This window comes from Dama dama, chromosome 23, assembly GCF_033118175.1.
Source record: "Dama dama isolate Ldn47 chromosome 23, ASM3311817v1, whole genome shotgun sequence".
Taxonomy (NCBI): Eukaryota; Metazoa; Chordata; class Mammalia; order Artiodactyla; family Cervidae; genus Dama; species Dama dama.
Genome location: NC_083703.1, coordinates 72001323 through 72062709, shown reverse-complemented (window position 1 = coordinate 72062709; position 61387 = coordinate 72001323). Strand labels below are relative to the sequence as shown.

General features: G+C 45.6%; 2 protein-coding genes across 2 annotated transcripts; both read right to left on the bottom strand.

The window, feature by feature from the left end:
- Positions 1-6681: 6681 nt before the first annotated feature.
- On the bottom strand, positions 6682-34693 carry IFT52 (intraflagellar transport 52). Its single transcript, XM_061127314.1, is given in 15 exon segments — positions 6682-6910; positions 6913-6925; positions 8880-9025; positions 10965-11073; positions 12180-12267; positions 17003-17157; positions 20429-20497; positions 21644-21730; positions 25075-25201; positions 29005-29076; positions 30145-30220; positions 30505-30634; positions 31663-31750; positions 32366-32493; positions 34514-34693. Coding segments are annotated over 14 exon segments (1305 nt in total). The 5' UTR covers positions 32485-32493; positions 34514-34693; the 3' UTR covers positions 6682-6884.
- Positions 34694-36730: 2037 nt separating this feature from the next.
- On the bottom strand, positions 36731-60002 carry SGK2 (serum/glucocorticoid regulated kinase 2). The gene is made up of 14 exons (XM_061127315.1): positions 59925-60002; positions 58533-58592; positions 57938-57987; positions 57420-57477; positions 57128-57211; positions 55897-56028; positions 54759-54871; positions 54551-54587; positions 53468-53554; positions 45756-45851; positions 44866-45021; positions 41997-42086; positions 39616-39822; positions 36731-37312 (listed from the first exon to the last, which is right to left on the bottom strand). The coding sequence occupies exons 1-13, from the start codon at positions 59928-59930 to the stop codon at positions 39658-39660; spliced, it is 1134 nt and encodes a 377-aa protein (XP_060983298.1). The 5' UTR covers positions 59931-60002; the 3' UTR covers positions 36731-37312; positions 39616-39657.
- Positions 60003-61387: the final 1385 nt, after the last annotated feature.

Genomic DNA, 61387 nt, shown 5'->3' with positions numbered 1-61387 from the left:
CTGGTCGGGAAAGTAAGATCCTGAAAGCCTTGAGGCGTGGCTTAAAAAGAAAAAAATACTTCTGCCTCACACCTAAGGGTATCACTGTAGATCAGGGTAACAGGTGGTCAGAGGCATGAGAGGTCCAGGACCAGCACTGGAAATGGGAAACTTTCCCATTTCAATGAAGGGAAGCAATTCAATTATCTGATTCAAGAAATCAAATGTCAACAGCGAAATTTCCCCATCCACTTTTCAAATGATTGAGATTTTATAGATAACTATTTGCAAACCATCTATATTTAAGTTCTAGAAAAGGACTGGCAAAATATTCAGGTCAGAAAAGAAAAGCTAGATTTTACTGGGGAGGGCCAGGCAACATAGTAAAGGTTTTGCATTCATTTTGCATTTAATACTCATCACTATGAGAAGCGGGTATCAATCAACATTTAAAGATGAGGAAACTGAGGCACACAGCTGTTAAGATGCCGCGATCACGCAGCTAGTGGACACGTAGCTTGAAGCAAAGCACCCATACTTTGACATGCAAATTTGAAGAGTACAGTTTGTGCAAATATGCCAAAATGATTGGGCGAGGCTGCACCAGGGGCTAGTCTGCACCAGGGGCTAGTCATCTGGAGACAATCCAACCATCCATCTTCTCCAGAAGCTCACCAGTTGACAGGGGAGACAATGAGTAAACAGAAAATTAGATCTCTAAGGGTGAAAATAAAGGCAAGGGCTGTGGGTACCAAACAAACATGTCACTGAAGGCTCTTCAAAGCTGAGTGATTTAGGAATTTGCAAGGTGGTCTGTAGGAACAGCCAGTGCATGTTAGGGACAGAACTATTAGGAAGGACTCAGGGGCTGACCAGAGTTGAAGATATTTTTGACTCTTCTCTCACATCACTTATCTGATCTACCTGCAAATCCTATTGGCTCTCCCCTCCAACTTCACCTTCAAAATATATGAAGTGGCAAAGCACGTGAAAAGATGCTCAATACTATTTCATTAGGGAAATGCAAATTAAAACTACAATGAGATTTACACACCTAGTAGAATCGCTGACTAAAAAGACTAATCACGCCAAATGTTGGTGAAGATGGGGAGTCATCAGGTGTCTCAAATACTGTTGGTGGAATATGAAATTGTACAATCACTTTAGAAACAGCTCAGCAGCTTCTTAAAAACATACACACCTGTTAATGCCATATGGAGCCAAGAAAAGTTAATGCACATGTCCACACACAGCCTTTGACATAGTTTTATTTGTAACAGCCCCAAACTAGAAATCACCTCAGTGCCCACCAACTGGTAACTGGATAAACAAATTACAGACACAAAACAAATATATCCACTCTGACCATAAAAGGGGGTTACTTACACAATATGCAACTCAAAATAATTACGCTGAAAGAAGAGTACACACTGTCTGATTCCATTTAGGCACAACTCTAGAAACTGCAAACCAATCAGTGACAGAACCAATCCAAGGTGACAACGGCTGTAGAGAAGGGATAACAAAAGGACACGAAGCAGTTTTGGGGGAGTGATGGATATGTTCCATCGGGGTGACTCTAGGGGTCCCTCTTCAATCACTGGGGAAAATGTGGGGTCACTACCACAGAACAGAGCAATCAATCCTGCCTGGGTTTGTCCAGATTCATGCCAGGTCTAGCTGTGTCCTCACATATGCTATTGCAAAGGGTGAGAATTTGTTACTTAAAAAAAAACAACTTTTTGTACTGGGGTATAGCTGATCAACAAACGATGTTGTGGCAGTTTCAGCCATACATATACATGCATCCATTCTCCCCCAAACTCCCCTCCCACCCAAGCTGCCACATAACACTGAGCAGAGTTTCATGTGCTATATAGCAGGTCCCAACGGTGAGAATTTGGTCTCTTAGAAACCATCTACTGCAAATCTCTTGCATGCCTGACGAGAAGGATGAGACTCTGAGACGAGTGCTAGGACCTGGGCTGCTTTTATATACACACCAAGTCCAGCCCACACCTCTGATCTCTTACCCTGCGCCTTCTGGGGCATCAGCTTTCGCAAACACTTAGTTCTTCCTTTTGTAACGTGGCCACTTGCAGTTCAGCAATCAAGCAGGAAGAAGTCACGGACTACGGAGATAGGGCACACAGTCAGGGAGGGAGCAGACGACGAACAACAAGGCCTAGTCCAGAGGCGGGTGGAAACCACCCGCACCGCCTAGCTCTGCCAGGATCCAGGGCCGCACTTGGAAGCAACATCGCTCTTCTCTGTGAAGACAGGGAAAATCAGGCCTTGGAGTCCACCTGGCGGTCCCTGGTCTCCCAGAGTGACGAGGAACTAGAAACGTAAACTGCTTTGAAGCGCCCCACCTAGTAAACAAAGGCGGAAGGTGCCAGGCAGCGTAAACCTCACAGCCGGCGCCTGATTCTAAGCCCGCCCACTTTCAGGCACGCGCCCCGTATCCGGCGCCGCGCGAGGCATGGCGGGAGTCGCGCCGCCTGACGTCACTAAAGGGCGCGGGCGCTCGGGTTCGGCGTGGATTCGTGCTGCTGGGTTGTGGGTCTCCGGCCTTTCCCCCGCTTTCGTGGTCGCCCGCTGATCCCTTCGGTCCTGCCCTTCCAGAGCCGTGCTCGCTGGGAGCCTGCCGTTTCGGATCGTGGGAGGACGATGACAGGAATGCTCAGGAGGGAGAGGGAGCAAGGCAGGTACATCGCCGGCCCCTGACGCCGTGGCGGTCACGGCCAGGAGCCCGGTTGACCCCCTTCTGTGGCTCAGCAGCCCCGGACGAGCCCCTAACGCTGCAGGTTTCCTTCGTGCTGTTTGTCATCGTTTGCCACGTAAGAGATTAGTTTCTTTTACCGTTTACATTGTGAGCTACAGGAGCACAGCCCTAGGATGAAACGTTAGTAGGCTTCATGTTAAAATTTGGTACGAGCAAGATTTATTATTCTTTTAAAAGTGTATATATTTCTTCCTGTCTCTTGAAGGCAGCGGAAGAAATTAATAGCATTGGTTGTAGAAAGGTGAGCTGAATGGCTAAAGAGGTTGAAATTCTCTCCAACATCCTTCAGTTTCATTGAGACATAAATAGTCTTCTAGGACTTTTTACGGAAGAGTCTGAAAACCTCTCTTACTTGATTTTATAAGTAAACAGTAACTTAGCAAAAGCCGCATAGTAGATCTATCATCTATCATAAGATAGCACAAATTTTCTTCCTTGCTCTTTGGGAGGGAGAGACCTTTTGTCCCCCATAGGTATCTTTCTCACTATATTAACTCCTTTTTGTTTTGACACAAGCGTTTCTCTTGTCAGAGATGTTTGAGTTATTAAATAAAATCTCCAACAATTTTTTGTTGTTATTACCTACTAGGCCAAATTCTATCACTTTTTTGTGGTTGCTTTGTTTTTTTTAAGTGTGAAACAACACTTATTCAAGTTAACTTTTTCATCTCAAATGCCTTATGTGCCAGAAAAAGTTTGTGTATGCAGGTGAACAGCAACGGGGATAAAGGGCTCATGTTTGCTGGGTCATATGGTAGTTTCATTCCTGTTTTTTAAATGTTACATTCATACTGTTCTCCACAGTGGCTGTAACAATTTGCATTCCCATCAACTGTGTAAGAGGGTTCCCTTTTCTCCACATCCTCTCCAGTGTTTGTAGATTTTTTGATGACGGCCATTATAACTGCAGTGAGATGATACCTCATTGTAGCTTTGATTTGCATTTTCTCGAATGATGAGCATGTTGAGCCCCTTTGCATGTGTTTAAGGGCTCATGTTTGAATTTAAAAACACCGCTACTCACTCTCTTAACCAGTTGATTAAATTTAATTTCACCAGTAGTGGGCCTATCTGACATTATACATAGCATCACCTGTGAAGTATTCTCACCAAAAATGTTTTGTTCAAAGTTAGCCTCTATGCCTGATTTCCAGCTTGCAGGAAATAAAGGAGATGAAGGGACCATAGACACCATGATGAAGCCATCAGATTTCTAGAATGTGTGACACCTAGTTTAATCTCTTCAAAAATTCAATGTGGGGGCAACCCTGATGGTCCAGTGCTTAAGACTGCACTTCCACTGGTTGGGGCAGTTCTGTATGCCGTGAGGCATGACCAAAAAAAAAAAAAATGTCACTTTAAAAAAAAAACTAAAGAAAAAGGAACACGAGGTTGGGAGAGATTTCATGAGACTAGAGACAATGAAATCCAATATGTGACTGGATCCTAGCTTGAAAAGATACAAAACACATTTTAGGGACAAATGGGGAACATCTGAATAAGTATTAAATACTAGATATGATAATGGTATACTGTAGTTACACAGTGATGTATTTTAAGGGGTCAAGTGTTATAAAAGACTGAAATTTAATTTCAAACGTTCAGCAAGAAAAATTATACACACATACATTTAGTATATATGGCAATATGTTAACTTTTGAAAAGTAGGTTTATTGTACTTCTCTTTCCACTTTTCTGTATTTCCAATTTTTCATAAGAAGTTGGGGGAAAGCATACCTCATTGCCACAAGTCATCCATAGATGAAGGGGAAAAGCCAGTTCATGGCAAGACAGGCCTTGCCCCTTCCAAGGAAACAAGAATTCCTGAGTCAGGAGTGTGATGGGAGAAGCTCCAGGTTAGCAAGTAGGCAGGTAGTCACTGCTCCTCTGCCCCTGTCTACAAGGCCCCTGTGTCTCCACTGGAAAGTGAATTTGGATTAGATCTAAAAAGTTCCTTCTAAAACTGTAGATATAAACATATAGGTACAAAGAACAGAGTCGTGGTTACCAGAGAGGAAGGGACTGGGGGCAGGGGGGAAACACTAGGAAATATAGAAGTAGGCATGTACACATGAAACTTGCAAACCAAGGTTACCTCAAAAAATAGTAAAATTGTAATTATCTATTGCTGCTTAACAAATCACTCCAAATCAGTGGCTTCAACTGCTATTTTATTACATTTATAGATTGTGTGGGTCAGGAATTCAAAAAGGTCAGAGCAGGGACAGTTTGCTCCATAGCATCTGGGACCTCAGCTAGGACAATTGGTGACTCTTCACTCACGAGTTTAGCAGGCAATGCTTGTATAGGTTGGCTGTTGGCCAGAATATAACATCTATTCATGGCCTATCCACCTAGCAATCCAGGTAACCTCAGACTTCTTGCATGGAGGCTTGTGACTGTAACGATGAGTATCCCAAGAGAACCAGGCAGAAGCTGTATAGCCTATTATGACCTAGCCTCGGAAGTCAGTGTCACTTCCATGGTGCCACAATCAGAGGCACGGATCACGGACCTCACCTCTCAATGGCAGGAGCACCAGACCCAGAGTGTATGAGAAGAGCACATGGGTTGGGAGGTAATTTTTGAGCATGTTTTTGGAATGTATTCCAAATATATTTCCACAACACTCTATGCTGTTCCATAGCTGCTTGTCCCCAGCAGGCCCTCGGATTCTGCCCTTTCATCAAAGTGGTCTCCCCTGTCCCCAGCATTCAGTGAAGAAACCCTGCACTCAGGCTTGAGTGTGTGAGAAAATGGAAGCCTACAAACACAGCTTTAACATGAATAAATAAGTCTTTTGGAATTCAGGATGTGACTTGAGTCTTTCTTCCCAAGGTTTTAAATTAAAAAAAAAAAAAAAAAGTTCATTCCTTGACAGTGTATTCTGGCTTCAGTGATCAACTCCATGTGAAAAACTAAGGTATTAAGACTGGACATCTTTTCTAAGCCTCATTTAGGGACTTCTAGCTATTGACTGGTTATTACCACTTCCATGAATTGACATTGTCTCAGTTGGTTCTTATGCTCCAAACGAGTTCACCCTTTAGAATCCCTGTCTTCCATTAGCTTCACCACTGTTCCAGGCAAGATGTTGCCAACCTGACCTTCAACACCCAGACCAAATCTATCTCAGAATGCCAGGTTTCTTACAATAGCATCTTAGGAACCTTTTTTTTTTTTTCCTTCAAATATTTCGGCTGTACCACCACGGCATGTGGGATCTTAGCTTAATGACCAGGGATCAAACCTGTGCCCCCTGCATTGGAAGTGGAGTCTTAATCACTGAACTGCCAGGAAAGTCCCTACAACAGCATCTTAAATCCCTGCCCTTGTTATTTCCTCTTGGGGTTACATGACGCCCCCAAGGGCCTTCCTTCCACGCTTCCTACCTTTACAGAACCCACCAGTTAAGCTACTCCCATTGAACCACATCCCTTACATACATGGTGGTGGATCTGCAATCTTTGTCTTTCAGGCTTTCCCTAAAGCTGGTTCCTAGAGTATCCAGTACATTGTGCACTTCCATATTGACTGTCATGCTCAAGCAAGTACAATCTCTCCCATTGTCCTTGGGACAGATGATCACCTTTTGTCCTATATTCTAACCTAAAATGATAAAACTGAGTGGTTCAGGAGCTCAAAGGAGGGGGACAAACTGTGGGCTAAGACAACAGCCTCCAAATGGTTGAGCCTGTGGGCAGCTGGGAGGTGAAGGAGTGAGTGATCTATGTGAGGAAGATATCTACCAACTATTTTACCTTCCACCAGTGCCACCTGGGAGGCCTATTCATAGGCATAGTGGGGCAGACAGACTGTGGGTTAAGTTTGTTTTTTATGCTTTTGATAAAAGAGAATCACATCTAGAACTGGAAAGGAAAGATTTCAATGAAAGACTGATGCATCAATTATCAAAATACAGATTCAAACATTTAATTTAAAAAACAGAACATATCTTACATAAGAAATGTTGTCCCTCTCTGGGCACTACAGAAGATGCACAGACCTTCCCACAGGTCAGAGAGGAAAAACTGTACAGACAGTTTTCATAAAAAACAGAGATAATTCAAAAAGTTTACAAAGAATCAGGAGGCAGAAGATGCTTCAAGAGGCCTGGTCCTCAGAAGTTGTTCTGGAATGCTGTGTGTCAATGTCATGTTCCTGGAGGAGGAAATAAGACAGAATGTTAGTATTCCAGTTCAAAACCTAAAATGTGAGCTCTGTTGTTTTGGACTTTGATGAGCGATTCTAATTGGGACACATAGGTAATCTCTGGCTTTAAGGCTACATCCAGCCCAAGGATCAAGTTTTCATGACCAGAATAGGGCTCTGACCACAACCCACCACCCACCATGATGAGTGGGGAGCAAACACAGTTGAAGGTACTGATGCAAACACCACAGCAGACTTCTTACCTTGGCCCTGGGGGCCTGACCCTGCCTCGTCAGCAGTGTAAGTACTGCTGGGCATTTACTTGGCCCCCTCTCCCCCATGTCAGTGCTGAGCAGGTTATCAACACCTTGCCTCGGAGGTGCCTTCCTGGCACTTATCTGAAGAGTACCGCAAATGCCCATATATTCCTGCCTTGCCCACTGCATGGAGCTCAGACAGCAAGGACTGCGTTCACTGCCGTAACCCTGACATCGAGCACCATGCTAGCACACGAGGCCTACAGTATAAATACCCAGCAGTGCCAGCGCCCACCAGCGGTGGCTCAGACCCTAGTCTTTCTCTTCCGCATCTAGAATGTGTGTGTGTGTGTGTGTGTGTGTGTGTGTGAAAAATGGATTCTGTTTTATAGCCCTTTCCCAGCGGTGGCTCAGACCCTAGTCTTTCTCTTCCGCATCTAGAGTGTGTGTGTGTGTGTGTGTGTGTGTGTGTGTGTGAAAAATGGATTCTGTTTTATAGCCCTTTCTCAGCGGTGGCTCAGACCCTAGTCTTTCTCTTCCGCATCTAGAATGTGTGTGTGTGTGTGTGAAAAATGGATTCTCTTCATACTGTTTTATAGCCCTTTCCCCCCATCCCACTGCTGTATCATGAATGTCTTCCCAAGTGCTTGAACATCCTTCTAAACGTTCTTAATCTTATGTATGCACCCTAGGTACTTAACTAGTTCCCTACTGATGGTTTTCTTCTATGAAAACAATACTTTGCTGAGCATTCTGACTGGTAAATCGACATGTATTCAGGATTATATTATTTCTTTATTTTTATTTTTTGGCTGTGTGGTGTGGTACTTGGGATGTTAGTTCCCTGACCAGGGATTGAACCTGTGCCCCCTGCAGTGGAAGTGTGGAGTCTTAACCACTGAACTGCCAGGGAAGTCCCAGGATTGTATTATTAAGACAAATTCTGAAGATTAAAATTGCTGGGTCAGAGGTATCCATGTATTTCAGGGCTTCTGAATATCCTAAAAACTATCTCCATAAAAATGGAACCAGCTTATTCTCCAATCAGTAGTATATAAATGAATATCCATTTACCAGCAGTGGTTGGGCATTTAATTTTAGAAATCCTGTCCCAAGGACAGACAAGATGAAGGCCTGGCATAATAAATTTTAAGTCCTCAGTCCAGGGCAAGATGATTTCTGTCCTCATATCCTGCTGCTCTGTCCTTGGCTAAGTTCTCTTCTGCCACACAGGCATCACTGCTGTTCCTCAAACGAGCCAAGCAGAGTCCAGGCTTAGGGACTCTGCACAGGTCTTCTCTCTGCCCAGGACACTCATCTCCCAGCTATCTCCATGGCCAGCCCCCGAACACCTGCCAGTCCTGGCTCCCATGCCAGCTCTGGAGTGTGTGTGGCCCACCCTGACCACCCCTGAATCTTGCCACAGTCAGGACACTAATCCCTCTGACCCTGCTCTGTTTTTATACCACGTTTCATCTCCTGGCATCCTGTGTGATTTAATACTTAAGATACTATGTTGATTGTTTACTGTCTGTCTCCTCCTGCTAGAATACACATTCCATAAGCGCAGAAATCATCACCTGTTTTGTCCACCTAGTAGACAGTGAAATACCGACAGAATGAATGAATGGCATATAACATGAGAAGTCCAGTATATGGATGACATCCCCACTTGACCACTTGAGTGGGCCTTCTGGGCTCTGTACCTGGTTCAACTTCTTGAACTCCACCACTTGGAAGAAGATGTGCTCAAGGATATGTTTGGCATCTTGCCGGTCCTTTGGGAGCTTATTGGTGACTCCGAGGATGTCGCCACACTTCCTGACATAGAATTCCAGGTCTTCTTCAGTACCTGAGCACAGTTGGGGTGGTTAGATTCATCCTTGATTCTGCCCTGCCCCAAGTACAGACTTACTGTGGTCTGGATATCCCGGTAGGGTTCCTACATCTCTCAAGGTCACTCACCTCTCCCTTGGGTAATGTGACCAAAGGACTCAAACAGTGATAGACTGTAGAGATCTCTAATGTGCTGTTTTTGTAAATTAGTAGGCCAGAAGTGTGACACTCCTAGATAGAATAAAGCTGCACTGGTTCTGGCTCACTATTCCCAGATCCAGCATTCCTACATTACAAAGAGGAGGAGCACCCAGCAGGAAATGAAATTACCATTCTCTGAATGCCACAGGGACCATTATGAGAAGGACATATGGATATTTTAAAGAGCATTTATTATAGCAATGTTATAGAAAAGGAATGAAAGAAAAAATCACCCATAATTCTCTGAAACAATTACCGGCTCTATATCAAGAATGGAAGGTCATTACTGCCCTTCTTACACTAGACTGTAACTTCTTTCTTTTTACCCTCTGACTTGCATTTTTAAAGTTATGGTAGAAATGATATCTCATTCTAATCCCCACCAATACTATCTAGGATAAATACTGCTATGTATGCCTGCATATCTACATGTGTAAAAAAAAAAATCCCTACATGTGTAGGGATCAGACTACAATAGTTCTGTAAGTTGTCTTTATCATTTAATGGTGTAACATGGACATTCCATGTCAAAGCCTATGCTCATCTTTCAACAGTTTGTTTCATATATATATTTTTTAAACCAGTCTTCCTACTGATAGGCTGTTAGACTGTTGTCAATTTTTTGAATGATACAATTAATTGCTCTATAGGTGTACCTTTTTGTTTTGCATTTCTACAAGAAATTCTGGAAGATAGACTGCTAGAATCAGAAATGCTGGGGCAAAGCATCTAATCCTTCACAGGTCTATTATTCCTACAGGGTAATTACTGGGTCTTACTAATATCTGATTGCGCAGCACCTACCACAATATCTGGAATGGAACAGAAATGCAATGTCTGACACTGAACTGTGTTCACTTTTGCATACTTCTCTCTCGTCTCTGAGCATATACAGATGTTTGCATAGTTGAGATCCAACCACAGGTACAATTTTCTATTTTGCTTTCTTCATTTAGGAATCTCCAGTTCACTCAGTGTCCCCACCCCAGGCTTTGTAAAGCTCTTTTATAATGACTACGTTTTATCCCACTGACTGAATATGACACAGTTTACTACCACTCCCCTGTGACTGAACACTAAGGCTATTCCCAACTGTATTTTATTTTTTAAATAAATAAAGTAGTAGTCTCATCTGTATACCTTCACTTGTCTCCCTAGGGTAGATTCCCAGGAGTGGGGTCACTGTCTCAGAATGGATGGTTACTTTTATGTCTCTGAGCACACGTGTGCAGGCCCATGTGCTGTGCTGGGGGCAGGGCACGTCAGGAGCAGCCCTGGGCTGAGAGTCGGAGCGCCACTCACGGAGCAGCTGTGAAGCCCGGGACCTTTCCTCACCCGTGAGTCAGGGTGGGCACACTGGACTCTCTAGGGTCCCTTCCAGTCTGAAGTCTCTAATTCTTTTGGACCTAACTGAATCTTCTTATTCAAGTGCTCCTATGACCACTGGCCTAGATTTGCTATGTGGCAGCCAAGGTCAGGATTCATCCTGGGGTCACTCAACAGGTCAGAGATAAAGACTCACAGGAATTAAAGCTGAGATTCTGGCCTCCGCTTGGCACTGCCCTCTAACTCACTGAGCTAACTGGCTCTTACAGTCAACATCATTTACAGGAAATAAGCAAAACTGTCATTTTATATACTCCCATTCCTATTTTCTTCTCCGTAAACAAACTAAACTTTCTCCCGTGGCAAATCTCAGAAATTCACAGTTTACTAAAACTCACAAAAGAAAACAAAAATTTGACCAAACTCACACTTATTGGTAATCTGAGCAAGCCGGGCCTTCTCAGAGGAGAACGTCTCATCTAAGTCAAATAGCTCCAGCGGAGGAGGTGGTAATTCCCTGAAAGTAGGAGGGAAAACCTAAAAGGCAATGAGGTCTTTTATGAAAGAGCGTATCCAGAGCCGTAACTGACAGGAATGAGACAGAAGGAAAACAAGAGGATGGAACGCCCAGCGCCCATCACCCTTCCGCCCTAACCCATGAGGCCACAGCAAGCAAGATGGTGGCACACTGGAGGCAACCCAGCAGAACCAGCTCCAACCACACCACCGAGCCGACCAAGCAGGTGTCCCAGCGCCCAGTAACTTGTTCAAGGACACAAAGCTTGGCGCTTCTCAGGCTTTTATTTGTGTTGAGTTTTTGACTGTTTCTCATCTAATCATGACAGAAATTAGGGCAATGGATGTAGATTAATATAGAAAGTGCTGAACTTAAGAGCCAGAGTTCACAGGTATGAACCAGCAGTGTGCTGCCAAATGCTGAGCTATCACTTAAAACAAGAGGCCTGATCTGTAGCATTTGTCATTTTCTGTTCTATAAACACCTCCACCATGGCCAATTTTCAAGCTACCAAGCTGTAGCCAGTTAACTGCCTTGTAACATTCCAGAATATAGGAGGATAAAACAAATTTTTAAATATTCATTTATTTATTTAGCTGCACTGGGTGTTAGTTGTTGGATCTTTATTTGCAGCATGTGGGATCTAGTTCCCTGACCAGGGATCAAACCTGGGCCCCCTGCATTGGGAGCGTGGAGTCTTAGCCACTAGACCACCAGGGAAAAGTTCAGCATAAGACAGTTCCAGAGGCAAGTGGAGCTCATGTTGAACTGGAATGTTGAAAAATAACCTGTAGACACATGGTTGGCCCCTCGGCTATGAGAACTGTGCTGTGAATCTTTCTAGCACAAAGCTCTTCCTCCTTTTCACCCAGGAATTCTCATATATGCCCTCAACCCAACAGGATGGGAAATGTTTAGCAGCCAAAGAGGTCCACGCCCTTGATTCCTCAGTTGAGAACCACATCAAATGGAAGTACGTATAGAATACTAACAGGCTTGGTCTCTGCATATTTAGAGCCAGACACACATGACCCCACGAGGAGGCCTGTTCCACGTGAGGCCAGCTGGCAAGGGAAGGGCAGACATCGAGGCTCTGCAGCCAGATGCTCCACGCACACCTACTCACTGCTGGCTGAAGGGCTGGCAGCGGCGTCTCAAACTGAGGCTGGATGAGCTGGAGAGGTTCATGTTTCACGTTGAGCTGTTCATAAGCCCTGTGTAGAGAAGATAAAAATGTGGGAATCAAGATGAGACACCAAGGCAAAGCACGTCTAATTGATCACACGGTGCTCTTCTCCACTGAATCAGGCAGTGTAGCATATTGGCAAAAAAAATTAAAGTCACACAAAATGCGCTGTTACATGCAATGGAATGAGCCTTTCAGACATCTCCTCTATTGTAGTAGACAGTGTGACTTTATCGAGAATTGAAAGGGAAAGTTCTGTCAAGTTTCCTATCAGGATTCTGAATAGGCTTCTAATTTTTACCCACCGGACACTGAATTCTGCAACTCATTGTGTTTCCTTATTTGTTTTCACCATTAAGAGACAGGAGTCAAACCTGAAGTCTGAATAGAGCCGCAGGATATGCACTTCTCTGTGTCCATTCACTCCATAAACATTTACTGAACACCTACTGTGTGCCAGTCAGTTTTATCCACCAGGAGTCCAGCAGCAGGGACAAAAAAAAAGAGACCAAGGCAGGCCCTCAGGGGACTGACATTCTAGCAGAAGAGAGACACCCAATAAACGAAAGCTATGATGCCAGGGATTAATAAGCATTAGGAAGAAAAGCAGATCAGGAGAGAGGGACAGAGAGAGGGGAGGGCAGCTGGTCTAAGCTGCCCCTAGTGAAGGCAGGGCCGGGGCGTGCAGCCACCCTCAGAGGTGTCCTGGGCAGAGGTCAGTAAGGAGAAGGGGGAAAGGGGGCGAGACATTTTCAGAGAACAGCAGGGCAGCCAGTGAGGCTGCAGTGCAAGGAGAGCAGGAGGAAGGGGTTTATGGAGTCACGTGCTGACCTTCCTCCGAGATCATTTTTTTTTTTACTGCACTTCCCCTTTCCCTCCCTTCTCTCGAACATTCAGTTGACGACCTTTTGCATCGTGTACAGGCTGCCAACTGGCTGACCTCCTCTGGAAATGAGGCAAATTAAAATATACTCACCCAACTGAAACTGTATGCTCATGTGTAGCCTTTCAAAATTCATCTAAATGAGCAAACGCCAACAAGTGTGGACAAAGTTCATGCCTGTTTCTCTGCATGGGTGCTTGCAGAAAGGACACTGATCTGTGACTGCAGAAAGGAGCTTAGCTGAGCTTACTGCTGTCACCTCCTCTACTAGTCCCAGGTGTTCGGGGAGCCTCTTTCCTAGCAGTGAGCAGAAGAGCCCCATGGAGAGAAGAGAAATAAGGATTCTCGAGCATCTACTGCATACCATGCACTGTGCCTGACCCTGGGTGAGGCACTGATTTCATTGAATCCTCAAAAACAATTCTGGGCAGTGGGTGTAATCTCTTACAGGAAGAGGAAACAGGTACAGAGAATAAGTAGCTTCCCAAGGTCACAAGATTAAGAAGCCTCGGAGGCAAGATTAGAACTCAGATCTGGCCAATCCCTGCTAATCAGAAGCCCCATGACTCAGTCTACCCAGAAGGCAAAATGAAAGGCAGTTCTAAGATAAAAGTCCTACTATCCACACAAAGAACCCTGCTGCTATCAGTCCTCACCTTGGTCATCCTAGCCATGACATTCTGTTTTCCGTCCCGAGACAGAGCTGACTACTAAAGCCCTGTATCACTAATAAAACAAGTTCTACTAAGTCTTCCCTTTCTCCACTAAGCTCACCACCTGCCCAAATCTTCCTCCTACGAGGAGCCAACATATACCGGATGGGGGTGTGTGGTTGGTGGAGAAGCTCATCTTAAAACCAGGCAAAACCTAATTCAGGAAAATGATCAGGGACTGCCCTGGTGGTCCACTGTCTGAGACTCCAAGCTTCCAATGCAGGGGGCCCAGGTTCTATCCTGGTGACTGAACTAGATCCCACAGGCTGCAACTAAAGATCTTGTGTGCCACAACTAAGACCTGGTACCACCAAATACATTTTTAAAAAAAGAGAAAGATGATCAATATGGGAAAAGGGGAAGAATAAATGCCATCACTATACACAAATCTGTGAAATGGGGCTGCTCCATATTCCAGAATACTCTGGCCTGACCTTTGGCATTGCATTTTCACCGCCCTCGTCTCACTCCCCACCCCACCATGAACAGTGAGGGCAGGCAGGCCACACCGTCTCTCATCTCACACCCCACAGGCATCAATAAAGACCAGAAGGACATCAACAGATGAATGGATAAGGAAGCTGTGGTACATATATACAATGGAATACAACTCAGCCACAAAAAGGAACATATTTGAATCCGTTCTAATGAGGTGGACGAAACTAGAGCCTATTATACAGAGTGAAGTAAGTCAGAAACAGAAATAGAAGTATTGTATACTATCGCATATATATGGAATCTAAAGAGATGGCACTGATGAATTTATTTTCAGGGCAGCAATGGAGAGACAGAGTACAGACCTATGGACATGGTGGGAGGAGAGGAGGGAGAAGGGGAGATGTATGAACAGAGTAACATAGACATTTACATTACCATAAATGTCATGTCATGTATGACATTTACATGTCACAAATGTAAATGTCATATGTAAAACAGATAGCCAATGGGAGTTTGCTCTATGACTCAGGGAACTCAAACAGGGGCTCTGTGACAGTCTAGAAGCGTAGGAGGGGGAGGGAGATGGGAAGGAGAGGACGTGGATGTGCCTATGTCTGATTCTTGTTGATGTATGACAGAAAACCACAAAATTCTGTAAAGCAATCATCCTTCAATTAAAAAAAAAAGGGATAATCTAAAAAAACAAGACCAGAAGGACAAATGAAGTCACCTCAGAGTAATACTTACAGTTGACATAAATATTTAACAACTAATGGAACTGTTACTCAGAAAGAGAAGCTGCATTCAAAAGTTGTTACGTGTGAATGAAAATACCTACGAACTCCACAGAGAAACCGGAAACCAGGAATGCCTGCCCTCTGCTGCGGTGTGAAAGATAAACACGATGAAAAGAGCTGTCCAGGCCTCGGAAACACCCACCCCCCGACCCTGCAGACACTAAAAACTGCAGACGGTTCCAGTGAACCCCTCATCCAACGCTGAGGAGTGGCTGTGATGGCCCAGCCCTCCCCGCATCAGGACAAAAGCAGCTCAAAACGGCAGAAGCCGGATGGACTGGAAGCAGCCACCGAAGCAGGGTGACGAACTTTTCTTCTAAGAGAAGCCCTGACTGAGAAGGCAAACACTGGGGCACAAAACCAAGCAAGCAGAGAGCCAGATGTGCAGCCAGAATTTATGACCTGGCTGTCAGCTGCAGGCGGCGAGGGGTGCAGAGATGCCCAGGCAGCTCTGGGAACGTTGGTGCGGGGTTCTGTTGTTGCTGTTTTGGTTTTGGTTTTGGTCACACCGCATGGCCTGTGAGATTTTAGTTCCCTGACCAGGGACTGAACCTGTGCCCTCTGCAGTGGAAGTGCAGTCTTAACCACTGGATGACTGTTTTGCTTTTTGAGAAACAATCTAGTCTCCTGACAAATCCCCAGATAATTTCTTCCCAGGTTCAGCATTAAGATTGGCTGGATTTAAATTCAGGCCCCACTGAAAACTAGCCTCTTAGCTTCCCTGTGCCTCAGTGTCTCACACATACAACAAGGAGAATGAACCACACTCTGATTTTACATGATAAAGCAACGTACATAGAAAACTTAACATGGTACTTGTTAAAAGTCAAGGCTAAATGCAGTTCAAACAGCAACTAGGGATAACCTTCCTTGCCTGGACACACCCTGCCTTTGCTCATAGTGACCTTCCTGCAGAAGGCTCTCTTCCAGCACCCCCAACCCTCTCCTGAAATCCTCTCACCCCGTAAAGTGCAGCATCCAGTAGAGGACCAGGCAGACCCAGGTCACCAAGAAATGTTTTTGGAAATCATCAATGGCTGGCTCAAAGGGCCCCTCTTTCTTAAAGCCTTCCTGGCAACCCCAGTCAGAATGGACTTCTCTTGCCTCATTATGCCACAGCCTCTAGTTTTACATTTCATACTTTGCCTTAGATTGATAACCTTTCATCACAGCTTTGGTCCGTCCCCTCCATAAAACCCTACACTTTAGGTACAATGCTCAGCACAGTTGGTGCTCTAGGAGTACTTGGTGACCTTGCGCATAAATACAGGGGACAGGACATTAAACAGTCATCTGTAGCTGTGCGTTCAGCCTTTGGTTTATTATTAGAGATGTGTTAATAGATCCTGTGCCCAGCCCAAGATGCTCAAAAATGTTAGTCCCTGCCTCTGTCCTTAGGGATGCAACAGAGCAGGCAAAAAACCACAACAGAGCAGGCAATGACACTGAAGGTCACTTGGGCCTGGCTTGAAATTTCTGCTCCCAACGTGGAAGAATCCTTCCCCAAGAAACCTCAGACTCCTTGACCAAAAATAAGGCAGGTAACTCAGAGGACCACTGAAAGCATTAAATGAAGGCACAACACGGCGTGCTTACAGGGTGACTAACCATCTTGATTTACTGAGTGGGTCCCTGGGGCGTGGGGCTCTCTGTGCTAAGACCAGGAAAGTCTCGGGCAAACCAGGCCAAGCTGGTTCCTCTAAATGTCTGATACAAAGCCTGGAACACAGCAGAGGCTGATAACTGCGGGCAGTTTCCTCTGCATCAAGTCCCGCCCCAATCCCCCGGCTGTCCTGGTCAACCTCATCACAGATCTGAGAACACGTTTTGTCCATCACACTTATTGTGACCCTATCTCCTGTCCCCAGGCCCGTGTCTACAGACTGAACACTCAGATTGGAGTGCAGAGCAGTGGAGAGCCGCGGTACTGACTTGATGACCTTTGGGAGGGAGGTGGTATCCAGCTGGTAAAGGGACAGGTCGAAGAGGCTGGTGAAGTCCCGCGGGTTCTCGTCGCCCTCCTGGAGACACACTCGCAGCCGCTCGGACAGGGCAGCTGTGTCAGGCAGCATCATGTAGTCGGAAATCTGAAAGTGACAAGACGGTTCCTTTCAGCAGAGCAGGGGCTAGGATTTACTGTCTGGTCTCCAATGCCTCAGGTCTGAATCTGCAATATTTCTCTTCTCTTGCTAAGACATCTCACTGATTACGCTCACTGACAACCAAACCTTAAATATGCCAATTTCTGTGGAAAGAAGGACCAAGGTCACCTGAGTAAACCCCAACGCTGGCAAAATCCATGGTGCAGGCTGGTGTGCACACAGCTGGACACAGCTGGAGAAATGCATAACCCCTGCTGATGGCCCTCCTTCTCCTTTTTGTGATCTTGAAGGCTCAGCCATCAACTCAATTCTCAAGTTCATTCCCTATTCCCATTCTCCTAGGCAGTTCTGTCTGCCACTTCAACCAACTAAAATGATTTTCCCTTTCTTAATTTTAGTTGGTGACCTTATTTTCTAGTTCAGTGAGAAAACAGAAGCAACCATAAAAGAAAATCCACAAGCTCCCATTTCAAAGTCTATCCTCTCTCCAGCCACCAGCATCCAGGCTGTATACTCTGCTTTCTCTCCTGTCCTATATATGAACCACGTGTGACCCCGGCACAGACAACCCCTTCCTGGACACTAGACCCTAATTCTTCTTGCCTAGCCGAGGACATGCCTGCAGCCCTGCTGAGAACCTTGAATGATGACACCTTGGTTACAGTAAAAGACTAGGAAATCCTATGTCCGTCAATAGGTATACCACAGTCAGTACACCGCAGTACAAACAATGGACAATACAGCTTCCAAAAAACAATCAAAAGAAAGCTTTTTATGAACAATATGGAAAAATCTCCCAGACATGATATTTAAAAAGCGAGGTGCTAGGCAGTATATATACATACCATACATATAGCACCATCTGGGTAAAACAAGGGGGAAGGAGAGTATACACACACACATACACACACACACACACACGTTTGCTTATCTGTGTATAAACTATCTCTGGAATAACATATGAGAAACTGCTAAGATTGGTGTCACTGGGGAGGAGAACCAGGTGGCTGGGCAAAGGCAGAAGGGAGAGCCTTCAGTGTGCCTGCTCTTGAATTCCAAACGATGGGAAGACATTACCTAGCCAGGCAATAAATTTAAGTTTAAATGAATGCATGCTGGCAGCCTGAAGTTTGTATGTTCCTAATTTCCCTTTGAACTGCGTTTATCCTGGACTTCTAATAAGGCTAACTTGCTAACAGTTTTAAAAACTGATCTCTAAACTCACAACAAACAGCTACACATTCTCCACCGCCAGTGCTTGGGGAGATGCGGCTGAGCTTGATAACAGTGAGACTGAGTCAAACAGGCGCACTTTTTTCTACACCCCATGCATCATAAACTTTCCCAATCCTTAAACTTTTTAGACCAGAAACAAAGGGGAAGCATCATTAACGCCCTTCCTAGCATGATCTGCTGATGCAGAGGTTTCCTCTAACAGGGAAGAGACGACGGTGAGAGCACACGGCCCGGGGATGGGTGCAGGCCGAGACACCCCAAAGGTCGCTTCAGCCGTGTCCGACTCTGCAACCCCATGGACTGTAGCCCGCCAGGCTCCTCTGTCCATGGAATTCTCCAGGCAAGAACACTGGATTGGATTGCCATTCCCTTCTGCACGATATCTTCCTGACCCAGGAACAAGGGCTCAGCCAGGGATTAATCTAAGTGGGAACCTTGAAGAATTGACTTACTTCCGTTTCCTCAGTTAGAAAACAGGAGTGACAGAAACTGAGCAAGAGCAAGGTGGCCAGACGGGGCCGGAGCAGACGCAGCACCTCTTAGCATTACTGCCCCTGACACACAACACTCCAACTAGGGTGGTGGCTGCCAAACACGCCACCCACTCAGAGCTGGGTCCTCTGAAACCTCAAAAGCCAATTCCTGGTTGTACCCCAATTCTTTGGTTTTGGGGCTTACATCACTTTTCAGGAGGAGTTGAAGCACAACAGCCCCACACTTCATGTTTCCATGTGAGGGAATGTTTTAGACGTGAGGCTCTCATGTTTCCGAACCTGATCAGCCCGAGGTTTCCCAGCCAAGTCAGTCCTCAGCCGAGGGCACACGCCGTCTGTGGGCAGCCATTTCTGATGGTCTCTGGCCGCCTTGTGCTACCCATAGCCAAAAAATAATTTTCCTGACATGTCAGCAGTTAAGAAACACAGAGGTAAATGAAGAAGGAGTAGACTTTTGAGTCAGGAGTCCTGGGTTTAGTTCCCAGCTCTGTAACTGTTGGTACTTTGGGCATATTGCAGTCTTGCAGAATTTCAGTTTCATTGATAAAAAGTGAATAAAACCATCTACTTCCCAGAGCTGTAGTGAGGTTTAAATAGAATGATTTATGTGGAAGTATGTGATATACAGGGCCTGGTATTAATATATAACAAATACAAGAGGTTTTTTAAAAAAGTCTTGATAGATGTGTAGCCCTTTTATACACTTTAGTTTAACAAGTAAATTTATGTTGATACACTTAAGCCTCATAATTACCCTATGAGACAGGTACTAGTAGCCCCAAAACTAATGAGAAAATGAATATGAAAAAAGGTCAGAAATAACCTGCTTAAGGTTTCAAGGCTCATGGTGGAGCGAGACCAAGAATGCAGTTACTGGTTCCCAGTCCAGTGCTGGTCTTTTATTTTTTGAAAAAAATATTTATTTACTTGGCTCTACTGGGTCTTAGTTGCCACATGAGGAAACTTCAATTGTGCCAAGTGGGATCCAGTTCCCTGACCATGGACTGAACCCGGGGCCCCTGCAATGAGAGCACAGTCTTCGCCACCAGACCACCAGGGAAGTCCCTCCAGTGCTGGTCTTACCACTCTCCCATGTCTGATGAAGTACTATCACAATGCCTTTAGGATTGTTCTTCCTAAAGGCAACCAAATTGGAGTTTAAAACTTAAATTCTGATGGTCTTTGTTTCTTTATGAAAAAGTACTTTTATATACTTCATAGTTTTGAAGACGTATTTCTCTACAGATACTGATTCTGAATATTTCAGCCAGAGAGCATATGTTAAGTTCCAGTTATAACATATACAGAGAGAGGCTCCCACCCTGCTGAATTCTATGACTAACAATATAATTTACTGATTTTTTTTTTACAGCATAGGCTTCATCTTGACAAAAAGCATCATTGCTTGGTATCTTACAGATAAGGTAAGAGACAGCTACGTTTTTGGAACTGTTAGAAGTGGTGCTGAGAAGCTGGACCCATTTTTTATTTCAAAGTTTTTAAGTAATTCACAACCTCCTACCTACCTCTGGGTCCTCAGCATCAATCTGGTTTAGGTGGATGTCTTCTGTCGTGAGCCACCGGAAAACAACATCCTAAATTAAAAAATAAACACAGAATTACACACTGGGTATTTGAGAAAGCTGTAGGCAGGACTAGATAATTTAATCAAGAAAAATGATGACAGGAAAGAGACTATACAGCAGTGATTTGAAAAAGGGCAGTCACCCCTGTCTTGGTGAAACCATATAAAAAAAGTCTTTCTCACTCTAGTGCCATTTTTATTCTTAGAAATTTACCATTTATCTTAGGGCACTCAAGCCTTTAACCACAAGCCCAAATATATTAAAATGTGTTCACAATTCTGAAACAATCCCCATATAATGGGCTGATGACAGTCTGGACTTAAAATGTAGAATACAGCAAGATGCCCCCAGAATGTGACTAAAGACAATGGAACTTCACGTGGATTCTATAAAAACAAGATCTTCAATCAATCTCTATACAACAACAATCCTTAAGGCTGAAGGAACATCTTTCACTAATGAGAAAGCTCAGAGGGACCTTCTCCCTCTGGTGAGTGAGTCACCAGCATCACGCCAAAGTCCAGCTCTGGCCAGCACCCTGCCGTCCTTCCCAGGACATGCTTCCTTCACACCTGCCAGGCCTTTCCCTCATTCCCCGCCTCAATCAGCAGCCAGTCCCATCACAGTCTCCTCGTGCTGGCCAGTCCCTCCCCCACTCGCCCCGTCCCTGCCTTCATTCAGGTCCTTGTCCCTCCTTGCAGGGCTGAGCCAGCCAGCCTAACTGGCTATGTGTTTCCCTCTCTGTTCCCCCTTCCACACCCAAAGATCTGACTAAGCCCAAGGCTGCCAGACACTCTACAAGGGCTCGCCGTGGCTTTTCAAAGAGAGTTTGAGTTCCAAGGCTCTACACACGAGGCCCTGGCTGGGCTTGCTCCCCTCTGCTTCCCCAGGGAGGCTTCCAGCCAGGTGGCATGCTTAGACACTCACCACATCCCTCTGCACTGACCGTTCGTCTCTCACTCTCTCTCTCAATGTCCTATATCCTTCCTCAGAGCAGAGACTATGCCTAACTCACCTTTGAGTCCTCAGTGCCTGGAATAGAATGGACTCTGAAGAGCTGGTTTTAAATGAATAGATGAACTCAGCAGTACGTTTCTTAAATGGCATGAAAATCATATACAATATTCATTAGTATGACAAAAGAAAAGAGCTTACCATGATTTTGCTGTTTTCTTCTTTATCCAAATATTGGTCACTGAACATGTGACATGAGCCAAGCACTGCCAGTTTCCCACCTTGGTTCTGTTGATGACAAAGCAGGGTCAGCGATTCAGATCCCCAGATGGACCACATGCATCCTAGTCACCAAACATCATCACAATCATGTGAGCAAATGTCTTCTACATACTAACATGGGTCTATTCACATGGGCATTTTAATGGTCTAGAAATGTCAATTATGACAACAACTATATTCTAACCTGCCTCTCAATTTAGACACTTCTATACCCTTCTATTCAACTTTAACAGAAAGTAATGTAAAGTAAAGTAAATTGGTTCGACAGTATTTTCCCATTGTTAGTGAAATTATAAATGAAAATCATAATCTTAAAGGGAAAAAAAAAGACAAATCCAAAAACAATCTGTGAAGATTTAGACATTTTGAGTACAAAAAAAGTGTTTAAGAGACAGGAAACTAAGCCACAAGCATGAAAAAATTCACAAAAGAAATGACTAGCTAATAATAAAAAACTTAAAGATTAGTAATTAAAAAATAAAGTATTTTTCCCTATCAGATTAATAAGCAAGAAAAAGTGACTATAAACTTGGTCAGCTTTCAGTGACAGTCTCTGACATGGTGCTGAAACTGCCAACAAAAGCAACAAAGCAGTATGAAATACACCAAACACTCTGCACACCTTTACAGTAATAATCACAAAAGATTAGAAATAAATCCAAACATTCACCCAGAAATACGGTTAAGAACAATGGAACTTCCCCCAGCTGTTAAATTGTATATTAGAAAGGGTTTTCAGTAACTTGGGAAAATGCTTCTGCCATAACATTAGGTTAAAAAAAAAGTATACCATCAGTTGTAGAGAGTTTAAAGCCTGTGAGACAAATAAACAAAAATGTAGCACAAGCAGAAGTAGGAGAAAATGACCACAACGTCCGCCTGGCCCGCCTCAGAACAGTGCAGGAGGCCGCATGCTTTCCCTCCATCTCTGTATTTTGTGGCTGCGCTGGGTCTTCCATGCGGCGCATGAGCTCTAGATTGGGCGGGCTTCATTGCCCCATAGCATGTGGGATCTTAGTTCCCTCACCAGGGATCAAATCCACATCCCTTGCACTGGAAGGCAGCTTCTTAACCACTGAACCACAAGGGAAATCCTTCCATAGCTGTATTTTAAAATACCGAGTATATATTATTTTGTCATAAGAAAAAAAGAGTACAGAATTAAAAATACAAAATGAAATCAGATTTTCTAGCAATGTCACATACAGGGAAGACACAGTTGTAATGGTACTGAAAAAGAATGACACCTAAGCCACAGATGTTGGGATACAAATATACAAATTCTGTAATAAAACAAAATTTGCAAAACAAACTCTAAAAGGTCCCACATGAAAAGCAAATGCTTCATAGGAAAAATAAATTATTTCTACACCATAGCCACTGCAAACAGATCGGTTACTGAGAATAGGAAATTAATTGGGTGGAATTCTACAGAAAGAATGGGGAAATGACAGGATGAACTGGGTTGTGATTTGAATCCCCACAGGCTAAGTAAATACATAAAACTCTATTTACAGATTTATCTTTTCCTTAATATACAGTTGACCTTTGAATGAACATGGGTTTCAACTGCATGGTTTCACTTACAAGTGAACTTTTTCAACAGTAAATACTACTGTACAACACAGTCCATGGTCGACTGAGTTCACAGAAGCAGACTGCACAGATGGAGGCCTGGCTCTATCACACATGATTTTCCACCATGCAGATGGTCGGCACCTCTAACCCCTACACTGTTCAAGGGTCGACTGTATTTTCTTTTTCCTACTTCATTTATTTCAAATAGACTGTAGATTGTCCTTTAATCCTTTTATTCTATCCTGACAGATTATACCATTGTGTTCAGTGGCCTTTTCCAGCATCTGTCTATAACTTGTTCCAATTAAATAGGCATATGTTTAACTCAAGGACCATTTGCTCCTTCAGTGTTAATGAGTCTGTACCAGTAAACTGAAGACCTAGAAAGGCTCGTGATGAGTCCAGTGAAGGCAACGGCCCTGGGCAAGAAGGCAGAACCCTCCAGTGCTGGCCTGACCCTGCTCATGGGACCAGGTGGAACTCCTCCCGGGGATCACTGCCTCATCTCACCAATAAGAGTGACAGGCAGCAACCTCTCTGAAAGACTGTATTTACAAGGCAGGACTGAAAGCCTATTAGGAGGAGAAAATGGGCTTTAAATAGCTAGGCAATGAACAGATGATAATCTCATGAGTTCCAGAGGAAACGCCACACTTAGCACAGAATGGAATACCCACCAGATACTCCATAAAGTCCACTGATTAAGCCAGGTAACATCTCTGTGCCTGGTTAAAAAAAAATCAAAGCTCTGGTATTACACACAATACCAGAGGCTCCTTAAGATGGTGTCTCATGACTTTTGTGCCTCTGAACAGACATTTCATGTAAACTGGTCATTTTCACATCTTGAATCATTTAATAACACTTTAATTCTAAAACAGTATTTCTTTCTGATTAGACGAGACTAACTGCCATAATAGCTATACCAATTTTGTCTAAAATCATCTTTCAAGCACAGCATAGACATTTACTTATTTCCTAATAAAATGATGTCAGAAATTTTAAGTACAAGAAGGAAAAGTAATACCTAGGTCCCATAAAGAAAAATAGGATCCTGCTGAACTAGAGACATGTGGGTCTCTGGAAAAACTGGGAGGTCACTGGTGAATTCCACATCTTGGTAGACAGATGAAGGTGGGTTCAACAGACATGAATTAAAAGGCAGTGGATGCACGGGGTGATGAGGACGATGATGCCCTCTCGAGCCACCTGAACTGGTACCTTGCAGGTACTCCAGGATGAGAACTGAACAACCAGTCTCCTGGAATGTTCTCCTGGAATGCACTAAAATACAAGCAGCACAATTCTGTGGTATAGTTTGCTAAATCAACCTTCCTCTAAATGGATCCTCTTACACTGAGCGTGAGAGCTGGCGGTCAGAGGCAACTGTACTATAGGCAGTCTCATGCTGCACTGGACAAGCTTGGGATTTATAGTAAGAGCAGGTTTAGGTCTTGACTCCATCAGTGACCACTGTTTCCCCCTAAGTAAAATGTAATTCATTGAAATTCTACTTCACAGGACTATTGTGAAAACCAATGAGAAAATATAGGCATTTCCTGGTGGACCAGTGGTTAGAACTCCACACTTCTACTGCAGGGGACGCGGGTTCAATCCCTGGTTGGGGAACTCAGGTCCCGCATAGTGGTGCAGCCCTCCCCCGCTAAAAAAGAAAGAGACAATATATGAAACCCCTATAGAAACAGTAAAGTAGTTCTCACAATTTCAGTAATAAAAATTACATATCCACCCGTATCTAAGAAAGGCTGTACCTTCGAGTGATAGAAAGCCAGGATGGGTCTGTTAAGCGGGAAACAGACAGAGCCTGTGGACAGCACAGCCACTGCAGGTTTCGTGACACTCAGTGTGGCACCAAAAGGATAGACAAAGGTGAGAGCCCTGAAAGAAAGAAAAGAAACGTTCAAGGTTTTTAAAGATAATCTTAGTGTTTCCTGAGCAAGTTACGATCAAACAGAAAATCTATAAGCTTTGGTTTGTTAACTCAAAATCAGTATAACTCTAGCTCTAAGTTTAATGAAACATTTTAAGAAATGTGAATATAAATGAAAAATGTACAATCGTATGTGTAAATGATTGTAACAGAAAGAAATAAAGTAGTCCCTATGGGAGAAGTAAAAGAGGAGGCGGCTTCATCTAAGAACTGAACCAGAACCACACATGAGCCTGCTCTGGGGAACCATGTCTTGGACAGTTTTCTCCCCCTCATAAACCTGACTGGTGTTATTGCTAAGTACGAAGTCTGCCATTGGAGGGGTGTGGAGCGGCTGAGGGCTTATACGAATACAGGTGTATATTTATCCCACACTGGAGACTTCTACACAGACCAATCTTGGAGTACCCCCTCTACTCCACACTGTTCTGGCAAAGACTATGAGTACCCAGAGTGAATCACTAGTTGGGCAAGGTACTCCTGGAAAAGGTGTGGGACTGAGCGGCTAAGGGTGGGGTACACACCTGGGTGAGGCCAGGCCCTGCAGGAGGAGCTAGGGTTTCAGTGAAAGAAAAATGGAGGCATTTCCCTGGTGGTCCAGTGGTTAAGATTCTGCGCTTCTAATTCAGAGGGTGCGGGTTCCATCCCTGGTTGGGGAACTAGGATCTTGCTTTCGATGTGACCAAAAAAACAAAAGGAGCTTCGCAGCCACAAAAAAAAAAAAAAAGAAAGAAAAGAAAAAAGGAGCTCTCCAAAGTATTTTTTTGAAAGAACTGTTCTCAGAATGGAGAGAAACAGGAGTCTTAAAAGCAAAGCATAAAATTAGAAACTGGGGCAGGAGGTGGGAGGAACGGGCAGAGGGCAGAGGGAATACCCAGAAGAGTTCCCTATGAAGATTTTAATTTTTCTTTCTCTTAGACCCTTCTTTTTAGCTTCAGACTCATTTTTTTAGCTTAAGTTTTCCATTATTTCCTTCCTGTGTCAGTTTTCCCTGTCCCTTCAGTAAAGTCTCATCTACAGCTATGACTTCTAAGTCTCATCATGGTTGAAAAGAGGTACCTGACCCACCTTGCCCATTCTCTTCCTTCTACCCCTACCCTAACAGTATCCCAGTAAGGGGGCTGCAGCCCAGGATTTCCAGAGCAGGAGCAGAAGGGAGTGAGCAGTTGCCAAGGAGGAAGAAAAGGGAGAAACAGTTATGTGGATGTCAGGGCTAATCCTTTCCCACAGTTTCCCAAGTGCACTCAAGGGAGATAATTCTTAAGAAAGCAGAGAATGGTCAGCTATAAGATGAAAACTGTCAAGCTATTTATACTCCATTTCTTTTATTATTACTAAGAAATCAATCAGACTGACATTTTCATGGGACTTTAAGTGTTAAAGCTAAACACCCACCCCCAAAACAGGACTTCTAACACATGTGCATGAGTAAGATTAGCTGGGAAAGCATTCCTGGAAGAGGAAGCAGGTATGTAAAGGTCCGAAGGTGAGAGAGAGCTTAGCACACTTAAGGAATTCAAACAAAGTCAGTGTGGCTACAGGAGAGTGAGAGAAGGAAAAAAGACATGATAAAAAACATGGGGCTAAATGAGAGCCTGAGACTCCAACAGCTAAGAGATTTCAAAGCACAAAGCAGGGCTGCTTATCCAAACCTCAGAGCCTCTCAAGTCACAGTTCTGCTTCTGAGATAACCCAGGAAACAAACAACCTGCCATCTGCCCTTCAGTGCAATGACTAAGTGAGAATGTGACAGCAGGAAGGTACAATGCCTCACACCTTACAAGCGCCCCCACAAGGATTGCCTCACTGGAGTTTCCCAACAACTCTCTAAGATTCGTATCATCCCCATTACACAGATACAGCAACTAAAGCGAAGAGTTACTTTGCCCTGGGCCACCCTGCAAGTAAGGCGTAAAATCGGGAACTTCTAAATCCTTCTATATCCAAGTCCACAGTTCTTTCACTTCTTCACCAAGAATCAGATTGTGATTCTTGAATGTCCAAAAACGTTAACTTATATGTTGCTACGTATTTTTACTCTTTATGACTACTGTGGTTTCATACTAAGAAAGTTTTTTTACTTTAAGATTATAAAACATTCACTTAAGAGTTTCTTTCAGTACTGTTGTGGTCTGATTTTTAATATTTAAAAATTTAACCTATTTGAAATACATTTTGAGATGTGGCATGAAAATAGAAATGTTTTTCCAAGTGAAAAACATTTTAGCCAAAATTATACCATTCATTCCCCAATAATCTGATATGTCACTTTTACTATAAAATAACCCTTATCTTCCATATATTTTGGGTCTAATTTTTTATTTTTCAGTAGTTTGGAATTAGTATCACAGTATTTTAACTACTAGAGGTTTGTAATATGCATTAATAATATAAAGACATTCAGCTTTTATGGGGCAAAATATCCCAAAGTAAAATGATAAACTGGGAAAAATACTTGCAACACATGGAGGTCTGGTAAATGAATAAGATATACCATCAACAGAAAAACAGACCAAAAGCAGTGAATAGGAAATTCACAGGATAAACACAATCAGTCAATAAACTTTAAAAGCCATCCCAATCATAATAATCAAAGAACTACAACTGAAAATAAAGTGGTATCATTTTTCAATAGAATATTCTGTGCTGGCAAGAGAGGAAAGGGGCATGTTCGTAGGAACTGTAAACATTACACATGCCTGGAGGGTGACTTTAATGTATCACACTTGGCAATGCATCAAATGGAAGATCTGCGACCCTGAAATTTAAAAACCAAGAATCTGGCCTACTAAGATACTAGCATAAGTGCTCAAAAACTGTACCTACAAAGATGTTCACTTTGTGCTTTGTTATTTATGACAATTAATATAAAACGGTGGAAGATAGGGAGGCATGCTGCAGTCCATGGGGTCGCAAAGAGTCAGACACGACTTGGTGGCTGAACAACATCATCAAACTGTGTATAATAAAAATAAGGAAAAGAAGTTAAGAGTACAGGCCTTGGAGCAGACTGCCTAGCACCGGAACTCAGTTCTGACACTAGTCAAGTGAGCCTGGGCAAATACACCCTCTGTTAATTCGTCAATAACCTTAGAGGCTGCTGTGCAGATTAACTGAAGTAATAATACATGCCATGCCGACAACATAGTAAGTGCTCATTAAATGTTAGGTGGTATTATTAATGCAAAATATTATAAAATTACCTAAATGTTCAGTAAGAGGAGACTGGTTAGGTTAGCATACATCCAACTTAATCCAGTCATTATTAAAAGGATAAAGTGAAGTGAAGTGAAGTGGCTCAGTCCTGTCAGTCTCTTTGTGACCCTGTGGATGGTAGCCTACCAGGCTCCTCCCTCCATGGGATTCTCCAGGCAAGAACACTGCAGTGGGTTGCCATTTCCTTCTCCAGGGGATCTTCCTGACCCAGGGATTGAACCTGGGTCTCCCGCATTGCAGGCAGACGCCTTAACCTCTGAGCCACCAGGGAAGGATAAAGTACCTATCCCTATTCTTATATATGAAAAAAAAAAAGATTTTTAAATCTAAATGTTGTTTAGAAGGATTATCTTTGGGGAGAAGGGCATGGATTAAGAGTGGAGGACTTCTATTTTCTTCCTTTTGAAATGATCAAACTGGTTTTTTGATGAGAACTACTTTTGTAATCAAGAACGAAAACTTTTTCACTTGGAAAAAGAAAACTCTTCAAATGACAACTCCGCCCTCTTCAGGTGGCCTCGGGGAACACACTCACTGGGCATTATTTCCACTGCTCTCCTCATCAAGGATCCCAGGCACGGCCTTCCCTGCAGCTCGGCTAATCTCCCTTGAAGAAAAACAAATTAAAATCCAGTAAACAACGACAATAAAATTTAGGGATTTCACACTCCATTCATTAACTGTCAGATACAAGGACTGTGCAGACTTGTTCAAAATACGGGTTCTTAAAAAAATTAAATAAAGGTACTCCTATACACTTCTATCTCTTCTGGGAAGTTTGCAAAAGTTAATGTGAAAATGTAAGAGTTAGTTGCTCTTTCTTGAGTCCTGAGGATAGGGCTCAAATATGTGTTAGACCTACATTCTCGCCTTGTATTCTAGACTCTGGATCTTCAGACCCTACGTACCTGGCAAGCTGAAGTGTGGAATGAATCGTTCTGGATACGGGGACCAGAGGGTCCTTGATATGGCCCCTGATACACTCAGTTCCTTTCTCAAAGCTCTTATGGTTTAGGATCCAATGGATGAGAAAAAACGAGTTTCACCTTTGGTTCCAGGGGTGAATATGACCCAGGGCCTTCCATGCCCTCTGCCACAGCGACCAGTTCATGATGAGCCCGTGGTCTAGGCCAGCTCAAAGAAACCACACCTCAGGTCTACTTTTGCTGAGCAGGTTGGAACCAAGGCCTGAACTCTTGCCCTAACTCATGGAGCATGAAGATACCAATTTGGGAACTGTTAGAACGATTCAGTCCACACACACAGGAGGGCAGAGCCAAGAGAACTGCAGAGAAATGGGACTGGAGCCCTGATGACATCAGGAATCTTTCTGTCAGTCCATATCCAAAGCCCGTCCAACTTCTAGGCTTTTCAATTACGTGAATCAATAAAATCTCCCTGTTGCTTAATCCCATTTGAACAGGGTTTTCTGTTACTTGAAATTGAATATATTCTGTCAAAAGGTGATGTGAAGTCAGGTTTCAAAAGATGGAAGTAATATTATTTGATGGATAAGAAGTGATATAATGCAATAAACTATCATTTAATAAAATAAAACAAAAAGGCAAGAAAGGAAAAGGCTGGAGAAAACAATGTGTGAGAAGACAGAGGGGAAGAATCACAGAGGAAAGAGAAGAGTCATTGGCAAAGTCATTTCCGCTTTTGATATGCTTACCTATTCAAGACTCCATTGGAAACTAGCGCTTCTTTAGGATGGAAATACTTATAATACACATTTCTAACCACAGCATCTTTAGGCAGAAAAGAGAAGAAGGTGCATCTTAGATGAGAAGTAAGTTTGATATTACAGACAGGTACAAATTTTGACCTGAAAGGAATCCTGGAACTGTATTCCAATTGCTCTCATTTCATACATGGAAGAAGCTAAGCACCAAAAAAGTGAGACTGCTGGGGAGGTCAGAATGCAGGACCAAGCACCCTCACAGCCCAGGGCTTTCTCCATTGTACTATTAGAGGACTACGATATAAATAATAAGTAGGAAGTTACTGCCTCTAATAAAATAATAATAATTACCATTATTAACCATGATTCCATATTCTTCTAGGAGAAAGTTAATGTTGGTATCAAATCTGGATTCCCCACCCTCTCCTAGCATCACAAGGATGTCTCCACCACCTTCAAGGTATTTCTTTAGGACTTCAAACTACACAAAGAAAAAGAAAAACAATCTATAAATTTATGCCAAAGACCTTTGTCAAAACTACTGTGAATAAGATCTTAACTAGCTAAAAAAGAAACACTTCCAATCTGTAAAGGCACTTAAATATAACTTTATATTAAGAAAACATAAAATTTACTCTCTACGTATCAATAGGATTTCCATATTTGTCATTAGCATAAAGCTCCAAAATACTCAAACTGAAATGATATTTTCCCAGTTGACTATCTGGACAGCAAAAGTGGAAAACTACTAGCTAAAGGAAGATCACAAGTCACTGCCATATAGATCCCATATTGTCTATCCATTCAACTGTTGGTGGACACCTGGGTTGCTTCTGCCTTTTGGCTGCTGGGAATGGTGCTCTCAGTGAACATGGGTGTACAAACACCTCTTTGAGATCCTGCTTTCAATTCTCTGCATATATCCCAGAAGTGGGATTGCTGAATCACGGAATTGTTTGTCATTTTTGTAGGAACCACCATCCTGTTTTCCATAGTGGCTGCACCACTTCACCTCTCCACCAATGGTACATAAGGGGTCTGATTTCTTCACATCTTCACTTGTCATTTATGTTTGGGTTTCACATTTCTCATTCTTTGTCTAGCCATGAAACAGAGTTTAAAAATAGCTTAATTTTAAATGGAATTTCCTATTTTTAAAGCAAAAATATGGCAAAGAGGTATGGCTGATACTGAACTCGCCTGCACTATGTGTCTGGCACTTCATGCAATAACTCAGCCACACCACAGCCATGCCATACCGGAGCTGTTGTGCTGCATGACTCATGTTGTGCTCATGACTCATGTTGTGCTGCATGACTCATGTTGTGCTCACAACAACTCCATGATGAAGACAGAGGTGAAGTGACCACTTTGAGGCCTCACAGCTAAGTGGTGAAGAGGAATTTACGTTCAAGATTTCAGAGCCCATTTTCCTAGCTATCTCACTACATGTCTTTTTTTTTTTTTTTTTTTTTTTTTTCACTACATGTCTTTATGAATATTTCTTACCTCAGCTGCGGTAAATTTTTCCCTCGGCCCAGCTGTAATCCATAGTTTCACCCCAATGAGCTTCTCAGGTGTGATTTCATCTTTTAAGCTAGAAATATGATTTTAAAAGCAAGTGTTAGGTCCATGATTTAAACCAATTTATGAGCTATTTTAGCGTCTAGACTGTATGGAATCAGAGGCTACAGAGGCCCAGAAATGAAGGATTTAGAGGTACCTAGTCTAGCTTCTCTATCAAAAGTGAGACTCCTCTCTAACAGGCCTGCCCCAGAGTCATCAGGCTCTGTTCAAATATACCTATAAGACAAGATGTCCCATGAGACCACACTAGAGCATAAAGAAGTCCCCCAACTACTAATTCAATCAGCTCTACCATTAGCTCACATGACTACATATCCTTATCCATTAAGAAAAACCATACATACACACTCAAGAGATATTTTCAGTTTTTCCTTTCCCTAAACTGAAGTACTGACCTGAGTTAAAATATGGAGAAAGGCTTTAACCTCTGAAAAACTCATATATGTATAATTAGAATCATTTTTTGACTTGTAATTTGGGGGGACAACTTAATAATATGCTAACTGACAATTTTCAAACAAGATGGTTTAGTAATTTACTTCTGAACAATGTTTAGTGGAACTCCTCCCACCTCAACAGCAAGCTGTTTTTACTGCTTAGAAGCGAAAACAGTATACTCAGTCACCTCTGAATTTTCCAATGACTCCGAAGTCTTTTCTGCATGGATTTATAGCCATTGCTGGTGGTAAAGACTTCCTTTTTGTATGCATTGAAAAGAATGGTGCTCCGAAGCTCTTTTTCCATGGTCACCTCCTTATGGGAAAAAGGAATCAGAAAAAGGGAAACAATAAACAATATTCCAAAAAGAAAGACCCTAAAAGGAATAAATAGTCTATTTCCTATAATTCTTTAAGAAAAGGAGCACAGCTGCAACTGACCTACAATTCCCAAAGGCTGAAAGTGAAATAAATAATCATGGCTGCAGAAACCCAAGGCAGATCCTGGGTTTCCTACCAGCTCACTCTCATGGCCCTGCTCTGCCATCACCCTGCCACATGGGGAACCAATGTTTCCAACCTGATTCCTCACCCTTAACTACTCTTAAATGTGGGGTACAATTTTCTAAATTCTTTTTACACATACAGTTGAAGTTTTATTTACAAAATAGGACCATATGCACTATTCTGCAACACACTTTTTTCATCTAACCTGTATCTTTCACATCTTTCCATGTCACTATATACCACTATTTTTTTAAGTGCTGCACAATATTCCATTTTATGGATGTACCAAAATGTATGTCATCAGTCATATACCAACGGACATCTGTTTTTTCCCCCAATTTTTTGCTAGTAAAACAGTACTACGAACATCATTGAACATGACATTTTGGCATACTTTGCAGATCTTCAGAATAAATTCCTGTTGAATGGCTAACTAAATTATTTCTAAATTGCCCTACAAAAAACTGTACTAATTTTTACTTTCACTAACACTAATACATTTCTGTTTCCACACCACTCTTTTTAACTTTTTCATCTTTGCAAATAAGATAGGCAAAAAAACCCTTATTGTTTTAATCTGCACTCTGAAATTATAAGAAGACCATCTTTCATTGGATATATTAGCCACTTGTATTTCTTCTGATTTTCTTGTTCACATACTCAGATCATTTTTCTATTAGGCTTAATACTTTTTAGTTGATCATGAAACAAATATTTTCAGAAGTTTGTTTTTAGACTTAAGTTACTGGTAGTTTTTTTGGTTTCGTTTGGATGAATTTTGCAGGCTATAGGGACAGCTTTACATTTAATAGAATCAAAAGTATTAACGTTTTCCTTTTTGGCTTCTGAATTGCAATGGTGTATTTAGAAGAGTTTTTGCCATGCTAAGGTTATAAATACATCTCACAATGCTCTCTTCTAGTATTTTTATGATGTTATAATTTTTAAGGTTTAAACTTTAGTCCACTTGGAATTTATTTTGGTGTTTAAAATTACTTTTGTTATTGTTTTAATTACTAGAAAGCTGCCTGACACTAATCTATCTTTTCAATGCTGATTTAAAATATCACCTTGCCTATATAGTAAATCCCTAAAAATTGAATTTTATTATATATTCTATATAATCTATCTGCCTGTAAGTTTCTGCTCAGTCTCACCTATTTTAATTCCTATAGGTATGTTATAATATTTGGTGTTGCTGATAAAAAGCTAGTCCCTCTATTACTCAGAATTTTTAGAATTTTCCTGGCTAGTCCCACATCTTCATTCTTCAAGCTGAACTTTAAAATGATTTTGACAGGTTAAAAAAAAAAAAAAAAAATCCCCCCATGATCTTTTCATGTTCTATTTATCCACGCCCATGCTTATTTTCAGAGTGTACAAAAAACATTATATCCTGCCTTCTGATTACCTTAGTGGTTGCATAGGTGCCACAATAAACCCAATATTCATAAGCATCTTTTCTATTTCCGGCCTACTGCAATTTACATTTTTCTGCTTCTGTCACTATTTCTGTCCTAGAACAAATTCCTAAGAGCAGGATACCTGGGAAAAGGGGATAGGACTAGGTTGTTAACGTTACAGTTTCATGTCAATGCTCCTTCCCACTTGACCAAAGACCTTCCAGCAGAAGGCGAGTCAGATTCGAGCCCCGTCTGAGGTCTGGGATCCGGGCCTCTATCTGCGCTCCTTGTTTACTTTACCTTAGTGGACCTCAATTTTCCCTAGGATGTGCCCAGCATCCTCGAGGACACCTGGCCGAGGCCCTCGCCAACTCCCAGGCCGCCTCAGCGCCCTGGCCGGCCCACCGCAGCAGGAATCCGCCTTACCTGAGGCCCGGTGACCACCGTCTGCAACCGGCCGCCGCCCAGCACCTCGCGGCCAGATAACGGCCGCTTAGCAACGGCGGTTGGGAAACTGTCCGCTGGGAAGGCGGGGACCGGGAGGTGGTCCCACCTCCGGAGCGACGTGCCGACGACCTGGCGGAAGACGCCGCTAAGCCTAACTCTTCTAGGAGGCGGAGTCCGGGTGGGCAGGGGCGGGGCTTATGCGGGACTGTACCATTATTTTGGATAGGGGGTAAATCCAGACAGAATGTGAAATAACTTTAGGCCAAAAACAAACTCATCGGATTTTCTCCATTAATGTCTAGTTTCATTAAGGGCTGATAGAAATGACTAAGATCATGGCATCTGGTTCCATCACTTCTTGGCAAATAGATGGGCAAACAGGGGAAACAGTGACAGACTTTATTTTTGGGGACTCCAAAATCACTGCAGATGGTGACTGCAGCCTTGCAATTAAAAGACGCTTGCTCCTTGGAAGGAAAGTTATGACCAACCTAGACAGCATATTAAAAAGCAGAGACATCACTTTGCCAACAAAGGTCCGTCTAGTCAAGGCTATGGTTTTTCCAGTAGTCATGTATGGATGTGAGAGTTGGACCATAAAGGAAGCTGGGCGCCAAAGAATTGATGCTTTTGAACTGTGGTGCTGAAGACTGTTGAGAGTCCCTTGGACTGCAGGGAGATTCAACCAGTCCATCCTAAAGGAAATCAGTCCTTAATGTTCACTGGAAGGACTGATGCTGAAGCTGAAACTCCAATACGTTGGCCACCAGATGCGAAGAACTGACTCATTTGAAAAGACCCTGATGCTGGGAAAGATTGAAGGTTGGGAGGACAAGGGGACGACAGAGGATGAGATGGTTGGATGGCATCACTGACTCAATGGACACGAGTTTGAGTGAACTCCGGGAGTTGGTGATGGACAGGGAGGCCTGGCGTGCTGCAGTCCATGGGGTCGCAAAGAGTCGGATAAGACTGAGCGACTGAACTGAATTGAAAAATGAGACCACCCCCCCACCCGCCCCACCAAGGGCCGAAACTTCGCTCCACCCGGAGGGACGAGTCTAACGGAGGCTTCCGGCGGGGAGTGCGGAATGCCGAGCCCGGATCCCAGGGGCGCAGGCGCAGAGCGGCGGCCCGCCGGAGGGAGGAGGTTTGCGCCAGCCATCTTCAGTAACGGTACTGGGAACGCTGGACTGGAGGGTCGGCGCTGCGTTATGGGAGAGTTTCGGTCTCTTGGGAGACCAGAGAGGGCATCCAGGTGCAGGGCGGGCAGGTTTAGTGGTGAGAACGGGAATACGACTTACATCTTTCTGTTTGATAAGCCCCGCATCTATGAGCGCCACAGTGCCAGGCTCAGGATGGGGCGGTGATCCTTTAGGGACGTTGGACCTTGTCAATCCAACCAAAAAATTAAAAATATAGGACTTCTCTAGTGATCCATTGGTTAAGAATTCTCCTTGCAAGGAGGGGAGGCAGGTTTGATCCCTGGTAGGGGAGCTAAGCTCGCACAGGCCAGGCAGCAACTGAGCCCGCAAGCCGCAATGAAAGATCCCCACTGGCGGAAACGAAGACCCTCTGCAGCCAAAAAAAAATTTTTAATAAAAAATATAGACCGTTTTGAGGGAGCTGTGAGGGGCTGGAGCTGGGTAGACAGGCATCCTCGTTGAGCAGAGAAGAGAAAAAAAGAATAGATCATTAAGGCCAGGGCTGGAGAAGGGCTTTTGAGCAGAAGAAATTGCGTTTGGAAAGAGCCATCGAAAAAAATAGCGGGCAGTAACCACAAACAGGCCATGCTTCTCCCCAGGGGAGCACTTAGTGGCTGCCCTGAGGGAGCATGGATGTGTGTGCAATGCACCTGTCTCTCTGGCTCAAACTGATGAATGCAGAGACTTAAAGATTTTTGTTACCGTCTTCAGCAGGTACAGAGGTTTAGGGTCTTAAAACACACACGTACACACACACTCTCTCTTGTTGCCTTTTCACAGCTATTGTCCCTGCAAAGTTAAAGAGTAGAGAAGAGGGTGTTTCTGATTTCTCTTCCTGAGGATGCTGTCTTTTGGTACAAAATTCTGTAAATCCTGTTTGCAGTCAGTGTTTGCTAGAAAACCAAAAAAGTACCTGCCCAGAGAACTGTGCCCAGTACTGGAGACTGCAGAGAGAGCAAGGGCCTGAGAATCAGCTGCTACCAAGTCCCGATTCCTGGCTGTGCCTTGTACAGCTAGGTGACCTTGCTATCTCTGAGTAAGTGTTTATCTGTAAAGTAAGATTAATAATTTCTAAATGCTGGCGTAATACATATGGTTGATAATGCATATGAAGCTCTAAATGTGCTCAATAAACAGGTGTGAACAAATCTGATATTAAACAGATATTCATTTTTAATGAATATTCATAATTTTTCTTTTTTATTTTTTCTCCTGGTGAACATTTTGTGGTTTTACAGTCTTAGAACAGATAGAACCTTTGCGTGTTTCACAACTCATAGCAAGTTGTGTACTCTGACAGTACTATTTCCATTTCTGATGCTTAGTACTCTCGCTTTTTGCTCTGGGAAGTTGGGGGAATTTTGGCCTCTCATCATGTTCCACACTTGTCTCTTAGCAGACACTATTAAGATGGAAATCAAATCAGAATGTTTCTTTCAGAATTCTCAGCACATGTCAAAGGGTAACTAGTTTTCCTTCACCCAGATTTGATCCCCAGTAGGTCATTGTGGTGTCATCGGTGTGTTTCCCATGGTCTTCCAGCTTCATCCTCCATAATTCCTGGGGCAGGGCGCTGGGCAAACAAAAATGTAAGGCAAAGAGTGGGACTGAGTTAAAAGGAAAAGCCGATAAAATCACTAGCACACATTAATGTTGAAAAGAATGAAAGTTCTCCTCTTGTCCCCAGCTAATAAGACCACCCTGAAAGTAGGTGATGAACTACAGTGAAAAGATTTCTTCACCGAAATAAGGCAGTATAAAATCCATCAGACAAGTGAGGGGTGTCCTGAACTCATGTGTGTTATATTCTCACCTTTTGTCAGGTCAGAATTGCTTTTAGAAATGGCTAATCACTAGGCCTGTACAGACCTTGCCTGGGCTCCTTATGGCCCTAGACTTGACAAGCATACAGAAGTATATGAGGTAGAGGTGTGTAAAAAGTGTTAGGTGCTCCGTCCTGCCTGACTCTTTGCAACCCTATGGATTGTACCCGCTAGGCTCCTCTGTCCATGGAATTCTCCAGGCAAGAATACTGGAGTGGGTAGCCATTCCCTTCTCCAGGGGATCTTCCCAACCCAGGGATCAAACCCAGGTCTCCTCCATTGCAGGCAGATTCTTTTCCATCCAGAAAAGGGAACAGAGAATTAACTTGGCAGCCAGGCTCAGACCGTGAGCATCCAACTGAGCCTCCTCTTGGAAGACCCCATTTCCCATTACCTGGCTTGTTCCAGACAGTTCCTGGCTTGGCTCTGCTTAGAGATTTTGACATTTACTCTGCTTGGACCTAACAGCCAGAGTGAGCAGGAGACCAGCACAGAGGTTACATGTGAGAGCCCCAGAGTCAGTTTATATGGCTCCAAGTCCCAACTCTGGCCCTTATTAGCTCTGTGACCTCTAGGAAAGGTACAGCTTCTCTGTGTTTCTTCATTGGTAAAAAGGAGATTCCTGCCTTAGGGTTGTTTGAATGAAAACTGGTAACAGACATGAAAAAGTCTAGCATAGAAACTGGATCAGAGTAGGCAGGTGTTCTGAAGCTGACTTTGACCAGTTAACTATGCACCACAGGATTTTTGCAGAAACTGACACCTGTGGCCGGCGATTTGTTTTGTAAGTGATACTGATACATCTCCTGTTAATAACATGCAGGTGACAAAAGACACATTAACACGTCTCTGGTCAAGACGTGAAGCAGATGGGTGAAGCAAAAAAAAAAAGGAGTGATTAACAGAAGCTCTCAAAATCATTGGGAAAACTAGAGAGGGAGAATCCAGGATTCCGAGGCATGACACTGCAGCACAGATGTGATCTCTGGTGTTTGCCAATAAGCACCAGGATGTGATCTCTGTCATTCTTGGCAAGTGGTTTCTACTATTAGGATTATTATATTATCCTAAGATGGTACTGGAGCTCTAGCCACTGTTTCTGGGTCCTGGGCAGGGAAAAAAGGAGGAAAGAGCAAAAGATCTGGTGCTGCCAATAAGAGCATCGTTGCCACTTGTACACCAGGAACTCAGTTTTGTGGGTTTTGTTACCACAGCAACCACATGAAAGAGAGCTCCCAGTTCCTTCCTTGAGCCAAAAATCTGATAACAGGTGCATCCTGAGGCCACATGCCTGGCCCGAGCTCCAGGGGAGGCTGGGAAAGTTAGTGTTTGGCATTGTCAGCTAGAGTTAAGTGGAGGTAGTGAATTACCTCTCATCATGGCTCATAAAATAAGAGATTCCCTGACTATAGGCTGGGGTTCAGATGCCAGGCAGACAAACCTAATAAATGTGCAATACCACTCACCCAAAGAAAGACATCATTGACATAGGAAAAAAAGTGGATGTTGGGTGATACCTTATAGGCTTGTTACACCTTGGTCATTTTACACATTGAGATCAAAATTCAAACACCAAGAGATCCTCTGGTTAAGAGGTGCTCATTGCCTACCCAGCATTTTCCCTTCTCCCTTAGTGTCAGAACCCCTGCGTTATTGTGGGGAGTCATGTGCCCAGTTAATTGGACATATATCCCGTCCTCCAACGCAGGTAAGGTGGCTGGCTAGTGAGATGCAAGCAGAAGTCATTGGGTGGGGCTTCTCAGGAAGCTCTATAAAAGTGCCCGTTTGCTCTTTCCTCCTTTTTTTCCTGCCCAGGACCCAGAAACAGTGGCTAGAGCTCCAGTACCATCTTAGGATAATATAATAATCCTAATAGTAGAAGCCACTTGCCAAGAATGACAGAGCAGAAATACAGAAAGCCTCTGATGACCTGTGGTACCAGCCCTGGATCACCTAACACCATCCTTCCATGTGCTGGGGCAGGGAGGGAATCTTATTTAAGCCATTGTTACTTCGGGCTTCTGTGACTTAACAGTTGAAGGTAATTCCTTACAGATTTCAAGCTGGCTTTGGTGGTGTTACGGGAGCTTCTCTTCTAGCAATCCAAGATGGCATCATCCTCCGGCGCATAGGAGAACCCCAGGAAGGCACTCGAGGCCCCAGAGCTGCTCGCCATGGTGTCAGGAGTGCAGCCAATGGACTTTGACACAGCTTCCTGCGTGAACTCTGGGTCAAAGTGTTTCAAGTCAGCAGGTCCTGCCTGTGAATGTAAGCCAACGATGAGAAGGGAACACTGGGTCAGAGCTGCCAGAGGAGCCCAGAGCCCTGAGAGAGCTGTCAGATGTCCCCTCTGAGTGCCCCAGGGGCATCACTTTTTCATGCATTTACACTAGTCATCATATTCCACAAGTCCATTAACCATTTACCAATTCCTCTACCTGCCTGGCCCCCTGCCTGCTCTACATCAACCCTCCATATGCTGCTGGTAGATTGTGACATGAAGAAAGTATGAATCAAGAACCTCAAAAATGTGCACAACAGATTCAGAGAACAAATGAGTGGTTACCAGAGGGGAGAGGGGCTGGAGGAAGGGCAGAACAGGTGAAGGGGATTAAGACGTACAAACCACTAGGTGTAAAGTTACAAGGATGTAATGGACAGCCCGGGGAACATACTCAATAGTTTAACTCTGTATGGAGTATAATCTGTACAAATATCGGACTACTACGGTGTACACCTGAGACTACAATCATACTGTAAGCCAACAAACTGGGTGGTGCTGGTGGTTTCGTCGCCAAGTCGTGTCCGACTCTTGCGACCCCACGGGCTGCAGCCCGCCAGGCTCCTCTGTCCATGGGATTCTCCAGACAAGAATACTGGAGTGGGTTGCCATTTCCTTCTTCAGGGGATCTTCCCAACCGAGGAATCGAACCTGGGATTCCTGCATTGCAGGCAGATTCTTTACCGACCAAGCTGTGAGGGAAGCCCCAACTAACTATACCTCAACAATAAAAAATAAAATATATTCACATTCTTTGACTTGGTAATCCCCCATCTGGAATCTATCTTGAAATAATCAGAACTCTGGACAATTTGCAGCAACATGGATGGACCTAGAGATTGTCATACTGAGTGAAGTCAGACAGAAAGACAAATATATGGTATTGCTTCTATGTGGGATCTAAAGAAATGATAGAAATGAGCTTATTTACAAAACAGAAATAGACTCACAGACATAGAAAACAAACATGGTTACCACGGGGAACAGGGGAGGGATAAATTAGGAGACTGGGATTGATATATACACACTATTATATGAAAGAATACTAGTAAGAACCTACTGTATAGCCCAGGGAACTTTATTCGGTGCTCTGTCAAGACTCCACGGGAATGGAGTCTGGAAGAGAGTGGATCTATGTATGTGTGACTGTTTCACTTTACAGCAGAAACTAGCCTAACATTGTAAATCAACTATACTCCAATTAAAAATTTAATTAAAAAATGACAAAAACGTGAACTTAAAGACATTCATTAATCCATTATGATAAAAAATGGTACTAACCTAAAGTGCACCATTAGGAACATGGTGGAATAAATTATGTTACCAACATAGGGTTGAAATATTATACGGCCACTTAAAGTCATAGTCTTATGTGACTTAGGAAAATGACGACACAGTTTTAGCAAAAAGAGGGAGGAGATGAGATCTATCTATATACATGAATTATGATCTATGTTGGGGGAGATGATATGTGTGTCTATGTATGAACTATGACCTACATAAAAAACAAAAAAAAGATCTGAAAGAAACATGCCAACGGTGCGTGCTTTCTCTTGGGTGGTGAGATAATACGCTTTTTCTCCTTGATGCTTTAAATTAATTTTATTTCTTGGTCATGCTGTGTAGGACTCAGGATCTTAAGTTCCCAAACCAGGGATTAGACCTGTGCCTGCTGCAGCGGAAGCTCAAAGTCTTAACCAGTAGACTGCCAAGGAAGTCCCTCTCCGTGATGATTTCAATGTCTCTGTTTTACACACTTCCTACAATAAATACATGTCATTTTTATTACCAGGAAGAAAGCTAAACCTAGAAAAAAAAATCGTTACAGGACTCGGCTCTGTCTGGGTGTGCTCCATGACGCAGAACACTTTAAAGGCTGTAAAGTGCTTTGCGATGAGGGTTATTGGTATTGAAAGTAAAGGGGAGGCAACCTGGCTCCTCATAACAGAGCTGAACTGGCAGTCAGGACTTCCGGGTTCCAGACCCAATTCTGCCTCTAGCTTACGGGGTAGCTTTCGACAAATCACTGAGCTTCTTGGACCCTCGGTTCTCCCATCTCTAGGAAGAGGCCAGGCCAGGATACCCTCCCCAGGTACCCTCCAAGCTTCCACCAGTCCTGGGAACCCAGAAGCTAGAACGTGATGGCCTCTTACCACATTTGGGTTGAAGGGTGGAGTCAGCCTCTTGTGGTACAAGTCATCCCAGTTTATGGGGCTGAAGAATACATGGCTCTTTATCTCAAGCTGTGGGAAGAAGGTGATCAGTAGCAGTCCTCTCCATTGGCGCCCCCGCCCCACCCCACATGCCTTGGAGCTCCAACTCTATCGGCAACCGGTTGTCTAGCCCTAAAATCTTTACTAGGAAGGTAACTTGCCATTATAGCTGGTTTCCTGGAACAAAGGCGTGTCTTCCATAAGACCTCTCCCCTTAGCCGTTATCTCAAACCCAGATCTTTTCCCTGTAACATCTGTTTATGCCACAGCTATTTATTGAGCACCTACCCTGTACTATACTAGGCTGTAGAGGTATGTCAGTGAAGAAGACGGCAGAACCTGCTCTTGGAGGGTCCTGGGGACTCTTACTCCACTCTCTCAGTGCATCCTGACTCTTCCAGAATTCTTTTTTTTAAAAAAAAAGTCTTCATTGAATTTGTTACAATATTACTTCTGCTTTATGTTTTGGTTTTTTGGCTGCAAGGCATGTGGGATTTCAGCTCCCCAACCAGAGACTGAACCCACATTCCCTGCATTGGAAGAGGAAGTCCCAACCACTGGGCCACCAGGGAGATCCCTCTTCCAGAATTCTCGACAGACCAAATCAACTCACTGAGGAAGATTTGAGAAATAAAGCCCCAAGAAAAGCTGCAGTTTCGCAAAGATCCAGAATTAAGGATTCAGCCTTGGGCATGATTCATCGCTTCTTTCCTAATCCAAGCTAATGTTGACAAAAACTTCCACATTTTCCAGCAGAGCCCTTCCTCTCTCTATGTCTCTCAAAGAATGATTCTTAACTCTGTGTATCTGAACCCCCTAGGGAATTGTTAACAAGCCAGATTCAAACTATTTCCAGAAGAATACCCACAAAACTGGTAATACTTGTTGCCTCCAAATTTAAAAAACTAGGTAGCTGAAGGGACTTTTCTGAATATCCTTTGAATCTTGATCTATGGGAAAGTATACCTTATTTTAAAAAATCACATTTTTTTTTTTTTTACAATGCAAATTTCCTCAGGGAAGGAGGGACCTGTCTTCATGAAAGCCTTTTCTTTAAACTGTCCAGGGATGGGTAGGCAAAAGCCTAAATGTTGTTAAACTTCACAGTATCTGGAATATAGGATAGTTTGTACACTCAAAAAGCACTTACTATGTGGCAGGCCCTAGCCTAAGTGTTTGCTTATATTATTTGACCTTCATAAGAGCTATGAACTGGGTGCTGTTATTACAGATGGGAAGAAACATTAAAGCAGGGGCTTCCCAGGGGCCTCAAACCATAAAGAATCTGCCTGCCCAGAAGGAGATGTGGGAGATCCCCTGGAGAAGGGAATGGCAACCCACCCCAGTATTCTTGCTTGGGAAATTCCAGACAGAGAAGCCTGGCAGGCTACATTCTCTGGGGTCGCAAAAGACTTGAACGTGACTTACCAACTAAACAACAACAAAGAGAGGTTAAGCCATTTACCCTGCACCTAGTCATTGGTGGAGAAAGGATCTGAATCCAGGCAGTCTGTCTCACAGTTCATGCAATCTCAGCTTCTACGCTAGAAAAACAAACTTCTATGGAGAAAAGTACTGTGGTCTTCTTATAACTCCAAATGATCTTTTGTTGAGTAGAGAATGTATGATTATTTTTTAAGTTTTGCTTTAATTTTTTTTTTTTTTAAGCCATGAACTTGTTTGGAGAACAGACTGTGAATTCTTCATCTCTCTATTCAGATGTCTAGCCTAGGTCCTGGCAAGAGGGAAGTGCTCAGATATTTGTGAAAAGCAATTTAGTTTGCTCTCTGTACAGAAGCCAGAGGAATTTGTCAAAACTTAACCTGGGGCCTCCACTCTCCTGCTCAGCATATACTGATTAATCAATCATCTAATTATCTCTCTCTGCCTTGCTCCTACTGTAGGACTTTTGCACACGCTGTGTCCAGTGTCTGGGATGCCTCCTCCCAGTTCTTTCCCATCCTTCAAATCTCTGCTCAATTGTCACCTCCTCACAGAGGCCCGCCCTGACCACGCCAGTGTGAATTTCCCCCATTATTGTCTATCTCTGCTCATTGTTCATGTCTTTCTGAAACAGGCTGGAACCTGGGACCCTTTACCGGAGTGTTTGCACTTGCACTTAGACAAACACCCAGAGAAATATCTCATCCAGCAACAGAATACAAAGAAACTATAAGGGACGAAAAAGAACTGCACCCATGCGCAATTGGGACAAATTATGAGCCGTAAGATACAAGAAGACCTAAAGCCAACTGCCCCTTCTGGGATGCTGGAAGAAAAAGCAGGGTACTGTGCGTGAACCCTGCACACAACACTGCCAAGGGGGTGGGCAGACCACCTAAGCCACCTCTCCTGCCTGACCCACAGATCTGCCCTTACCCTCACCCCATATAATGAATCAGTCTGCCCTCCTCAGAGAGCCAACAGGGCACCTATGACTTATTTCTCCTCCCTCATCCTACCTCACAAGTCCCAATAAAGCCTTGCCTGAATTCTCGTCTGGCCTCAGCATAGTCACACTCTGTAATAATTTATGTTTGTTTGTCTGCCTTTCCCTCATATACTTAAGGGCAGAGACCCAATCTAACAGTCCCTAGTATTTAACTTAAAGCCCAGCACATAGTAGGTGCTCCATAAATATTGGTTGACTAGAAGCGTTAGATTGAAAGAAATAAACAGCAGCAGCTGTGAATCTTTGAATGGGTGAATTAGCAGTGCCTGGCTTTAGGGAACAGCTGGAAGTGTGACTGCTTCTGGGCTGCCTCTGCAGGAGGCTGAGAGCCCAGCGCCCCGCTGGCGGGGCACCTACAAAGTCTGTTTTGGAGCCCAGCCGCTGCCTCTGGTCTTTGTGGAGCAGGGCTTGCAGGAGGTCGCAGGCAGCCACCGTCCGGCCCCCGGGAATCCGTAGCGGCTGGTGCAGAATGTTCTCGTACATCTGTGACACATCTTGGCTGTAGAAGGGCGGCTGGTGAGAGACAGGCAGAGAGATGGGAGGATCATCCATGCTAAAGTGGGCACAGTTCTCAGAGACACTTAGAGCAAAGCGGGGGAGCAGCTGGAAGGATTCAGCCAGACCTGTGTCTTGTGCGATGGCTCACGCTGCAGACTGGAGACAGAGACCTCTGGGCCTCCAGCACAGTGGAGAGCCTGCTGGGAAGGCCGAGAAGTCTCTCTGCTCCAGCATGAGGCTTGTGGACCTCTCCAGGTGCCCCCTCTATCCCACGTCTCTTAATAAAGCTTGTGCACCAACTTAGCACTTTGCAAAGTTAACAGTTTCCCATCATCATTTTATTCCAGCCTCATATGATGGTTATGAGACATATTGTCATTTTTCAGACGAGAAGTGCAGGCAGTCTAAGATTGGATCCAGGAGCTAGTTCTACCACCTCCCAGGACTGTGACCTTTTTGAGTCTCAGTTTCCTTCTTAGTAAAATAAGAACAACCCCATTTCCTGCAGTGCCCGCATCCAAAGGCTGTTTTGAGGCACCAAAGGAGTAACACATGAGATAATATATTATAAAGTGTGGAACTGACTTTATTGAAAAATATATACTTTATCCTTGTATCCATGTTTGCATCACCCTTTTTGAGCTTGTAGAGAAGAGGTGGCTCATTCAATTCCTTGAGGAGCCTGAGGAGGCCACACAAGGAAGAGATCCACTCCCCATCTCTTCCAGAATCAGCTCTACCCCACTCACCAGGCCGTGTAGCATCTCGTACAGCACCGCTCCCAAGCACCACCAATCCACTGCCCGATCGTAAGGCTCCTTACGGAGCACTTCTGGAGCCAAGTACTGTTGAGAGAAAACACACTTATTTGAAAGACACTCAGCTTCCATCTCCTCATTTGTAAACAAGGTACTTGGAGGAAAAGATCAGCAGAAGCTGATTCTGCTGTGATATTTACTTAGTTGTGCATGTGTTCATTCAGCATCAGTTGATCAAAGACCTGCTTTGTGCAGGACCCTTTGCCAGTGTGCTGAGGACGTAGAGGAAATCTGGCTGGACTGCCCTGTACGGCTGTATATGTTGTGCACCACACAAAAGCACCAGCCAAAGGGGTAAAGGGGGCTGCAAGCCTGGCTGTGATCAACTCACCAAACCATAACCCTAGTACAAGACTGTCTCTGGCAACTTGTGTGCATGTGTGCTAAGTTGCTTCAGTCATGTCTGACTCTTTGCGATGGACTGTAGCCCGCCAGGCTCCTCTGTCCATGGGATTCTCCAGGCAAGAATACTGGAGTGGGTTACCACGCCCTCCTCCAGGAGATCTTCCTGACCGAGGGATCAAACCGCATCTCTTATGTCTCCTGCATTGGCAGGCAGGTTCTTTACCACTAGCTGCACTTAGGAATCCCCATCCAGCAACTCACATATGTTTAAAGGGAAAACTTGGGACTTCCCTGGTGGTCCAGTGGTTAAGAATTCACCTGCCAGTGCAGCAGAGGACACAGGTTCAATTCCTGGTCCAGGAACTAAGATCCTACATGCCACAGGACAACTAAGACTATATGCCACAACTACTGAGCCCAAGTGCCCTAGGGCCAGGGCTCTGCAACAAGAGAAATCACCCCAATGAGAAGCCCAAGCACCACAACGAAGAGTAGCCCCTGCTTGCTGCAACTAGAGAAAGCCCATGCCCAGTAATGAGCAGCAGCCAGAAATAAAATAAAATACAGAATAAATAAATGGAAAACACGTTCTAATTAGTCTGCCCAAAGGGAGTGCCTTTAATTTGCTCAAAAGCATCCAAGTGATGTCTTGGAATGAGGAGAGCCCTGGGGATACTCACAGGGCAGCGGGAAGACTCACAGATGAAGTGTAAGTCAGTGTGGCCCATCTTTGCACGGGTAACCTTAGTAACAGAGGGATGGAAAGGAGTCGGGAAAGAGGAGGTGGCATTTGAGCTCCTACTGACAGCTGAATGTGTGCTATGTATCTGCACCTCGCTCAGGTGGAGAAGCTGAGGCAGAATTGTGCTTCCTGCAGACCCGAGGGCTTGGGAACCTCTTAGACTCTACCACCAAGGAAAGAACCCTCAGCAACAGACCAAGCCACAGTAAGACACTGCATGGGTGTGGAGAGGGGCAGGGAGTTACCAGGACTAGTCCTGTGAAATGAAAAGATGCTTACTCCTTGGAAGGAAAGTGATGAGCAACCTAGACAGCATATTAAAAAGCAGAGACATTACTTTGCCAATGAAGGTCCATCTGGTCAAGGCTATGGTTTTTCCAGTAGTCATGTATGGATGTGAGAGTTGGACTATAAGGAAGGCTGAGTGCCGAAGAATTGATGCTTTTGAACTGTGGCATTAGAGAAGACTCTTGAGAGTCCCTTGGACTGCAAGGAGATCCAACCAGTCCATCCTAAAGGAGATCAGTCCTGGGTGTTCATTGGAAGGACTGATGTTGAAGCTGAAACTCCAATACTTTGGCCACCTGATGTGAAGAGCTGACACATTGGAAAAGACCCTGATGCTGGGAAAGATTGAGGGCAGGAGGAGAAAGGGACGACAGAGGATGAGATTGTTGGATGGCATCACTGACGCAACGGACATGGGTTTGGGTGGACTCCGGGAGTTGGTGACGGACAGGGAGGCCTAGCGTGCTGCGGTTCATGAGGTTGCAAAGAGTCAGACATGACTGAGCAACTGAATTGAACTGAACTGAGTCCCACTGAATGTGTGGTCCCAAGCAGGTCATTGAACCTCCAAGAAATTTGGTGTCCTTATCCCACATAGAGAGGATCAGAGGGCAGACAGACTGAAACTACAATCACAGACAACTAGCCAATCTGATCATGCGGACCCCAGCCTTGTCTAACTCAAGGAAACTAAGCCATGCTGTGTGGGGCCACCCAAGACGGCCAGGTCATGGTGGAGAGGTCTGACAGAATATGGTCCACTGGAGAAGGGAATGGCAAACCACTTCAGTATTCTTGCCTTGAGAACCCCATGAACAGTATGAAAAGGTGAAAATATAGGACACTGAAAGAAGAACTCCCCAGTTCAGGAGGTGCCCAATATGCTACTGGAGATCAGTGGACAAACTGTGAGGCGAGCAGAAATAACGCAGCTTAGATTAGGAGTAGGCCTTCCTACTTGGTAAGATTATCAGGCCACCTGGATACAACCAATTAGCCAATTAGGACCAATTAGCTTTCACTTAATACTGACCGCTGGTTGCCAATTAGGAAATTAGGAACGGGGCGGAAACCCCCAGGAAAGTCCTGCGCGCACGAAAGTATTGACCAATGAAATTGCTTTGCAAATGTGTAACCAATCCGCTTCTCACCCTATAAATTTGTGTAACAGGTTGGGCTCGGGGCTCTCTGACTCGCACCACTGCGTTGGTTGTGGGCGGAGAGTCCTGGCTCGAGTCAGTAATAAACTTCCCTTCCTGCGAGTTGCATTGTCTTGGAGGCCTTCTCTCTTCCCGCTCGGGGATTCGGACATTGGACATAACAAAATAACTCCAGAAAGAATGAAGGGATGGAGCCAAAGCAAAAACAACACCCAGTTGTGAATAGGACTGGTGATGGAAGCAGGGCTTGATGCTGTAAAGAGCAATATTGCATAGGAACCTGGAATGTTAGGTCCATGCATCAAGGCAAATTGGAAGTGGTCAAACAGGAGATGGCAAGAGTGAACATCGACATTCTAGGAATCAGTGAACTAAGATGGACTGGAATGGGTGAATTTAACTCAGATAACCATTATATATACTACTGTGGGCAGGAATCCCTTAGAAGAAATGGAGTAGCCATCATAGTCAACAAAAGAGTCCAAAATGCAGTACTTGGATGCAATCTCAAAAACGACAGAATGAGCTCTGTTCATTTCCAAGGCAAACCATTCAATATCACGGTAATCCAAGTCTATGCCCCAACCAGTAATGCTGAAGAAGCTAAAGTTGAACAGTTCTATGAAGACCTACAAGACCTTCTAGAACTAACACCCCCAAAAATGTCCTTTTCATTATAGGGGACTGGAATGCAAAAGTAGGAAGTCAAGAAACACTTGGAGTAACAGGCAAATTTGGCCTTGGAGGACAGAACGAAGCAGGGCAAAGGCTAATAAAGTTTTGCCAAGAGAACACACTGGTCATAGCAAACACCCTCTTCCAACAACACAAGAGAAGACTCTACACATGGACATCACCAGATGGTCGATACCGAAATCAGATTGATTATATTCTTTGCAGCCAAAGATGGAGAAGCTCTATACAGTCAGCAAAAACAAGACCGGGAGCTGACTGTGGCTCAGATCATGAACTCCTTATTGCTAAATTCAGACTGAAATTGAGGAAAGTGGAGAAAACCACTAGATCATTCAGGTATGACCTAAAACAAACCCCTTATGACTATACAGTGGAAGTGAGAAATAGATTTAAGGGACTAGGTCTAACAGAGTGCCTGATGAACTATGGATGGAGGTTCATGACATTGTACAGGAGACAGGAATCAAGACCATCCCCAAGAAAAAAAATGCAAAAAAGCAAAATGGCTGTCTGAGGAGGCCTTACAAATAGCTGTGAAAAGAAGGGAAGCAAAAAGCAAAGGAGAAAAGGAAAGATATACCCATTTGAATGCACAGTTCCAAAGAATAGTCAGGAGAGATAAGAAAGCCTTCCTCAGTGATCAATGCAAAGAAATAGAAGGAAACAATAGAATGGGAAAGACTAGAGCTTTCTTCAAGAAAATTAGAGATACCAAGGGAATATTTCATGCAAAGATGGCCTCAATAAAGGACAGAAATGGTAGGGACCTAACAGAAGCAGAAGATATCAAGAAGAGGTGGCAAGAATACACAGAAGAACTGTACAAAACAAATCTTTAAGACCCAGATAATCACGAGGGTGTGATCACTTACCTAGAGCCAGACACCCTGGAATGTGAAGTCAAGTGGGCCTTAGAAAGCATCACTACGAACAAAGCTAGTGGATGTGATGGAATTCCAGTTGAGCTATTTCAAATCCTGAAAGATGATGCTGTGAAAGTGCTGCACTCAATATGCCAGCAAATTTGGAAAACTCAGCAGTGGCCACAGGACTGGAAAAGGTCAGTTTTCATTCCAATTCCAAAGAAAGGCAATGCCAAAGAATGCTCAAACTACCGCACAACTGCACTTATCTCACACGCTAGTAAAATAATGCTTAAAATTCTCCAAGCCAGGTTTCAGCAATATGTGAACCGTGAACTTCCAGATGTTCAAGCTGGTTTTAGAAAAGGCAGAGGAACCAGAGATAAAATTGCCAACATCCGCTGGATCCAATGATCCGCTGGATCATCGAAAAAGCAAGAGAGTTCCAGAAAAACGTCTATTTCTGCTTTATTGACTATGCCAAAGCCTTTGACTGTGTGGATCACAATAAACTGTGGAAAATTCTGAAAGAGATGGGAATACCAGACCACCTGACCTGCCTCTTGAGAAACCTATATGCAGGTCAGGAAGCAACAGTTAGAACTGGACATGGAACAACAGACGGGTTCCAAATAGGAAAAGGAGTACATCAAGGCTGTATATTGTCACCCTGCTTATTTAACTTATATGCAGAGGACATCATGAGAAACGCTGGGCTGGAAGAAGCCCAAGCTGGAATCAAGATTGCCGGGAGAAATATCAATAACCTTAGATATGCAGATGACACCACCCTTATGGCAGAAGGTGAAGAGGAACTAAAAACCCTCTTGATGAAAGTGGAAGAGGAGAGTGAAAAAGTTGGCTTAAAGTTCAACATTCAGAAAACTAAGATCATGGCATCTGGTCCCATCACTTCATGGCAAGTAGATGGGGAAACAGTACACACTGTGGCTGACTTTATTTTTCTGGGTTCCAAGATCACTGCAGATGGTGACTGCAGCCATGAAATTAAAAGATGCCTGCTCCTTGGAAGGAAAATTATGACCAAACTAGACAGCATATTAAAAAGCAGAGACATTACTTTGCCAACAAAGGTCCATCTGGTCAAGGCTATGGTTTTTCCAGTGGTCGTGTATGGACATGAGAGTTGGACTATAAAGAAGGCTGAGTGCCGAAGAATTGATGCTTTTGAACTGTGGTTTGGAGAAGACTCTTGAGAGTCCCTTGGACTGCAAGGAGATCCAACCAGTCCATCCTAAAGGAGATCAGTCCTGGGTGTTCATTGGAAGGACTGATGTTGAAGCTGAAACTCCAATACTTTGGCCACCTGATGAGAAGAGCTGACACATTTGAAAAGACCCTGATGCTGGGAAAGATTGAGGGCAGGAGGAGAAAGGGACGACAGAGGATGAGATGGTTGGATGGCATCACCAACTTGATGGACACGGGTTTGGGTAGACTCCGGGAGTTGGTGATGGACAGGGAGGCTTGGCGTGCTGCGGTTCATGGGGTCACAAAGAGTCGGACACAACTGAGCGACTGAACTGAACTGAACTGATCCCACATAATGGAACTGCAGAATCCCTCCCTAGGGGATTCTGTTAAGGACACAGATGAGGAACTTTCTTGGTGGTCCCGTGGCTAGGAGTTCTCCTTCCAATGCAGAGGACGCGGGTTCGATCCCTGGTGGGGGAACTAAGATCCTACATGCTGCAGGGCATCTGAGCCTGCACACTGCAGCAAGAGAAGCCCCCTCACTGCAACTAGACAAAGCCCATATGCTGCAACAAAGAGCCAGCGCAGCCACACACACATAAAAAAGACACAAGCTAATATATGTGTTGGCCCTTGAAAAACTGTGAATGACTGAGCAACGGTGATACCTCTTGTCTGTGCTCCCCGGCACCCTGGCAGTGCCTGAGTCATGCAAGAGATGACCTGTTAGAGCCACATGTCTCCTACATGGTCCATCTGCTCCTGGCAGTAGTCAAAGAAGGGATGGTTGGGCTGGCAGGGCTTTGGGAGGCTAGCTCTGTCTAGTGAACACCCTTCCAGACCCAATCACAGACAACTACTCCTGGTTAGAGAGGTTATCTGTCCACTGGCTCTCCTAAAACCAAACAGAGGAGGCTCAGCTGAAATCTGAGACCCAGATACTTAAGCATATGGAAAAAAACAAAAGCTAAAAAGTCTTGGGCCATGCCAGCTCGAGAGGACTCGCCAGCCCTGCAGCCTCAGACCTCCACCCCCATCCCAGACATCTGTCCAAGCAGCTGGAAACCCCTTTGGGGTCAAGGTCCAAGGTTCAACACTGGTAGAAGTTTAAGGAAAGGTTTTTAACTCCAAAGTTGCAGGGAGGCCTTGGCAGGACAAAGAGACATGTATGAATGATTGCTGAGGTTCACAAATTTTAACCCTCCAGGCTCTTTGTGGCTGGAAGAAGGAGGGAGATCGGTATCTTCACGTTTGATCTTAATTGTCAGGTCAGACCAGGGCCTCCTATTGCACATGGACCTCACCCTGCAGGGCAGTGTTATCTAACACAGTAACCACTAGCTACGTGTGACCACCAAGCACTTGACATGTGGCTGAGCTAAGCCGAGAGGACAAGAAGTGTAAAACGCACACAGGATCAAAGACTTAGTTAGAAAAAATAAAACAAAGTATTTCAACTATTTTATATTGACTGTATATTGACATGATACTATTTTGTATTGCTGTTGTTTAGTCGCTAAGTCATGTCTGACTTTTTTTTTTTTTTTTACATGCTGCATTTTTTTTTTTTTTTTTTTTTGGCTGCATTGGGTCTTAGTCCCCTAAGGGATCTAGTTCCCTAACCAGGGATCGAACCCATGCCCACTGTATTGGGAGCCCAGAGTCTTAGCACTGGACCACTGGGGAAGTCCCACATGCTGGTTTTTTTCTTTTTTTTAATTATCAAAGATTACAACTGTACAATATTGAGAAGTATAGAACAAAATACTATTATTGGAGGACAATTGCTCTACAATATTGTGTCTGACTCTTTCTATCCCATGGACTGTAGCCCACCAGGGTCCTCTGTCCATGGGATATCCCAGGTAAGAACACTGGAGTGGGTTTCCATTTCCTCCTCCAGGGGATCTTCCCAACCCAGGGTTCGAACCTACATCTCCTGCATTGGCAGGTGGATTCTTTACCACTGAGCCCCCTGGGAAACCCACTATTTTGCATATGTTGGGTTAAATAAAATGTATTATTAAAATTGATTTCATCTATTTCTTTTTGAGTGTGGATTGCTGGAAATTTAAAAATTGCATATATGATTTGCATTTCTGTTTCTATTTCTGTTGGACAGCACTGCTACAGAGGCTCACAAACCAGGTCCCAGAAGCCCCCAGAGCTGGTCCGCCCACGACACAGACGAGGAAACCAAAGCTCTGCGCGCAGTCAGCTCAGGGGAAGTGCAGGTGGAAGGAGTGAGCCCCTCTGCTATAATCTGGTGGCTCTAGTCAGGAGCCATGGCCTCATCCACTTCCTGCTTCACCCCTCCCAGGAGATTTAGCTTACCTCGGGGGTACCACAAAACGTGGATGTGGTCTCCTCGGGTTCTACACCCTCCTTGCAGAGGCCAAAGTCTGTCAGCACCACGTGTCCCTGGAGAGGAGGGAGGGCAGGGTGGGAGGGTGATCTGAGCCAAAGGCATGGCCAGGTCTAACCCTAAAGCACAGATGCCACATGCGGGTCATGGCTGTGGGCTCTGTGTCCCTGACACAAGCCCGAGCTGGAGGCTCCACTCACTCTGTGCTTCTAACCTGGACACCAAGAACGGCACAGGGGTGGGGAGATGGCATCGCGCTGTCTGCCCCCAGCTCATCACAGACTCACGTCCACACCCAGCAGTTCCAGAATGTCCTTGCTGGAGGGGCCTGGTGGCAGCAGCCCCCTTAACGGAGGACGGGGTCCAAGAGAGTGAACACACTTTGTGGCTGGGCGAGAGGGTGGCTGGTGGAGGTCGTGATGAGAGTGGATCCTGCCGGGTTCTGCCCAGATCCCCTCTTTAGGAGCTGTCATGCCCACCCCCTATGCTGGACCATTGCCTTCATCCAAAGTCATGCCCCTCTCAAGGGGCAATCCCCATCTGATGACTGGCCAATACAGTGGCACAGATGCCCACATCCTTGCCTCACTTTGGAAGAGTTCTAGAGAACCATCCCAGCTTGGGTGCACCCCACCCTGAAAGATCAGCTGAGGTCTCACTTGCAACCAGAGTGCAGGTGTGCTTCTTCCTCTGCTCAAACCTGCCCGTCACCCCTTAAATGTGTTCCCCAATAACCTTCGGCACCCTATACTCCGTTTCAGAGTCTATTTCCAAGGAACTCAGTCTAAGACATGGAAGCACTACAAAATCCTCCAGCCTCTGTGTAACACTACCCCTGCCCCACCACAGGCCTCATATACACACATGCACACACAAGTACATGTACATCCATGTACACACAACAAACATTTACATGCATGTACACAGTCATAGGCACACATGCACAATGCATGCACATATACATATTCTTGGGCACACAGCATACATGTGCAACTATATGCATGCACACACACACACACAACACACACACACACTCAATCACACACACTAACCTGGCCGTCCAAGAGAATGTTTTCTGGTTTCAGGTCCCTGCAGACATTGAAAGAAAAGGGTGCTGTGATGTCGAAGCCACGCCGCCCCTCCTCCTCAGACAGAGGACCAAGTTCACCGGGATTTCATTGGGATCTAGGGATCCACACACCCCCCTGGCTGTTGGGGCGGAAGGGCCAGGCCTGGCTCTGCGCCACAGGCAGGCCTCACCTGTAAATGATGTTGAGGGAGTGCAGGTAGCCAATGGCGCTGGCCACCTCGGCGGCGTAGAACCGGGCCCGGGGCTCTAGGAACCGGCGCTCCCGCTGCAGGTGGAAGAAGAGCTGGAGGGGGAGGAGCCGTGTGAGCGGGTTCCTGGGGGGCTCCTGCTCCTCAGATGCAGGGTTGGAGGCAGCTGGGCAAGTCACCCCTTCTCTAGGCTCCAATGCCCTCATACAAGGAAGGGCATGCTGGCTCCAGCCCTACAGAGCTGGCGAAGTGTCAGCAGCAAAGGTGAATCAACAAGAATGGAGCCCCTACTGTGTGCCAGGCTCCAGTCACACCCTAATACATCTCTACTTTTCTTTTATCCTTCTGACTACCTTCCAGGTTTCAAGTAGGAGGCCGAAACTGGAAGTGTCAGAGCAGCCAGGTGACTTGCCCAAGGTCACGGACTATAACTGGCAGAGCCATGATTTGAACCTGGGTGGGTCAGATATGTGCGTTTCCTCTAACCCACGTGATAAAATGATTATGATGGGCAAACTGAGTCCAGGTTAGATCTGTCCCTGGGCCAGTTGCTTCCGTCTATTTTACTGGCAAAGAAAAGTCCGTCACCTCCACCAGGGAATTTAGGGATGGAGGACACAAAACTTCCCTCTTGGCATCAGGCTACAGAGCATGAGGTCACACAGGTTAAATCTGGGGTCACTGAGAAGGGCCATCTTGCTCAGAGAGACAGAGGAGGGAGCCCAGCTTTCCCCAGCTGTGCTTCTGGGTCACCAGGTGGCCCCAGATCACAACCACAGGGACTGCTCACTCCCATGCAGTGGTCTATGGTGTAAAATGGGTAAAATTAGAACTACTGAACACAGAGCTCCTCTAACTTTGACCTTTCTCAGGTTCACTGAAGGGATTCTGGGCAGCTTTGCATGGGAGTCAAGAAATGAAAATGGCTGGGAGTCAGACAGACCTGTCTTCAAATCCTGGCTCTGCCAGTTGCATGCAGGGTAGCCTTGAGCCAGTGAGTTACCTCCCCGAGACTCAGTCTTTTCAGCTGCAAAACGGGTTGGGGGTAAGGATGAGGGGAGATCACTCCAGCAGCTGGTGCACCATGGGCACTTGGGATGGAGAGCTCCAGGTCACCCACCTCTCCCCCGTTGACATAGTCCAGCACGAAGTAGAGCTTCTCGGGGGTCTGGAAGGAGTAGCGCAGGCCCACGAGGAAGGGGTGGCGCACGTTCTTCAGGAGCACGCTGCGCTCCGCCATGATGTGGCTCTGCTGCGGAGTCACGCACACGCACGCACGCACGCACGCATGCACACGCACACACACACACACACACACAGGTCGCATTACCACCCATGTGGCCACACTGCTCAAATACCCTCCGTGGCTCCTCACTGCCCTCAGAGCCAAGCCCGGGGGTCTTGCCTGGCATTCAGGGCTCTGCGCGGTCCACCTCATCCCCCACCAGTGCAGCTGGGTGCAGCTCCAGCCCTGGGTCCAAATTCCCTGCCTCCCCCACCCCAGTGAAGGTGTTAGTCGCTCAATCATGTCTGACTCTTTCGCTGACCCTATGGACTGTAGCCCCCTCAGACGCCTCTGTCCATGGAATTCTCCAGGCAAGAATACAGGAGTGGGTTGCCATTCCCTTCTCCAGGGGATCTTCCCGACCCAGGGATTGAACCTGGGCTCCTGCACTGCAGGCAGATTCTTTACCATCTGAGCCACCAGGGAAGCCTCAACAAGGCTGCAAGATGACTGAATAGATGAGTTTCATGGACAAGCTCTGAGAAAAGAAGGCAGGCACTACGCATATCCAGGCCTCTGATCCTGTTCCCCTGCCTAGACGTCCTCTTTTCAGATCATCAAAAGCCTGTCTTCAAGGCCACCTCCTTCAGCAAGATCTGCCCCGTGAGCTCCTTTTTAACATCAGTTCCCTCTCCTGAGTCCTCTGACTTGACATTCAGTCCTTCCTCAGGGCCTGCTCTGTCCTTCTTATAGAGTTGGCGTTAAAGAGACTCGAGTCAGTGGAAGCATCTAGAATCCCTGGATGGCTGTGGCCTGAAGGGCCTTTGGCAAGCCTGAAGTGTGACCCCCACATTGCACAGATAGGGAGGCTGGCAGTTGACAGGGCAGAAGACTGGTTTGCCATGGAGCCCTGGGTCTTTAGGGGAAAGCAGAGGGCCTGGACAGGGTCACCTGCAGGCCCTCCAGGTGAGGCGGTTAGCCTGCCTTCTGGAAAATGGCCAGCAGAACACCCAGCCCCCCTGCACTGGACTGCCTCTATGCCCAGAGTTGGATCCATCATTAGAAGCCACCTGAGGCTGGGGGTCAAGAAGCAGGAGAGGAGATGCCTGAGCCCAAGCCCTGGTACCTCTTTCTTCTTTAAGATGGACTTTTTCTGTAGCACCTTCACTGCGTAGAACATCCCGTCGGACTTGTGCTTGGCCAGTAGGACCTGAGCAGGAGGACAAATGCAGAACCCACAGGTGACTACTCCTCTGAGCTTTGGGTTTCTTAATGGTGGTGCAGACCTCCAGTTCCAGCCCTGCGCCCATGATTCTGCAGGTTGTAAGCTCCCACTTTGCACACGTGAGTGACAGTAGGAGATGGAAGGGGCTGGAAAGGGGGGAAACCCAGGTCTCGCATGCTCATAGGTCACTCACCTTCCCATAGTTTCCTTTGCCAATGACTTTGAGGAAGTCAAAGTCTGTGGGCCGGGCACTGGGGCAAGAGGAAGGAACACAGGTCAGCATTTGCCAGCTTGGGAAACCGGGTACATTAGTTCAAATCAGGGCTTCTCTTTGAAGCTGGAGAAGGCCATGTTTTTCCATCCAAGGGGGTCTTCTCAGACTGGCCCCTGCCTCTGGGGATCTCACAATGGAGTAAACAACAGGCAAGAAGGGGAGAAAACCAAACACAACCACAGAAGGCAAGGAATCTGGCCTCCAAAGACAGAGAAGGGCCTGGAGGGTGGGGGGCTGCTAATAATGCAGGCTTTGGGGGGAAATTCCAGCCACAGGGCTCAGCATGAGAAGAGGCTGGGGAATGAGTGGGAGATAAAGCTGGGGGCCGGTCCTAGGCTCAGATGGTAGAGGGTCTTGATGCTGAATCAGAGAATTTGGGTTCTATTCGCAAGGTGAGGGGAGCCAGGGAAGAAAGCGATTGAGAGACTGGAACTCACTTTGGGTTGGCAGAAGGCCCCAGGTTGATATTCCCATTGGCCCTTGGGAGCTAAAGACATTTAAAGAAAGAGGCGATGAAGATCAGAGGTTCCCGACTCAATGGCCTCCTCCCTCCCCCCTGGCCCAAGCCCTGCTCCCTTTTCCAATATCTCTACTAGCCTGCCTGCCCTCTTTCCTGCATCCCTTTCTCCCTTCCTTCTTTCCCTCCATCTACCAACCCACCCAACCATCCACATCTTACCTGCTTCTCATGATAGCCTTGGGAGGCTGTTGTACCAAATGTGAGGGTGAGGAAACTGAGACCCAGAGAAGAGCTGTCGGAGGACTTACAGGCAGCCCTACCAGCATGAGAATACAGGTGACCTCGGAGCCAATCCCATAATTTTTCCACCTCACTTACTTCTTGAAGCCCTTGCCCAAGTGTCTTTTCTCTTTACCCTGCAAATGGCCCGATTCCATGAGCTCACAGTGATCCTGGTGGGCGCCCCAATCCTGGGACCGTCCACCTGGCTGATGAGGACCTCCCTGGGTTTCCTCGACCTTGGGAGGAAGGGACCCCCCTGGTGGTGGGTGGGGGAACCAAGACCCACCTACCTGTGGACTGGGGGTGCCAGCTGGGCTCGAGTCCATGCTGTAGCAATGATCAGGTACGCTCTGGGGACGCAAGGAGGAGCAGGATGAGGGAGGTGCCGCTGGGGAATCAGTGTCGCCTGTCTAGGGTGTTAGGCACCGCTGCTCTGTCCGCCCCTGCCCGATGCCCTGCACCTGCCCTGGGCCAACAACCCCAGCCTGGGACAAGAAATTATGTCCTCTGGGCCCAGCTTCTCCAGTCAGACATCTCAGGAGGGAAAGAGGGAGAACGGTCAGGGGTAGCCCTTCCCAGGCTGAGTCTTTTCAAGCACTGGGGATAGCCAGGGCAGCTCTGATGTCTGGGAAGGCCAAGGCTGGAAGGACTCTTGCAGGGCATAAAGTCCGGACTCTTCCTCCCATTTCAGAGGCGGGGAGCCTGAGGCCTCGAAAGGGACATGCCTAGAGTCCCACAGCTTGTGAGGGGTAGGCTGGGCTCCCCTGGATCCCATACAGGCATGTTGCCACCTTGGATCCCTAGAGACAGCCCTGGGCTGGGTGCTGTGTTGACTATTATGTCTCCACCACAAAGACTTCTGCCTAATGTCCCTGGAGGGGCAGCTGCCCTGGGGACCTTGGACCAGAATCACGAACAGACCCACAAGCAAGTGAGCTAAGACACTTCAGTTGTGTCCGGCTCTTTGTGACCCTGTGGACTGTAGCCCTCCAGGCTCCTCTGTCCATGGAACTCTCCAGGCAAGAATACTGGAGTGGGTTGCCATGCCCTCCTCCAGGGGATCTTCCTGACCCGGGGATCGAACTCGCATCTCTCACATCTCCTGCGCTGGCAGGTGGGTTCTTCACTACTAACGCCGGCTGGGAAGCCCCTGGCTGTGTCTGTTTGAGATGAAACAGTGGAGAGTGTGAACCACAGTCTGTGCAGCTGGGAGCATATGTCTTCCCTGCCCCCTAGCCTGCATGGTGGAGGATGCTTATATGTCCAGGCCCTGGCTCGGCAAGCCCAGGACCCCACAGCCCCACCCTAGACTGGAAGATCAAGTCCAGGAACTCAGATTGCTCTCAGGGACTGCAGGGTACTGCGCCTCCTGAGACCACAGCTTTGGCCTGTGGTGGGGCCTGGGCTGCCGTAGAGACCACCCATTTTTACAAGGGGGCCTTGGTCTTCTCGGGAGCTGAGAAAGTGACCACAGGGGAAGCGAGGGAATTTTCCCTGTCCAGGCTACTCTGGGAGGTCCAGCTCCACGGAGCCCTGAGAAGGTGAGCCGCAGAGCTGCCCAAATACGGAGCGCAGCCTGGCTTCAGCCAGTGCCCCGAGTCCACACTCCTGCAGCCCACATCCCTCCTGGCCCAGCCCTGGCAGCCCCTCTGCCAGACCCTTGCCTCCCCGGCCCCACCTACCTGCATAGCCTGCGGAGAGGCCGCTGGGAGAAGCCGCGGTGGGAACTGGAGGGTGGACAGTGGACAAGAAGCCCTCTCTGTTCTCCCAACAAGAGCCGAAGTGTCTGTGCCTGGCGCCGGCCCGGCCCCGGCACCCAGCTTGGAACTCCCGGCCGCGGCGAGGGAGCTGTTGATGTCACGCGGGAGCCAGCAGAGCTTAAGAAGGGACCGAAGTCCTCTGTTCCCTCGGGGACATCGCCTCCCCCTGGGGGGCGTGGGTAGAAGGGTGTGAGTGACAGCTGCGGGAGAGCCGGGGCGATGCTGGGGCTTGTTGGAATGCACGTGAGTGTGTGGCTGGGGGTGTGTGTGCAGGTGTTTCGTGCAGAGATGTGTGTCTGTCTGTCTATCTGGTGTATCAGTGTGTCCCTGTGTGTCAAGATATTTGTGTATCAGTGTGACCATGTTTGTGTGATTTTGTCGTACATCAGTGACTGGCCTGTGTGTCGATGTGCTTCAGTGAGTCTCTGTGTAGTATAGTGTGTGGACATGGCAGTGTGTACCTCTATACATGTTAATGTGTTGTGTGCATGTGTGTGTGTCTATGAATACACATGTGTGACAGTGGTCTTTGTGGGTCTGTGTTCATATCGGTGTTTATCCGTAAATCTGTGTGTGTGTGTGTGTCTGTGTGTGTGTGTGTAGGGGGCCTGTCTGGGAGGAGACATGTTCCCCGGGGCCTACCCAGGCCCGCTGCAGACCATCTGGGGCTGAAGATGAAGCTCAGAGACCTGGGAGCACTTTGGCTCCCAAGAAACACCTGCAGGTGTTTCAGGGCCTGGGTGTCTGGTTCAGTCAGCCTGGCCTTGGTCTTTGCTGAACACTTGGACTTTGGGGTCCTTCCCGATGGCCCTCCAGGTTCTGACCATTGTCTCCAGAGCAGTACTGGGACCTAGCACTCTGCTGCAGTGCTGCAGTGCTTGCACCTAGACACACCTCTCCTCTAGCAACAAAATACAAAGAAACTGTGTGGGGCTAAAAATAACTGCATGCGTGGCAGATGGGGCAAATTTCTGAACCCAAAGGATACAAAGAGACCAAAAAATCCAATTGCCACTTTTGAGGAGCCTGGAGCAAAAACAGGGTACTGTGCATGCCTCCTTCACTCAATACCACTTAAGGGTGGGGGCAAGATACCTAAAGTTCCCCTCCCCGCCCCCCCACCCCTGGACACACCCCTGTGCAGTGCTTACTTGCCCCTTCACATCTGATTCTTTGTGACTCCATGAACTGTAGCCCACCAGGCTCCTCTGTCCATGGGGATTCTCCAGGCAAGAATACTAGAGTGGGTTGCCATGCCCTCCTCCAGGGGATCTTCCCAACCGAGGGATCAAATCCAGGTCTCCTGCATTGCAGGCAGATTCTTTACCGTCCGAGCCACCAGGGAAGCCCAAGAACACTGCAGTGGGTAGTCTGTCCCTTCTTCA

Bases quoted from the DNA above. Each gene is read 5' to 3' on its own strand.
- SGK2 (XM_061127315.1), bottom strand. The intron at 54,588-54,758 runs GTGAGGCCTGCC...CAATGTCTGCAG, and splicing joins TCCCTCAACATCATTTACAG to GGACCTGAAACCAGAAAACA. The intron at 53,555-54,550 runs GTTAGTGTGTGT...CCTCCTCTCCAG, and splicing joins ACATTCTCTTGGACGGCCAG to GGACACGTGGTGCTGACAGA.